This window comes from Alnus glutinosa, chromosome 2 (genome assembly GCF_958979055.1).
Source record: "Alnus glutinosa chromosome 2, dhAlnGlut1.1, whole genome shotgun sequence".
Classification (NCBI taxonomy): Eukaryota; Viridiplantae; Streptophyta; class Magnoliopsida; order Fagales; family Betulaceae; genus Alnus; species Alnus glutinosa.
In genome coordinates, this window is record NC_084887.1 from 22,551,839 (window position 1) to 22,623,927 (window position 72,089).

The following is a 72,089-nucleotide window of genomic DNA, read 5'->3' on the forward strand; positions in this document are numbered from 1 at the left end:
CTCCTAAGAAATAGGGACGTGGCTAAATGCTCACAGATGTGATCCAGTAGGTGTTTAGTGGACTTAGTGATTGGTTTGTGCGCAACAATAGGTATGTAATGGAATTGATGGTTATGCGCAGCAGTTATCTATGATAGTGGGATGTTTCAATTATGTTCTAGCATGTATTTAAACCAATTCATAGCCTTGAATATATCATCAAAAAACTCAGAAGCTAAAAACAGGAGGTTTTGACCCCTCAAAAAGTGTCAAATTGCCATTTTCTTTTATCTTTTACCTTTTCTGCCAAGTAGGCTCATAACAGCTAAAATCCTAGCTGCAACAAAGAGTAGAATTAAGAGCGACAAGCGACAGCAAAGAGAGAACTTGAGGGTTTGAGAAGGCTTTGCGTGGTACTTATATGCGATAGGCACGTGACAGAAATTGTCTCGTTTAGGTTATTTTTCATATACAACTTTTTATAGACTAGATATCTTGATATATGGGAACCAGCTTCATTGGCAATTAAGAGGGAAGCTAACAGTATCAAGTGTGGTGGACCAAGTGGCGTACGTCTTATTAGCCAGCCCATAGGCAACCCGAATGAGGCTGTCGTTGCTGTCCTCCATAAGCGGCCATGATGGGCCGCCGCTTGCTTCGTGCGGCAACCGTGCAAGGCCACCACACAGCGGCTCCAGACAATGCCGACCAGGAGGAAGCCTATGCTGCAATGTGCCATCACCCACACAACCAAAATCGCCATTTAGAACAGGCGGCCTTGGCCGCCAGGCGCTGCATCCTTTATACGGTGAAAACACCGCTAGCTGGCAGCCAGGGTAGTGGGTCACGACAGTGGGTGTGGCAGTGTCGACAAAGGCAGTGGATCTCCAACAGTGGGTGTCACAAGGGCAAAACTGTAAATAGGAATAGAAAAATATCCATATCAAAGTTTTCATGCTTTTCAACTGTATGTGAACAGTAGACGTAATTTTAAATAAACTATGTTAACAAAAAATTTACTAGATTCAACGCAAATTGATAATCAACGAAAACTTAATGCTGAGTAAAACGGCATAAAAGTTGCTCTCATACCACATGTTGACATAAACAAACTTATTATTCTAAACAAATACGCAGGGGAAAATGAAAGAAATGATTTAGGGTTACCTCCAGCTATCTTTGCTCAAACGTTTCCAAGAACTTCCGAGAAAACAAAATAATATAAGGTATCTTCTGACTTCTGACTTATGCCTACTGAATGCCGCATTAATGGAGTACACATGCTCTTTATTTATAAGCTAGGTCAGAGATCTTCAAAATTGGTATACATCGTAATTGTTCCTCCCATCAAGGAATAATTAATTGATTAAATTGATTTGATATCAATTTACAAATTAATGATAATGACAATTAATTTGAGTTGATTCCATTATGTAATTTATTATAATTAAATTACCATACCATACATCGTATATATAATTTATTATTAAATATAATAAATCATATATACATGTGGCATATAGGCCATATATAGAAGATAAAAAAATCTTACAATAAATACATCTAATTATTCACCAAAATGCTTCAATGTATATCTACTAAAATTTGCATATGTCAGAGCTTAGAGAGAGCTAGCCATCACCAATGAAAAACACAAAATGAAGACAATATCTCTGCAGGCTAAGAAGACACAGTTAGAGGTAACTAGAAAAATCAATGGCTTTAGATGAATTTTTCTATGACATTATTTCATGAGGTCGATTGACTTTCTTCATAGTAAGGGTTATCGAACCACAGAGAATGAGGGCTGTTTTGCATAACGGGATACTTAAAGAGCGTATTTAACTTAACTTAAAAATAAAAACAAAGTAAAGGTTGTAAAATTGAAGCTACAACAAGTAAGGTAATAAAGACGAAAAATGAAACAAACCTAAAAGAAACTTAGGGTATTGATCTCATCTAATCCTCAACCAATGAAACGCTTAAAGTCTATATGGATCTTCCTAACATGCATAATATGAGCGCGTAATGGGCGTCAACCATTACGACGACCTCGACATGAAAATACTTTCGTTAGGACGTAGTTATAAAGCACCAAGTTTCACATCAAACACTTACCACGTAAAGATTAATCTATAATTGAAAACTATTTATACTACCAAAGGTGTGGGGGATTGATGCTCCCTAGCTTACTACTCTATAACACATTCTAATAAGCGTATATATAACACATCCTAATAAGCGTATATAATACATGAAAACCCTAATTAGGCCACAATGATAAGGTATCTAGTTTCACACCGATCTATTCCATGTAAAGATTAAACTACAATGGAAAGACATTTTACACTACCAAAGGTATGAAACGACCGGTGTTCCCTAGTATACCCTATAAGGTGACTCTAATAGGTAGACACACATCATGTCAAATAAAACCATTGCAAAAGACATCGTTTTTGTTTTTAAGAATGTTGATTTTATTCAAGAAATCTAAGAAAACTCATAGACGAGTTTAACTCTTTTTCATGAATAAGTAGATTGGAATCTTGAAAACAAAACCTTTTAGCATGGGTTTTGAGATCTTCTAGCCTTTCACAGTCATCAAATACATCTAGAAAATCCTAAGAACTTCATGGTTTTTGGAAAGGATTTTGATCAAACCCTAAGAACTAATTTAGCTAGACATAATTGAATCTAATTTAAGCATGAAAATTAATGAAAACAGTAAAGGAACAAGAAGAAAATGAACTAAAATAGTAGATTAAAACTTAAGAAATTCAGATTACAAGAAAGATAAGAAAAGAAAATACAAAACTAAGCTAGAACATGAAATTTAAAGGAAGAACAACAAAGGAATTAAGCTCTCTGGATTTCGGTCCAGAGAGTTGCATCAAAGTAAACTAAAAACACAAAGAATTAAAGTGTTACACCTGAGAAAATCTGAAATTCCATATATATAGGAATTTGGATTTACAAAAGATTAATCAAAGATTAATTCTAGCCAAGTATTCAGAACTGGTCGCCGTCCATTTCTGTCTATAGAACTCAACTTTTGATTTGGATCGCACAAATATTTGGAAATATCTGGACCTTCTGGAAGATGTGAAGTCGATTGATCGAATAAATGTCGATCGATCGAAAATATGTTGTTCTGAAAATTGATCGAACGCATCTGGATCGACTGAAGTTGAGTCGACTGAAGGTTGATCAATCGAATTATTGGCTGTACAAATAATCGATCGATTGAAATGCCTTGGACGATTTTTCATCTTTTCAGGATTAGCCTCGAACTCTAAAAATGACCAAATTGCCATTGATATATTTTCAAGTCTAATTCAAGTGTTTTGAATTAGATTTCAACTAAGACCTGAAAATAAGACATAACACAAAACTACAACAAAACGTTATATATACAATACAAATTAGGTCTAACAAATGCAATTAAGGAGTCTTGAATTGAATAATTCAAGACTTATTAGTCTCATTTCTTAATTTGTTGTGGCAGATAGTATAAAATATTTAAAATACAGCCCTAAGATGTTCTGGCAATTCTCCCTCCGTAGGAAAGAGGTTTGACGTTCTTTTAAGAGGTCTAATATATGACATCTTCAAGGATGGAGCGAGAAATGTTAAATTATCACTTATCTCAAAAGCTTAAGTTATAAGAAGTGATAAATTTAATTATTTAATTAATAATTTAATATTCTCATGAGTGGACATGTCAAAAAAATAAAAAAATAAAATAATGATAGAAATTTTTTATAAACTGATTTGTAGAAAATTTTCTATAACCCATATATAAAAATGACATGTGTCCTTTAAACATATGATAAACACATATTTTTTTTATCAATGCTATTAAAAAAAACATGTAAGAAGGACGCACATATTATTTAAATAGCATGTGTTTCTCACATGTCAATGGACACATATCAATCTTATATGTGGGTTATAAGAAATTTCCTACAAACGGGTTTGTAGGAAATTTTTGTCCAATAAATAATAGAAACAACATGAAAATACAATTATACTCCAATATAAAAAAAAAAAAAAAAATTAAAAAATTAAAAAAAAAAAAAAATTTAGGGTTGGGTGTTGTCACCCACATCAGCCGTGGCTGGGCATCTCCTAACCACGCCATGGCATTTCATAATTGTATTTTTATGTCATTTTTATTATTTATTTGACAGAAATAAAAATAAAAGCGAAGGTCTCAATTTTACAAATATTAAAATCACTTGTATTAATTTTATTAAATTGAAAAATGTGGTCTCAATTTCAGAAAAAGGAAAGCACGATACATACATTCTCTTATAAAGTAATCGGAATAAAGTCATAAAAAGATTATTGCTTTTTCAGTCACCGGAAAGCCATTGATTCAAATACTATTTTGTTACTCCAAAAAGTCATTTGCAAGTTTCGGCCACCCCACTAGGCCAGAGGGGCGGCGAGCCTTTTTTAAAAAAGGAAATAAAAAAATTTAACTTCTATTATTTAAGAGGACATTACAAATTTTTAATAATTTGATATGACATTAATAGAATTTTAAAAAAAAATTAAAAAATATTACAAATTAGATGTTAATAAGAGGAATATTTATACTTTTCTCCTTACATCGAAGAAAGGCAACAGAGCTCTAGAATATTTGAAACTCCAATTTTTTTTTTTTTTTTTTTTTTTAAAAAGGAATATTTAAAACTGGCGGATTTGGTGGATCTGGATTGGCTGGCAAAGGGATAAAATGCCACGAAACAAATGGAATCTTTAGGAAGCTGAGATATGAATGAATGAATCTTTGGGGGCCGGCATTGGCATCAGCTTATCACATATAGACAAAGGTTGCCCTGCTGTGAAAATTGGGAAATATCTTCTTGTAACGCTGTCGTTTTCGGTGCAAATTGGCTTCTCCACAAATATCTAACTTTTTTTCTCCCTTACATTACAAGACTACCGACAAAAAAGAAATAATAATAATAAATAAAAAATAAAAAAACGAAGATTACAAGACCATCGTTGTCATGGAAAAGTAAATTTTTTACAGTACAGACTTTCGTTATTTTATTTATTTATTTGTTTTTAAGTGCATCATTCCTTAAAAAGAAAAAGTGCTAGAAGGAACAAAAATAAATCAAAATTGATGAACTCTCCAATAATAAACCAAAACTAAAGAAACAATGCCCAATATGAAAACTGCAATAAGGAAAATGGTGTGCTTTTACCATAAAGAGATTAAAAATGTCATGATCTTTTAAATCTTGAACAAAGCTAAGGAATGAGCCGCATAAGGCAATATAGGCACTAAAATAAAGGAGGGTAAGGGCATGACCTTCATGAGACCCTTCAACCCTATTGGATCGCCTAATAAAGGGGATACGAATAGGGGCACAACCTTTGAGAGAAACTTCAACCCTACTCGAGCAAGTTGAGGCATGACTCTTGTGAGACCCTTAACCCTATCCGAAAAGATAATGGTGTGATCCTTGAGAGACCCTTCAACCCTATTCAAAACCTCTATTAAGTAAAGGAAACAACAATCACCTCTTGGGGGTTGAGGGGAGGAGGAATTGGTACAATCGAAACAAAAAAACTAGAAACAAGCCTCCATCAGAGGATAAAACAATAAGATTCAGGGAGATCATAACCTAAACACAACAAGAAGAAAAACAAAATAATAATAATAATACTAATACTAATAATAATAATAACAACAATTGTTTTTTTTTAAAAAAAAAAACAAAAATTCAAAACAAATTCCAACAACAGCAAGACACGAAGGATGACAAAGACAAGTTGTGACGGAGGATGGCAGCTTGATCTGGGCATGCAAGCCATGCGGCGCATGGAGGCCTGGAGGAGATGCGGAGGAAGGCAACACAGAGCATAGCGGCCGAAGGGAGAGAAGGCGAGGTGTGTCGGAGAGCAACAAGGGCGGTGGAAAGCGAAAGATGGCTTGGGCGTGCAAGCCCCGATTTGGTGCATGGGGACCCGATGGAGACAAGGAGAATAGTTGTGAGGAGTAGAGAAGTCGGTGGAAATGCAATGAGTTGGCTAAATCTAGTTTTTGGGAAACCAAATCTGAAAAACCTAGCTAATCCTAGTAAGAGGCCGGCAATGAGCAAGGAAGAGGCGGAGGGGAGGCTGCTTCCGACGGCAACAAAGAGGAGGGCGAAGGAAAAAAACAAGAGAACCCAACAGAGAGGGAGTCGGCACTATACTTAGGCAGAGGAAGACAAAACCTTGTGGACGAAAGGAAAAAATGAAGCAAAGAGGAGGAAAGGGGTGGGGGGGGGGGGGGGGGATGGGATGTAGCAGAAAAGATGAAAAAGCTAGTTGGACACGTGTATTTAGTACACGTGGCAACATTGCTGCGTGCAATAAATTCACGTCACCATGTCGCAACGTGTATTAATTACATGTGTCCACATGGCTACCTGGATTAATACACGTGTATAATTAGCCACATGTATAATAGCCACGTGACAAATAAGACACGTGGCTAAAATATTCATATTTTTTTAAATTTATTAAAAAATTATTATAATTTTTTTTTAATTTAAAATTTTAGTCATGTAGTTTATTGGCCACATCACCAATTGGTCACGTGGCAAATAAACCACATGACTAAAATATTCTCTCTCTTTTTTTTAAAATTTTTTTTTCAAGATATATATATATATATATATATATATATATATATTTAAAAAAAAAATTAAAATTTTAGCAACGTGCTTTATGACCACGTTGCTGGCCAATTGGCCACGTAGGAAATAAACCATGTCGCCATTTGCATGTTTTGGGGGGAAGGGTCCCGCGCCTCTCGTTTGTTTTAAATTTCTCTTTGATTTCAATTTTTTTAATTTTTTTGTTTCTTTTTAAAAGCTGGATCTGTCGCCTTTTTTAGGCTACAGATCTGGCTTCTTAATTTTTTTTTTTTCTATTGTTTTAGAAATCTCTCTATCTCTCGTCTCTCCTCATTTTCTTCTTTTTTTCTTATTTTTTTCAACTCTCTCGTCTCTCCTCATTTTTCATCAAAAAAATTTCTCACTTTGTTTGTATTTTTTTTCTCAGCAGACGACGACTCACCCCCACCCGAATGCACAACTCGATTGCCAACACCCGGAGAAGCTCGTTTTCGTCATCGGTAATGGAGAAGAGGCCGGTGGTTTATGGGTCCTTTTGATGGTGATTTTTGGTCTTTTTGTTAGTTGTCGGAGTAGTTGGTGTCTTTTAGTGTTTTTTGTTCATTCTCGGCCAAATGGGTATTTTTGGAGTGGGTATTCTCGCCGGATCTCGACGACGAGTTGGACGAAGATTCAGCGCGGATCTCGCCGGATACACCGGCCCTTTCTCCGTATATCGTATACAATATTAGAAAAAAAAAAAAAAAAAAAAAAAAAAAAAGAAAAAGAAAAAAGAAGAAGAAGAAAAGAACATATCGATATCTGTTCTTTTCTTCCTTTTTTTTTTTTGTTTTTTTGTTTTTGAAAAAAATATTGATTTTGGCGACGTGGGTTAGGAATAGGTGGCTAAAAATATATAATTTTTTTTTATTAACAACAACAAAAAAAAAAAAAAAAAAAAAAAAAAAAAAAAAAACACACATTTAGCCACTTAAGAATGGCACGTGACTAAATAGCCACATATATAAAAAGCCACGTTGCTAAATGTACATTTAGCAACGTGGTTTAGCAACAACTGGATTCATCACGTGGAATCCACGTAGCTAGCAATAAGCCACGTGGATGACCCACATGCACGTAGCTAACTGCATGTGACTAAAAAACAAGTTTTTTTTGTAATGAATCCTCTAAGCAGAAGCTCGAGAACCATACCTCACATCCATATAAAACTTCTCTCTCTAAACCAGAGAGAGAAGCAGGCGTACTTTTGGTTATTCAGGGATTATACTACGCAGGCTTTTGATTTGTAATTTTATTTGTGAGACATATATCCAATCGAATCGCATTTTGACTCGGATATTGAAGGGGAAAAAAAAATTAGGATGCATTAAGAGCCATTACTAAGAGGGTGAATGACCTATGATCGTTCATTTCATATGAAAAAAGGATTTGGATCCATAATAAAAGTCACCAAGAGAGAGAGAGAGAGAGAACTATAGAAAAAAAAAATAAATAAATAAATTTGAAATGTTGGCAAAATACAACTATGTTCAAACTTGGTCTAGAGCATCTCCAACAGCTTGTTTGAGCCACATTGTAGAAAAATGTTCTCATTTTTTAATAATTTCTCACCATTTCTTTTACTCATCTCCCTCGGGTTATGATGGGTTTCATCAAGAGAGACGAACTGAAAATGTGATGGGGTTTATATGCCGAGGAAGATGCCGGAGAGAGATGTACGTGTGGTGTTAGTGGTGTTGGTGGCGACAAGAGAAGCGAGGGTTAGAGATGAGGGATAGTCAAATACATGATTCTGAAAGTAGATTCAATATAAAGCCAAAGGATCAAACTTTTACAATCCATCGCCGCCAAGTTTTGTAGTTTGCTTTTGAACTCCATCGATTGATTCTACGACAAAAATGAGGAATTGAGCTCAAATCGCAAGCTTCAGCTTGCTAAATCGCCGGTACGACTTCGAACTCGACGAGTTCTTCGTTCAAATTGAACCTCTTTTCTATAACGACCTTTTCTGTCTAATATCATACAAAAGTCATTTATGATAAATACATTTTTCGTTTTTTTTTTTTTTTTTTTAAAAAATAAAAATTATTATTTTTTGAATTTATAGGGGTATTTTTGTTTGATTAAAAAGTAGGCTTGGCAATTCGAGTCGTCGTGTCAACCCATCAGGTTGGCGTGTCAAATCCGTCGGGTTAGCGTGTCAACCCGTTTAGCTAATTTAGTAAAAAATGTGTCATTATCGCGTCATAAATATGTCATATACGGGTTGATGGGTCATACACGGGTCATAAACAGGTTGGCGGGTCATAAACTGATTGACGGGTCATAAACGGGTTATAGCCTAAACCCAAACCCTATATATTCGTGTCGGGTTCATGGGTCGTGTCAAAATTGCCAAGCCTATTAAAAAGATTGTAAAGTTATTTTTATCTTTTTGTCAGCCTTGGAGGTACATTGACAATGTTTTAATAGTTTAGGAAGGACATTGACAATTAAGTGATAATTTGAAAGGGTATGTAGACTTTTTCCTTTAATTTTCTAATACTTTTATTTGTGCTGGATTTGTAATTCAAAGTAAACTTGCCACGTGAACTTACAATCAACGTATTGCCGAAAGAATAATGTTAAAAATTATATTTTTATTTCACAATGTAAATGCGATTATTCAAACTAATTTTTAGATCAATTATTATTAAAATTGTACTGCAATTTTCGAAAAAAGAAACGAATTTTTTAATTTTTTTTTTTTAAAAAAACTGGTTGACCTCCCCTCACCAATGGGGTGAAAATTGTAAATACAGATATTGAAACCGAAGAAGCTTCAAGAAAGCAAGCCTAGAAAAGGGAATCAAAAGCTGAACTTGTAGAGAATGCCAGAATGGTGAGCTAAGCATGCAGACGATAAGCCAAAGAGAGCTGTTATGAATGGTCAAGCTAGCTTGGAACTTTGGAAGATCATAAATCAGAAAAAGAAAGTAAGAAATAAAAAAAGAATGATTAAATTAAGTTGTTAAAATAAATAGTAATTTAATATGGTATTAGAATCAAAGATCTTAAGTTTGAACCTTGATTCCGTTCGTTTACTTCTAATTTCAAAATTAAATATTTTAGGTATTGTATCTTACCTATTAAAATTGAATTTGAGCCAAAATGTAAATGACGATTAGTAGGATATAATAGTTAACAATATGAAAAATAAGAATAAGGATGAAGATGGAGATAGACAATCTGCAGTCTTACAGCCAGCAATGGTAAAAAGAAAAAGAAGTCAAGAACCCGAATGTTTATTAACGTATTTCGTGAGGAATTTTTTTTTTTTTTTTTTTTTTTTTTTTTTTTTTTTTGGTGTAGAAAAATATTATGATATAGCATAAACGTGAAAAATAATTTTTTGTTTTTAAAAATATTTTGAGTTGTTTGTTAACATCTCTACGTTTGATATTCATTTTTAGTTTCTCACTTTTATTTTCTGTTTTCAAAACAAAAAAATTAACAATTAACAAATAACATAAAACATAAAATATTCGCCAAACACTTAAAACTGTACACACATGATGACACATATATGTCACATTCAAATGCATTTTCAGGAAAAAAAAAAAAAAAAAAAAAAACCATTCAGAAAATATTAACAAAGGAAGCCAAATTTTAACCATTATTTGCAGATGTTGCACTTTGTCTTGGTCCAATTTTGTGTTTTGAGATCATGTGATGTATTCCATATTCTTCCTTTAATGTGAGAGTATGATCATAGTTGGAAACAAAATAAATTTTTATATTTATTTTGGGCGAAATTGGACTTTTAAAAATATAAGTGGATTTCTCTCTCCCCTCTCTCTCTCTCTCTCTCTCTCATATTGTGCCAACTCATAATAGGCCAATTGTACCTAACATCCAGCTAAGTCAAGTAACAGTTACTTCCCTCGAACTATAATATCCCAACCAACTGATCATTCCCTACTCTCTCTCTCTCTAGCTCTCCGTCCGACCATATAGTCGACACAGCAACTGGCCATCTTTGAGCTTTCCTTTAAGGTTTGAAATATTACCAAATTTAGGCAAGACATGGCATACGAGGAACCCAAAAACGTGGAGGCCAAATTAAGCCAAGACACGGCGGACGAGGAACCCAAAAACGTGGAGGCCAAATTAAGCCAAAACACGGCGGACGAGGAACCCAAAAAGGTGGAGGAGGCCCAATCACCCTCGGAGCCTCCGCCAGCGCCGGCCCCAGAACACGTTGAACAAGTTTCCAAAGATGTCACCGAGGAAAAATCTGTAATTCCACCTCCCCCTGAAGTGAAGCCTGATGAATCCAAAGCCCTTGCTGTGGCTGAAAGTAACATATTCTCTCTCTCTCTCTCTCTCTCTTTTCTTTTTTCTTGTTTTAAACATCGTTTTTAGCTTAAACTTCATCTGTTTGCTTGCTGAGAATGATTTTTTTTTTTTTTGGTTAATTTTCATGTCTTTTTGCTTTTATGTTAAGAGTGATTTCTCTTTCTACTTCTAATCATCTGTTTGTAGCTAGACCTTAATTAAAACGTGTTTGGTTGATGAGAAATGGAAAGAAAAGAAAAGGAAAATTCCTAGGCTTATCTTTTTAAATCAGTTCTTATTCAAAGCAAGATATGTAGATACGTGTCATAATAGTCTTGGTTGAGTTGCTATTGGAAAACTCCGAATTTTTGTTTAGGAAACTTTGTTGCGTCGAATTGTACCAACAAGTAAAGGCGCACACCGGTGGTATTAAGGCGAATATTGATGACAAACAAGTGTAAAGTTACCATTGGAAAGTGTGTAGTGTCTGTAGTCCCTAAAGAGGTTGGCAGATCCCAACTTGCAAAGAGGAGCGTGTAAAGGCCGAAGCTTTTGGTGGTGCGCGCGTGAGTAAGAGCTCAGATTGGCTATTCGTGTCGGACTCATTTAGTTAAATAGATCAAACTCATATAATCAATTAACAAGTAACATTACACAAACCATTAACCTGTTTAGGCAGTGTTAGATTGATCCGACTAACCCGTATAACCCATTTAATATACATGTTAGGCAGATGATTGACTCAAACGGGACTTGTTTAACTTTTTTCGACCTATATTTATAAATGAATTTTAGCATTTTAATTGAACGGAAAAAAAAAAAAAGAGAGTCATTAATGGGTTGAGCGAGTCGACCGAAATTAACTTGAAATTAACCAAATTAATTTCGATAGACTCAAATTGATCCAAACCCAATTATACAAAGCTTTAATTCACTAATTTCTGATCAGTTGTAATAGAGTTTCTGAATAGTACCCAAAAAAAAAAAAAACATTGGAACTGAAGGGCGTTATCGGTGGACGTACGAGTGAGTGCGACGCCGGCGGGTGTACGTGGAGAGAATCGAAGATGCGTGAATAGGCGTATGAAGGTGACAGGAACGGATGGTAGATGGAGTGTCGCATTCAGGATTGGTGAGGTGCGTGACAATAAATGGAAGGAGGGCGGATGTGGTTGAAATGCCATGTGCAGGGCACATGCATGTCTATTGCTCGGATGTGAGGCGCGCGTGAGACAATCCTAAGGATTCCATTGTGTTCGATTATTTCATTGTCAATATTGTCGATCCACTGGCGGCGGAAGTTTGGTTTGGGCAACTATGGCTGCTGTCCAATTGCGTTAGGATATGGGCATTTTTTATATCATTCTTGAAGGTGATTCTCCACAAACTGTTAAATAGATTAATGACGGGAGCCCAAATTTGAGCTGGCACGGTCATTTCGTAGAGGGCATTAAATTGATATTGCAATCCTTCCGACCCGTTCGTTTTAAGTGATTCATGTGGAGAAGGATGTTAAGTTAGCTGCTCATTGACTTGCTACAGAAGTGGCCAATCATGTCATAGACACTGTTTGGGTGAAAGAAATTCCTCCAATCATTTATGATATTATTAGTAGAGAACTTCTGGTCCCTATTTTGATGTTGTGTTTATATGATTTGAGATTATCAATAAAGAGTCTATTCGGTTCCAAAAAAATATATATATAAAGTTTTGTAGAAACTTCATTTATAAACTTCTGATTTTTTATTACTTTTAAAATTTAGTAATCAAATTTTAAAAAGTGTCAATTTAAAGTATTTTTATCTTTCAATTTTTTTTTTAAAATTTTAACATTCTATTAAATTTTTTTCCGTAAATCCTATCAAATTTTTTAAAATACTCATTTTTTTTTTTTAAAAAAAGAAATTTATAGAATATTTCAAAGATTTAGGCATGGGTATTTTTGCAAATTCCATTAAATTCTAACTAACACCTAAATCTTTACAATTTTTTTCTCCCTAAAAAAATATGGATATTTTGGAAAATTTGGCAAGATTTTACGAAAAATTTTAACCGAGGGCTGAAATTGAAAAAAAATAATAATAAAGGATTGATACCCTAAATGGACACTTTTTTAAAATTTGAGTGCTTAATTACAAAAGTGATGAAAGATCAAAATTTATAAGTGAAATTTTTCCAAATTTTGTATAAAGGTGTACATTAACACATTTGTTTGTTTGTTTTTGTTTTTATTTTTTTTTTAATAAAAAAAAAAAGAATTTAAATAATGTAACATCATGTACATCAATAGATGCATGGATTTTAAATTTTGATATATATCCCCACCTCTTAGTGAGTATACAATTGAATGATTTTATTTGGTGATTCCTGATTATTTTAGATTCTTCTTGTGTTTTTAGATGTATTTGAGTACTTGTGTTTTTAGATGTATTTGATCATTTGAGTACTTATAGTTACATGCGGTCGGATATTAATCGCCCGTATCTGTTATCTGCACATTTGGATGCGGATAACAAAAACAACTATCTAAAAGTGCAGATACGGATAACGGTTTAAGATATGCAAATGCGGTTATTATCCGCATCTGCATACCATTTATATATATATATTCCACTTATGAATGTGTAATATTTAGACAATTTATATTTTTCATATTATGAATTTGTAGTATTATTTGTTTTATGTTAGATTTGTAATTTATGTTTTTTTATGTTTGCTAGCTTGATTGTTATGCTTATTGAATTATGGATTAAAAAACATAAGAGTGTTTCTTGTGAGCATTGATTAATTACCATGAATATTTTGAGGTTGCATCTTTCATCAATTTTCTTCTCGGTTCTACATATTTTGGTTGTTGCATTATATTTTCAAAGCAAGGCCAAAAGACTACAAATCGGTCAAAATTATTTTTAAAAGCTTTTAAAATATGCTCATTACCTATTTACGGAAAGCGGACAATAACTGCATGGATGCTGATAGTAAAAAATGATACGGATGCGGATATCTAAAAGTGATATCTGCATGTACACCCCTACTTATACTAAATTTGGAGAGAGCTGCAAGAAGCAAAAAAAAAAAAAAAAAAAAAAAAAAAAAAAAAAAAAAAAAAAAAAAGGTTATCAATAACAAAAGCAAAAACAAAACAAACTTCCCTGGCAACAAAAAGAAGAATTCTTGTGGAATCCAGAAAAAAGTAAAATAATAAAATAAACACCTCCAGCATCTCCACAAAACCTTTTTGTTTCTAAGTTTTTCTTTATAGCATAGGCTAAATAAATGGAGAATTGCATCCAATGTAAAGAATTTGATCCCCCTAGTCAGTGGTAGTATATATATTTAAGGTATTTTTTTTTTTTTTTTTTAATTTTATTAATGATTCCAACCCTCTAAAATTGAATTCCTATTTCTCTCGTTATTTATAAGTTACATATTTTTCTAAAACAAATGATGTTCCCAGAGGGTCCTGAGCATGCTGAAGAGAAAAGTACTGAGGGTTCTGTCAACCGAGGTAATGTCAGATCTTAGTGTTTCTTTCCTTCAATTCACCATGTAATTTATCATTAGAATAAATAATTAATTCATAGTTTCTTCAGATGCTGTGCTTGCAAGAGTTGCAACAGAGAAGAGGATTTCACTAGTCAGGGCATGGGAAGAAAGTGAGAAGTCCAAAGCAGAGAACAAGTAAGAGCTTTCTTCAACCCATATGAAGGTGTCCTATCTCTATTTATTGCCTCATTAATGATGAGTTTCTGTTTTGGTGAGAAGAAAAAAAAAAACTTTCTATGATTTCCATTATGTTGGGGCTAGCCCAATCTGTCTAGATGTGCATTTTGCATGGATCCAAAGTTTACCCGAATGGAGTGGGGGCACATAGTGCCCTTGCCTTTGAGGGTTCCTCGTCATAAGCTGGAAACAAGGTGAAACCAATGAGATAGCTAACCATAGAAATGAAATCTTTTTATTAGGGCCCATAAAAAGCTGTCTGCCATTGGAGCGTGGGAGAACTGCAAGAAAGCTTCTATAGAGGCAGAGTTGAAAAAGATTGAGGTACGAATCCATTATTCATTCTGTCAAAGATCCCTAGGTATATATTGATGTTTAGCTGGAGTAGTATACTGTTGTGATATTCAACTTGTATGTGAGCAGGAAAAATTGGAGAGGCAGAAGGCTGAATATGTGGAGAAACTGAAAAACAAAGTAGCTCTGATCCATAAGGAAGCAGAAGAAAAGAGGGCACTGATTGAAGCTAAACGTGGGGAAGATGTTCTCAAGGCGGAGGAAATGGCTGCAAAATACCGTGCCACTGGAACTGGTCCAAAGAAGTTTCTTGGTTTTTTTAAGGGCTAAAAGCCACAGGTCTGCTTGAAATATGTTTGAATTGTTTGTAGTTATTCTTCGCTTGGAGTTCATTTGTTAATTTATATTTGTTGTTTGTGTATATGGCTGTAGAACGGTCGTTTGCATTGTTGTTTGTTGCATTGAGAGCTATTTTGTGTGTGTATATATATACATACATACATATAACATTTGAAGAAAAGCTAATTTCAGTTTGCCAAAACACACACATATATATATATATTGTATTGTGGAATCATGCATGGTGTAAGATTAGATCACGACTACTGAGTAACAAAAGCTTTGAAAAAAATGGAGTCCATAAGGCTTTTTATACATCCAAACCTGTATATACAGAGGATGGAGGAAATTACATGGCCTGAAAGTTAAGGGTCATCCAACTCTGTTGCCTTGTCGAGCTCCTTTCGGATAGAAGAGACTACAATAACTCTTTTTAGATAGGAAAAACCACTAGTGTTTGATTAAAATTCTCTGTGAGGATCCTTTATTGATCGATAGTACTTAAATAAGCAAAGTTCATGCAATTCTAATGCAACTCTGATCCCAACCCAACTAATACATCTAAATTCATAAGAGATAAGAGTCCTAAACGAAATACCTATTAAGAGAGTAAATGATCTTTAAATAGACTACAATACGAGAACCCCTAAGTTGATAAGGTTTCCAATATTAAAATTAGCTTTTATCCTAATCCTAATACTAATTGTTGAAAGTCTATTCTAACTCAACTACTAAACTTTTCTCACCCTAATCTTATCCCTAGCCGAATGATGTGCCCTCAAAATTATAAAAAAAAAATGTTTGGTTTCTCTTATACATCTCTTGTTCATCTCTGTACAAAAGATGTGTAAATTCATCATTAAATCTATCGGACACATGTGAGTTCCACAATTTTGATGCCATTGAATCTATTGAACTCGTGAGTTTCAAAGATTCAAGGATGAATTTACAAAAGAGATATGTAAGAAAATGATACCAAACACATCCCAAATTTATAATATATAAACACAAGTAAAACATATTTGACGTTAAAAAATATGAGAAATAATACACATACGTTCCTTACATATCTCCATACAACCAAATTTCAAATCTACCATTAAATTTGTCGGACCAAATGTAAGTTCCATAAATCCAACGGTGAATTTAAAAATAAAGTGTCTAGGAGATGTATTTATATCATTTCTAAAAAAAGTATACCTACCCTCCTCGACATCATAAATTGCCTTTGGTTTAAGAACTAATCAAAAGGAATGTTTTTTTTAGTCCGGTCCCTGTTGGTCCCAAAACTAATCCATCTTTTGGTTCTATTTTCCACTTGTATCCTGTTCCCTTCTTGTTTGCTCTATTTCATCCATAAATCTAGCAACAATTTCCACACAAATGCATATATATATATATATATATATATGAACGAACCTAGAAAGACAACTTAATAGATATTAAATATTCTCCAAGCAAAGCATCTCCGACATAGCACCACTTAATATCTATTAAATATTCTAGCCTGTTCTTCCCTGTAGACTGATATGATCATTAGGAAAATCATATCAGAAAATCATGAGCTATCTGTGTGAAAATTAGGAAACCAACTACACTAAAAGAAGACATATATGTGGTGCCAATCTATCTATCTATTACCTAAAACACTACTGCTCTTCCCATGGTAACCACACCCGTGGGAAATTGTCTATCCTTGAAAGGCCTCATCATCACCATCTGGGAAATCTAGCAGCAGCTCTAATGCTGCATCAGAAGAGTCAATGAGATCATAAGAGGTGAGAGAATCTGAGCTGGCCATCATTTCGTCTACGCTTGGTCTATAGCTGTCTTCTTGTTGTGGAGTTATGTTGGCAAAGGCGCTGGCTGTGGTGTTTTTTGCTTGTACTGTGATATCTGAACCTGCAGAACCACATTTGGTTGGCGAGGATTTTTGAGAGACAGGGCTTTGACAAACTCCACCATCTTCTCCTTTGATATTCTGAAATGATTCTCCAATTTCAGAATTCCATAGACGGAGGAAGTAATCACAGTCAGTCTTTCTTATTGATGATGAGTTGAGCAGTAATGACTCCATTGACAAGCGAGCCTCAGCCTCAACTCTGGCACTCTCCCACTGTATCATGTGGCGGGTGGAAGGGGATTCAGATTTGACATTGATTGGCTCAGCTTTGGAGGAGAGCTTGAGCACCAATGGGCTATGGACTGAGCAAAGGAGTCGCTTCTTTAAATGAGTGTTCCAATAGTTCTTAATCTCATTGTCCGTTCTTCCCTGCAATTTTGATGCTATGGCAGCCCACCTACAGCCAAAACAACCACAAGGTCGAGATCATGAATCCATGGATACAAGTTTCAGAACAAAACAAACAAAAGACATCCAAAGGCTTGATTGTATATGCGATTTCAAAACCGTGCCAAAAAAAAAAACGATTTTCAAAAACACAGTTAAGTTGTAGTTTGGCATTTGAAATCATTACCTAATCCACCTTTATGTACAAGTTAAGAGCTAGTAAACATGGTGGTTGATGAATCAACATAACATCACTGAAGAATCAACATATAAAGGGAGATTACTCGTGCTTGAGGCTCTAAGGCCTAGAAGATTGGGGAGCAATTTAACAATATTTTACAAATAGTGTTGTCTTACCTGTTACCAAGCATGCCGTGAAGCTGAATTATGGAATCCTCTTCCTCAGGAGAAAAAGGACCGCGTTTGATGTCGGGGCGAAGATAGTTTATCCACCTAAGCCGACAACTCTTTCCACATCGAAGGAGACCTACACAAAGTCATTCGTTCTTTACCTCAAATTCTGATGATAAAGGATTAACAAAAGATTATTTGTAGGGTTAAGCAGCATCGCAAGCACATAAGCATAATCTACTTTACTGTCTAAGTTTAATTAAATGATTAAATTTTGTTTAAACTTTTGGATTAAGTGATACTATAATTTTTAAGTTCGAACTTTGTATTTGTCATTCGTTTTTTATTTCAATTAAATATTTTACGTGTTAAGTCTCACTTATAAAAGAGGAATTATAACTGCCACATTTTGTTCTTAAAGAAGCACCCAAAAATCTGATTGTGGCCATAAAATATGCAATTATATATGATAAATGCTAAAACTCATTTTAGTGTCTTTATGGGGTCCTTATATGCTAAAATGACACCCTGTTTTAAATAAATAATAATAATAAAAACTACAACTTGATTTCTCTTTAATAAAAACAAGATGACATATCGGCATAGAAGGACAAAAAAATAAATAAATTAAAAGAACCTCTAACATTTCACATTGAGGAGTAATCACTTCACATCTATAGACGCATAGAGTAAGATCCATGAGATGAGACCTTGTCTACATATGTGCACAACTATTGTGCGAGGCATTTCTCTTTTGTCATTATATGCATACAAATATAAAACGAATGAAAAAGTCATGAATCATCTCAAACGTGTCAAAATGGCAGGATTTTCAACCGCATGCCAGTCAACCAAAACAGTAATAAAATAATAAACAATAAATCAATTGGAAAATATCTATCTTTCTCTCTCTCTAAATTGAAAAAAATATAAAAAAAATAAAAGAAATAAAAAAAGAAGAAGAAGAAGAAGAACGCTTTCACCCTTTACCCAACAAAATATGGCTTCAAAAAGTAACCTCCCTCAAATCACAGCATCAAAAGTTAAATGTTTGTACAAGCACATTGAAGCATCATATTAACAAACGCACAAACTGCATATGCAGGGAAGCCATTGACAAATCAGAAATTGGATATGAAGTAGTTTCCTGAATGAAAAAGAGCAAGCTTTTACTTCCAAAAGCAAAATAGGCTGTCATTTCAAAAGATAACAAAACAATACAAATACCAGCATGCTTGGGGAGGGTACGCCAGCTACCATGGCCATGCTGCTTGATGTACTGAACCAAGAGCTGGTCCTCTTCCGGACTCCATGGCCCTCTTTTCACTCCATCCTTGTCACAACATGGTGCCCTTCCCATCTTCACCAGCGTCCGGCCAGCTACCTTCATTCATTCACATTTCACACACTAACTGACCCACTTCGCCGACTTTAATAAACTCCAAGCTAGACCACCTCTTTATGCTACTCCTATGTATGTTAGACAGTGAGAGAGAATCAAAGCGATGGGATTTCTCAATGGAATCCTACGGCTATTAATGCTCATCAAATCTGTTCTTTTATGTACGTGTTGGACGATCGGGCGGCTTCTGGACCCAGGCCTGCATTTATTTTGTACTTTCCAAGAGACTGCCAAGTTGAAAATGAATTTTTAAAGAAAAGGAAAATTTATTATCAGAAGCAAAAGGACGCACAAAGTCCCAGAGAGTGCTTCTAGAGGAAAACAGCTTTAAATTTATTGAGACGAAGATAATTGCGTTTGGATAAGGAGAAGGAGAGTGATTGAGGGAGTGTCATTAACTTAATTAATTATTGAGTACCAATAATTCTTCTCTCACAATAATGCTCCCCCCATTCAATCTGAAATTATTCCTATTTTTTTGGGTTTTGGACCCTCTTAAAATTTAAAAAATTCTTTTAATTAAATTAAAGTTTTTCTTTTCTCCCTACACACACGTTTGAAGGTCATTCCTCATGTACTTCAAAAGAAAGGGCAATGCTAAGAATGACCTGAGTCGCATAAAATCCTAACAAGTGACGGACAAGTTTGACTGAATTGTATAATTTTGGAGGTAGGTGGGAAACTGGGATTGTTTGGAGGAATGATACTTTGTCAACGTGGCAAAAAAATCACCTCAGTTACGTCTGACCACCAGTAATTGAAGTGCTTATAGAGGAGAGGGAGCCGAGAGGGATACGAATGAGTCAGACAATTGTCAACGTGGCGCCAGCTCCGGAGTTTTGTGGTCGTTGAAAGCGATTTTTCTTGGCGGAAATGCCCAGAAGGATTGGCTGTAATTACGATTGCGTATTTTGTTTTGTTTTGTTTTTTTTTTTGTTTTTATCGACTGACTTTGTCGGCGACCTGTCTGTCTCAGTTAGCATATTAGCCTCGTAAGCTTTTATTGAAATATTGAATAGTACTAGTTGTACCCATTTGTTCTTTATGATAGGGTCTCAATAACCCACGAAGAGTTATTGCTTTCACAGCCAATTAAACCAATTCATTGAAGATACTGCTTTTTTTTTTTTTTTTTTTTTTTTTGGTGTATGTTGTTTTAGAAATGTTAGAGCATCTTCTGATATTCTCTTAATATTCTCTTGAAATGGTATAGATATAATTGAAAAATTACATCTATGTCCTTTTGGATGGCATAGTTATAATTTTTTAATTAAAAACATTACATTTATGCCGTTCCAAGAAAACACCAGGAGAACACAAGAAGATGTTCTAGCATTCCTCACGTTCTTTTCTATGGCATTGACGACATTCCACTTGGACGCAATTGATGGGTAGGAGATGAATTCTTTGTTAGATTATATGTTTTCGCAAACTTGGCTCCATGCAAGTCCAAGTTGGTCTCTCTCATTATATGTGTATCTTTTGCTTGCCACTATATATATATATAACCCTAGTACAATTTTTTATTGTGATTTAATAGACAATTCTATTCTCAACATGGTATAAGATCATTTATTCTGAATCACATTTTCCACCTTTATTCAGCATTCTCTTCGGAGCCACAAGTCTTTTCGACGATTCTAGTAGCTCTGTCTTCTTCAGATCTCCCTCTTTCAGGCATCGTTTCGATTCAGTGACTATACCAATCAAAGGTTCTGCCGCTCCAAACATGCACCGCCACAATCGATCCATTGATCAATCGGTGGCTGCATCGATCAAAAGCTATGACGCTAACCATTCCAGCACCTCCGAGATCATCTCCATCAAAATCGCCATGCGTCGCCCAAACTTCTTACTGCTCTAGCCATGCTCTCACGCACTGCTGCCTCTCATCACATGCTGACACATTTTTTGAACACGGTGTGTGTCACATGTCATTCACACATCTTGCCACGACAGCCCTAGCGCTAGGTCAGCATCCCCATAACAATAACATATGATGCAGTGCCACGTCACCTGACGCGACATCTATCTCGTCAGCAGTTCAGTCAAAGTTGACCACTGATTTTGACTATTGGCCAAAGTTGATTGTTGACCATTGATTTTGACTTTGACCGTTGACGAGATAATATCACCCCTTACGAGAGGTTATATGGCTCCATTCTCACTTATTACCACTTTCGTGTCTTCGGATCTACTTGTTTCATTTTACTTCAACTGCATGAGTGCACTAGACTCAAGTCTCGTTCTCGGTTATGTTGCTTTCTTTGGTATGGGGTTGAACAAAAGGGCTACCGGTGTTATGATCATGAGTCACACTGTGTTTGATTCTCTCATCATGCAGTCAGTCTTCTAAGAGAATCAGTTATTCCATGAAGTCGGCAAATTTCGCATGCTATCTTTTTCCTCATTTTAACACGTTCCACAAAACTCCTATCACCTTTCCCCCATCTAGTGATATCTTCTCAGAGCCGTCCTCACTCAAACAACACTCATTTGATGCTCTCGACACCGCTTAACCCCTACATTTGCTTAATCCGAGGATCCTGGCAACACTCCACTCCCTGACCTTCGCCAATCGACCTGGGTAAGATCTCTCTTGTCCTATCTCTGTGATTTTCATTGATTTTATGCCGTAGTTGTTTGCATAAACCTCACTCCTATCATGAGGCTTCCACTTACCCTATTTGGTTAGTTACAATGAAAAATGAACTTGATGCATTATGCAAGAACCATACATAGGATTTGGTTGACTTGCTTCCAGGAAACTATGTTGTAGGGTGTAAGTGAGTCTACAAAATAAGACTTGCTCGAATGGTACTTTTAATAGGTACAAGGCTTGACTTGTGGCTAAAGGATTTACCCAGGAGTATGATGTGGATTATGAAGAGACCATTGCTTTTATTGCTCACCTCTCTTCTGCTTATGCTCTTCTAATTGTTGTTGCCTCTCGCTATTGGTCTCTTTTTTAAATAGATGTAAAAAATGCATTCCTTAATAGTGATATGAGCGAAGAATTCTGTATAAGGCCACCTCCTGGACTTTCTCATCATCCAAACAAGGTTTATTGCTTCCGTCGAGATCTATATGGACTTAGCAAGCTCCTAGAGGTTGGTTTGCTAATTTTAGCACTAGTGTCTTTAGTCTTGGATACTCCATCAACTCCTATTACTTAGCCTTGTTTCTTCGTCCCACAGACCAAGACACCATTCTTCTGTTGTATGTTGACGACATGATTTTCACTAGAAATGACCTAATTGGTAATCAAGAACTAAAACGGTTCTCAGTCAGCATTTTCAGATAAATAATCTTTGCATTCTTAGCTACTTTCTTGGTCTTCATATTTCGTCTTCTTGTGATGGTTATTATTTGACACAAGCCAAGTACACCTCTTATATACTTTTGCGGGCCAATCTCATAGACAATAAGATTGTCGACACACCGATTCAACTTAATGCTCACCTCAATCCTCGAGATGGTGAACCTATTTGTGATCTTACTTTGTATTAATATTTGGTTGGCATTCTTGTCTATCTTACAGTCGCTCAGCCTGATATCTCATATGATGTCCATCAAGTTAGTTCATGATTGCTCCATGCTTCACTTATTTTTTTGTCATGCTTTCCATTCTTCGCTGCTTAAAGGGGACATTGTTTCATGGTCTATACTTCTCCTCTCAATCCTCTCTTCAAATGCTTGCTTATACTGATGCCGATTGGGCAATTGATCCTACAGAGTGCCACTACTATTGGGTTTTGATCAAGTTGATGAACTGGATTGTACTAAGACCTTTAATTAGTCCTGTCATTAAACCAGCAACCGTTAGACTCATTCTTGTTGTGGCAGTGCTTTATAATTGGCCCATTTGCCAATTAGATGTCTCTAACGCATTCCTCCATGGCATTTGGAAGATGAAGTTTTTATGGAACAACCTACGGGTTTTGAAGATCATATTCATCCTGAATTTGTCTACAAACTACACAAGTCTCTCTATGGCTTGAAACAAGCTCCTCGAGCTTAGTTCCTTCGCCTATCTCAAGCTCTATTGGATCTTGGGTTTACCGGGTCCACTGTTGATATATCATTGTTCTCTTTGCATCGCAAATCTGTGAGTATTTTTGTCTTGGTTTATGTCGATGATAACATTGTTACCACTAATACTTCTGATGTTGTCCATGCCCTTATTTCCCAACTCAAACTTGAGTTTGCATGCATTAAAAGATCTTGGTGATCTCTCATTCTTCTTGGGGATTCAAGCAACCCGTGACTCTAATGGGCTTCATCTTCATCAAGGAAAATATGTTACATATTTGTTACGTCAAAGTGATCCTCTCTTAGATCCCACCAAATATCGCCATATTGTGGGTGCTCTTCAATATTGTATGTTGACTCGCCCTGATATTGTGTACAGTGTTAACCAGTTATGTCAGTTTCTCCACTCGCCCACTTCAGTGTATATGACGGCAGCAAAGTGTGCCCTACGTTATCTTAAAGGAACATTGCATTATGGCTTGTATTATACGCCGAGTTCGTTGAAATTAAATGTATTTAGTGATTTTGATTGGGCTGGGAGTCCTGATGACAAAAAATCCACAACTGGTTATGCGATCTACTTATGTCCCTGTTTGATCTCTTGGGCTGCCAAGAAGCAACCTATTGTTGCTTGGTCAAGCATGTAAGCTGAATATCGTGCTATTGGCTCTCACTGTTGCTGAGCTATATTGGAGTAGGATGCTTCTTAAGGAAATTCATATTTCCATCTTCTTAGCTCCTTGCCTGAGGGTGGATCATATTGGAGCTCTTTCTTTGTCATATAATCCAGTCTTCCATTCTCGTACCAAACATATTACGGTTGACTATTACTTTATTCGTGGGAAAGTGTTTAACAAGGATTTGGTCACTCACTATATCTCCACCATGGACCAGCCTACTGACATCTTTACAAAAGGTCTCACATCTGCTCATTTTTTGTTGTTAAGAGACAAGCTCAAGGTTCGTTCTCTCCCCATCAGCTTGCGGGGGGATGTTAACCGTACCATAATCATCCACTAACCTCACTTAGTGCAGTCACGTCATCACCAAAGAATGTGGAAGATCAGTTGCAACCACTTGAAGTTCAAATATCACACAAAAGAGATAAACACAATACAGCAAGATAGTTGGAAGGAATTAACAACGGATTATTATCAAGCTTTTGAATTTTAAATTATAGTAGATCTTGCTAACAACTTTTCGTGTATAGTTTCAAATTCAAATTCATTTCTTATCTGTAATTCTTTATAAATTGACAATCAATACAACTATCTGGTAACATAACCAGAGATTCAAGTTTCATTTCTAACTGAAAGACCATGCCTAAAAACAAGCTAAAGCATAAAAGCTTGTTTAGGGATAGCTAGACCATACCAAATCAAACTCCACCATTCAGCTTTAGGTTCTTCCTCCGATCCTAATGTCTCCCCAAGTAGCTTTACAGGAATATTTCAAATTCTTTGAAGTCACCCACAAGGCTTGATTATCATCATTAATTTGTACATTAGGAAATTGGCTATGAACATGCACAAGAGCCTCAGACTGAGAAGGACCTCAATTCCACCTTTTGTCTTGCAAAACTGAAGCTAATTTAACTTCAAGAAATCTGCCAACACCATACACCATCCTAAAACCAAACTTATCCACCAAAACCCCACTCAGATGCCACCAATCCAACCAAAGAAAAGTGGAAGAACCATCCCCCGGCCACCTTAAACGTTTGGCAACATCCCTACACTTTTAAAATCTTTTGCCAACACCAAGAACAATTTTGGGGAATCTTAAGCCTCCAAAAGCATTTCCCCTTCACCAAATTATCCCTCACCCAAGCTACCCACAATGAATTTATTTTGCACACTTAAGGAATAACTTCATCTCCAAGTTGTCACTTATTCCTTTCCCCCTTTGCCCTATAAAGTCATTATTTCAGAAGATCTAATTCCTAATCTCTTAGGAAATGGTTAAGCTAACAATAGTTGGAAGGAGTAGTGATGGGTTGCCTCTCGCACAAGGACCAAGGTATTTGAATGAGGAAAATGGCAACAATATCTCATTTTACAAGCAACAAGCAGAGTTCATTCTCACAGAAATCTCAAGAGGAAACTTAGCATCTTCCAAGATGACCATCCGCGTGGATCATCACTGCTTTAAGTATCCCTTTTATTTTCACTTTCCTTTTAATTAATTATCATATTATAGATTTCAAGAATGCCATCTTATGCAATTATGTTTTCATCATTATCGATCATACTTCCAATTTCATTGAAGATGCAGTTGACATTTTGGACAAACTATCATGATATTCATCACAATATATATATATTAATTATTTCTCTTTTTTGGTTGCAATAACATTGTAAACAAAACTAAAGAGGCTGATCATGCTATACAAAATTCACCATGCATGATAAGCAATTGGGATGATACCATTTCTATATCTATTTAACTTATTCTTCTAACGTTAAGCTATTTGGTCGAGAATGGAATCTTCTTCATCACATTGTGCGATTCTTCATATCCAAGAAAACTAGCTTTCCATTATCTACAGGATTTGCAAAAGGAGTTTGGGAAGTTTGATAATAGCTTAATCCAAAAAATTACAAGGCCATACAGCTTTCTCCAATTCGGTAACTTCTATTAACTTCAGCAATTATGCTGATATTAATCTGCAGCTAGCACTTCTTCTTATTTATTTTTTGGCTAGAATTTTAAATAAATAAATATTTGAATTTGTATTTTTATGTTCTTAATTATCCATACTTTAGTGTAATTAATAATGCTACGTAATTTGCTTCGTAGAGAGCATTATTAGGAATATTAGAAAGCAATATACTGATACAAGAACTCAGGCTAACCTATCAAAGCTTAATTCTAACCGGAAACAAGAAATAGATATTGTTACTAAACACATATATGAAATTTTAGAAAGAAGGAGAAATTCAGGTGATATTCATTTTCACATATTTATTTTTTCTTTACTTAGTTTGATTGACTTCTAATTAATGCTCATGAAGACGCATAAAGCATGTATATTACTGTTTTTTATTGCCAGAAATATCGGAAAATATATCCCGAAAATCTCAAAGTATTCACTCCTCAATATGGGGTTCCCCGTGCCTTGAGGTATGCATGTCGAATGAGTAATATGCTATTTAGTAAAATGACATAACACTGAAAATCAATCATTAAATTATATAACAATCAGTCATACGTATAACAGTCTACTAAATAACATTAATTATTCAACATTTTGCGCATAACGACAACTCGACAAAGCCCAATTTTCAGTTCTCCTAATCTTTCAATTGCCTTTCCTACACAGGTAATTGTCTTGAAATGGACGCCTATCACAATCATTGTAGTGGTTGCTGTTGTTCTTTTGTGGGCTAGCTTTGTACTCACGGACAACTTCCTAATTTCAAGCTTATAAATTTGCTAATGTTTCTGATTGTATTTTCAGTATGAATTTGTGATAGAGATGATATTTTAACTTTGTTTTCATGATCAATAAATAAACAATAAATACTGATGTCAGAAAGTTAATCTTTAGTGGAGGAAAATTTGATATAGCTACTTCATCACGAACAAAGTTGTTGGGTCAAAATGTGACCATATTCCTTAGATAACATGGTCCGAATGTGACCATATTACCACTTTTAACTTTAAGCGGAGAGAATTCCATAGATTGCCTTTTATTTTCTTCTTCTTCTTCTTCTTCTTCTTCTTCTTCTTTTTTTTTTTTTTTTTTTTTTTTTTTTTTTTTTTTTTGTACTTATTCGTTTGAATAGAGGTGGCCAAATCTGGTTTCGCAGAATGCAAATCTTTCTGGGTCTTCTAGAAATTAATTACATGACACATAAAATTATATCTTAAAACACATTTTAATTTTAATTTTTTTTTTAGAAAAAAAGTCAACCATACTCCCGTTAAACTATCATTCAGTTGACAATGTTTTCTAAAAACTTTCAATTGGGATAATGTCTACTCCAAATTACTAAATAATTGTCAATGTGTCACCCAAAGCCAGCAAAAAAAAAAAAAACAAATTTGACAACAAATTTTTCAACAAGGCAAAAATACCCCTCTAAATTTGAAAAAAATTTATAATTTTTTAATTTTTTTTAAAAAGACAATTTTCTTTTCTTTTTTTTTCTTTATTTATGAAGTATTTTTTTTATAAAAAAAATAAAATAAAATAAATTTGGCCAGTTTTTTTGTTTTAGAATTTTTAGTTTTTATTTTGGGAAAAATACATATATGTCCATCAAGTTACCACTCAATTATTAATGTCTCCCTCAAACTACAATTTGTGTCAATTTTCCCTCTCAAACTATCAAAAAATGTCAACATCTCCCCATAAGACCAACAAAAAAATAAAAATAATCCTAATTTTATTTTAATAAGACAAAAAATCCTTATAAATTTGAAAATGGCTGCTGCGGACAAGCCTCTCAATGATGAGGACTTGATTTCCTATATCGTAGGAGGTCTCAACTCCTCTTATCAAGCTAGGTTTTATCATGACTTTCAACTTTTGGTTACCCGTGACAAGTTTATTTCCTTTTCTGACTTTCAAGACAAGTTGCTGCATGTCGATCATATACTGGATGTTCATCAAAAAAGTGTCCCCCCCTGAAGCCACCCATATGGCTTTCTTTGCCCAGAAACCACGTGCTTCTTCATGTCACAAGAAGCCCAAGTTTGCCCAACAGTATTGTGGCCCACCAAGCCCAACAATGCAGCAGAGACAACAAATGCCACATTCAAAGTTTTAAAGCATTTCTTCAATTGTATAAAGGCGAGCCACAGTGGGCATCTGTCCCCTCTTAACTTACTCAGGCTTTGCGTCGTCATCATTTGAAGTATGAGTGTACAAGCGGGACGGCTATTAATTGCTAACCACATAACAGTATAACTGCAAATAACCGCAACGGTATCTGCATAGGCCGGTTGCGGTTACAAGTTCTAGGTATTGATAAAAACAGTTAATAGCCGAATAACTAGTAACCAGTTTTATACTATATATATTATATATATTAATAGTAATTAAATTAGAGAATGGATGAGGGTCAAATTAAACTTAGTGCATTTCACAGATTTTCTATGGTTCTGGTCAATCCACAATTACGCTTGCGTAGGAAGTTGGTGAACTAGATACATGCTTAATTGATGTGTTTTTGCTGGGCACAAACACAAATTGATGGATGAGTTGACTTAGTGTTGTAAGTAAAGCATAATTCGACATAGGCTATGGCATTCCTAGTTCCTGTAATAATTTTACTTGCAATTGTGTCTTTAAAATAACAAATATTCTGGAAAGTATGATGTAGTTGAAGTCAAGCTTCATTCTTAATTATGAAAGGATAAAAAAAAAAAAAATCGTTTGCAGTTAACCGCTAACAAGCCTAGCGGTTGTGATTGCTGTTATTTAAAATGAATAACCGTCTAAATCAATTACAGTTGTGATTAGAAAGAAATAACCGCAACGACTATTTCAACCCTAATCTAAAGTAGAACCATCGCAACCAAAATACTTCTTTGGACTCTTTGGAAGATAACCACAACCTAAACACTTGTTTGGATTGGGATGAGTACCACTGGCATCATACTTATGGGCCCTCTCGTTTGTCTTGAGATCTTTCTTCTCACGTTTAGATTCAATTACTGCCTTTTTTCCTTCTAATTTCTCCTTGGACCGAGCTTCCTCGTTGCTAACCCATTCCATTTTTTTGTGCTTTGATGCCTCTACTTCTAACTGTTTCTTGTGCTTTGACGTCTCTGCTTCTAACTGTTTCTTGTGCTTTAAAGTCTCAACATCTATCTGTTCATGTGCAAAGTAGGTCTAAATTATATACATTTTTTGTCCATCTATTTCAAGTGTATTATTGAATTGTTGGGCTCACATGTTCAATTGGCAATAAATGAAGATCAAACATTTTTCAAAATATATTGATAAAAACTAAAGCAGAAAGGAGGCCTATATTATGTAAAATATAATAAAAGAGATAGAAGGGAAGAAGAGGAGAACACAAAAGAGAGAAAACGCTACATTGCTTCTTATTTCATTGAGTGCTTTTGATTACAAAGGATATGAATATATAGGCTAATAGAGGGAAGCACATCCCACTAATCATGGCACATAATCAGGAAATATTAAAGTGGAAAATATTGAGGAATCAAGTAGGAAAATAAGGAAAGATATTGGAGAGGAAATCAATGAGGCTCTTTATTCTCTAACACTCCCCCACAAACTGATGGGAGGAACTTCCTGCAGTTTGTCTTCTGCGTCGGATCATCATCATGAACCCTTTTTTTTTTTTTTTGAGTGTGTGTTGGCCCGAGTTTGCAAACTGTACCTCAAAGGCCAAAAATAAATACAACTATGGGCCAAAAGAAATTAAAGACAAATTTGGGTTTTGAAGCATTACCACAAATAAGAGATTGGGTCAATAATGGGCCAAAGAGAAGAAGGGCCAACTATAGGCCAAAGAAAGATTTTCCTCTCCTTTTTTTTGTTCTTTTTTTTTTTTCCCAACATCTTCTTCATAGTACATCACAAGACAAAATAAAATAAAATAAAAAAAATGTCGGTAGACAGGAAATAAAACCAAAAAAAAAAAAAAACTGTAACTTGTGGACAACCTTAGGAGGAGAGTTCACAGTGGTTGGAGAAGGCACAGAAAGTGAAGGATTCGGGGCTGGAGACGGTGCTAGAGGTGGGAGACTTGGCCAGTGGAGAAGTCATCGGGGAAGGATGCCGGAAAAGACGCCGGAGGTGGTGCTGCAGTGGAGCACATAAAATTTGCGTCAAGGGACTGTGATATGCATTTTTATTTTTATTTTTTGAGTGAAAGAGAGAAAATTTTGGGAGATGGAAATGAAAGCTGAGATAGATTAGAAACTATGAGAGTTTCTATGTGGATGGAGTTGGGATGTTGGGAGTGGCAGAAATGAAGCTCTGTTTTTAGGCAATACCATGTGATGGGTGAGACGTGTTTGATAAAAGGGCTGAAAGAGTGTGCTGCAGCAAAGAAGAAACCAAGATCGTGAGGTGTTAGCCAAAGGGCTCCGATACCATGTATAATATAATAAAAGAGATAGAAGGGAAGAAGAGGAGAACACAAAAGAAAGAAAACGTTACATTGCTTCTTATTTCATTTAGGCCTCGTTTGGTTCGCGGAATGTCTATTCCATTAGGAAAATGAATAACTATTCCTGGGAATAGATGAAGGTGAAATGGAATAACTATTCATATTCTTTTGTTTAGTTGTAACGGTGGAATAGAACATTGCATATGTATTTTTTTTGTTTGGTACAGTGCAATCCATTGGTGAATATTGGTGAATGGAATCATATTATAATCAAATTTCCTAAAACACCCTTATAACACAAATATAATCTATATTCTTAAAGACATTTTTTTCTTTATTTTAGAAACATAACCAGTCATACTATGACTTTTTTTCTATTTCTTTTTTTTAAAAAAAAAAAAATTCAAAGTTCATGGCTTTTTTTCTTTCTTTTTTTTTCATATACAAGTACTCTACAAAACGATTTATAAGAAAAAAATGCACAAAGGATATGAATACATAGGCTAATAGTGGGAAGCACATCTCACTAATCATGGCACATAATCAGGAAATATTAAAGTGGAAAATATTGAGGAATCAAGTAGGAAAATAAGGAAAGATATTGGAGAGGAAATCAATGAGATATTCTTGATATGCTGCAATGGCTCTTTATTCTCTAACATATTACTCATCATTTTATGCCGGTCTTCGTAGATAGCAACCAACATTTCCCTCTTAAAAGAGAAGGGAAAATTACAAAAATTGTCCTTGAAATTTGAGGTTGTGATAAATAACTCTTTAGGGTTTAAAAAATGACAAATAAATTCATGTGGTATGCCTACATAACAAATAATTCCCTATGTATAAATTTCCGCCATTTTTTCATTAGGGTTATTTTGAGAAATTATATATTTACTTTCAAAAAAATTATAAAAATAAAATGACAAAATAAAAATAGAAAAAATAAAAACTAGTGCCGGTGCCACCTCAAAGAACCAAACCTCTAGTGGCCAATGCTCATTTTCTTTTTAATAGGTTTTTAGGATAAATCTGTAATTCATAATGATTCCAATAGAAAAATGGCCGGAATTTGTCTAGATGGAATTATTATTATTATTATTATTATTATTATTATTATTATTATTATTATTATTATTATTATTATTTTAAAGGGTAAGGAGGTGGGGGGATACGAAGAGAGTCAATTGACCTCATGAAATAATGTCATAAAAAAATTCATTTAATGCCATTGATTTTTCTGGTTACCTCGATTTGTGTCTTCTTAGCCTGTAGAGATACTATCTTCATTTTGTACTTTTCCTCGGCGACGGATAGCTCTCTCTGAGCTCTGACATATGCCAATTTCAGTAAGGAATTTGATTCTTGCATTACACCATCACAACAACTGCACAACAACCCCTCACATGAAGGTGAGACTCAATGTGTGGGTCCCACCCTTATGTAAGGGTTGTTGTGCAGTTGTTGTATTGGTGTTGTAAATCTAACATTTTCCTTTCAGTAAATATACATTGAAGCATTTTGGTGAATAATTTGATGTATTTATATATATGTCATGTTCTTATTAAACACCAATGATCTTGTAATCTAACAGTTTTTCTTTGTTATAAAATAGAAGATTTAAAGTTCAACTCACCATGAAGATTTATAGGATTAATAGATCAAAAAAGATTTCTTTCATTTAAAGAAAACTCAAGAAGAATTTGGAATAAGATTTTTTTTTTTTTTTTTTTTTTTTTTTTCTGGAATAAGAGTTGAATCCTGGATGAGAAATGATTCTTTTACATCTTTTATACATCTTTTTTCTAAATTAACCATTGGATCTGTAGGATCCACAAGGACACACATGTGGGTCCTATAGATCTAATGGTTGATTTAGAAAAAAAAAAAAATGTACAAAAGATGTACATGTAACATGTCTCATTCTAAATAATGTTGTAGACGTTCAAGATTTAACTTTTTATCAAATCATTTTTCATTTAAGACAATTTTTTTAGGGGCTTAAGAAGAACTAGCCCACATTCAATACAAAGGCATGAGAGGGCCCAATGAATAAGAAAAGAGATGCTAGGGCTATGTTTTGCAAACTACTCCCTTTTTTGTTTCAGAAAATATTCAACTCTCAAATATTCTATTTTTATATCACATCAATCACTTTTTAACAATTTTCTTCACTTTTTTTTATCACATCGATTACTTTTTAACAACTTTTTCACTAAAAAAAAAAATCAAAATTTCTCTGTACTTTATATCACATTTCTTATTACTATTTTTTAAAAAATAAAAAATACAACCCAATTATTTACGAAACACACCCTAGGTTTCTCAACACCTTTTTCAAAAACTTAGTTTCAAATTGACATGTCATAATCTTATGTGATTTATTGTTTTAGTAAATAAAGTCATAAGGGAATAAGATCGTGACACGTCAGTTTAGAACCAAATTTTTGAAAAAAATCTTGAAAAATTATGGCTCGTTTGGTTGTACAATTTTTTTTTTATTATATTATTCTATTCTTTACTGCACTTAAAAATGTGAATACTGAGAAATTTTATTTTTTAAAATTATGTTTAGATGATTTTGAAAACCTGGGACAAAATTGGGGAAAAAAAAATTAGATAAAAATTAAGTAGAATTTGAATTTAAAAAACCTACCCAAACATATTACTAAAAAATAATCAAAAATAAAATGCTACCCAAATATGCCCATAACATTTCTCAAAAGTAAAACGCAAGAAATCACTTACCTGTTCATTGATTTTGCCTTTTCTTTATCCACCCATGCGGCGAGTCTTTGAGTGTATGCTCGTGCCTCCGCTATAAAGAAGTAGAGAAGTCAAACATTTGAACAATGCTCAATTAAGTCAGTCCCATATTAACACATACTTATATATATATATATATAGGAATCATATGTTTGAATAAAGTGAGGTTCAAGCCAAACTTTGTTATTAAAGTCTAATATATCCTTCACATTGAACCAACTCTAGCATGAATGAATCATTGTTTACATGAAGGGTTAGTTAACAAGAGAATAAGAGATAATAGACATTGCTACCATGATCACCCTCAGGTAAAGTTGTCACTCTGATTATCGTGCTCACTTTTGCTTAAAGAAAGAAGAAGAAGATATAATAGACCTTTAAAATACGTAAACTTCGAGGATCTAGTTGTGGGAGTGCTTCAAGATTTTAGCCTATTTCATATTATTGGGGGCGGTGGAATGGGGGCTAGTAGTCAATTCCTAAAACAAAAAAATAAATAAATAAATAAATAAATAAATAAAATAGTTTACTGGCCTCTAGGAAAAAAAAAAAATTTGACCCCAACCCCTGCCCCTGCCCATAATAATTATGGCTCCGTCCCTGTACTATCATGCTCCAATACCATGATCAATAGAACCTAAAACACCGTGAATTTTTCCTTTAAATTAATCTTGCATAGATGAATATATATATATATATGTGAGCATATAAGACTAATTAAAATATCAAATGCAAGATAATACACCTTCAGACATCTCAGTACTCTTTGAGGATGTCCAAAAGTGGCTTAAGTTTTAATTTCTTCTCTGTCCAGCTACTCTTGTGTTCTAGTATGTGAGAACAGGAACATGGCATCCATATATAGGTTTGTCAAAATCGAGTACCCATCAAATAATCATAAAGATAGATTAAGCACGCTTTCCTTCTGACAAATATTCTCTTTATTTCAAATAAAATAGATAATATTTATTAGATGGTCAAGATTTAAAGTTAATTGATCTAGCAGTGTTATATAATTTCATATTATTTAAATTTTTAAAAAGGCGTAATTAATATTGATTTCATATGCACCGTTATATATATCAACTTTAAATCCTAACTATTAAATTAATACTGTTAATTTCACTTGAAATCATTCATACTTAATTACACTATATATTTATGGTACAATCTAGGATGTACGAAGGGAGTACCCATGAGATAGTCATAAAGACAGGTTAAGCATTCTTTCCTTCATGCTTGTAATTACACCACATATTTATGGTGCAATCTATTGTATACCATGCACATCTCAAATATTTGATATTGTTTATCCATTAGATTTTATTTTATGCATGCATGGGAACTAGCAATTAATTTGGTCAATTAAAAAAAAAAATTGTTTCATTGAATCGAAATAATGTTAAATTATTCTATAATTTTCAAAAATGCTACAGACCCCAAAACTTTTTCCTAAATGATCTGGAACCTACGTTCGTTTAAGAAAAAAAAAAAATTTAAAACTATTTATTTCTTGAACGGACCAAATCATTTGGGAACAAAAATTTGGAAGAAAAAAAATAATTGGGGTATGTAGCATTTCTCATAATTTTAGGGACTCTAAATCTATATTGTTCTTTTTATATTCTATCTGTCTATTTATCTATTCATGAATAAATGGTAAAGTAATTAAAATGCCTCAAATTATTGTGTTTAATCACTAAGGAACATCCAACATGTAATTTAATCAAAATTGGGATAAACTGTCAAGTTAAGGTTCCTCTCTTAACCTCTATTTTGCATTGGGCAGAAGACAATCCAAAAAGTGTAGGCCCACCCATGTTAAATCATCAATTTTTTTCAAAAGTTTAAACTAATAAAAAAATTAAATAATTATAATTAATTAATTTTTTTTTTTTCTTATCAATGTAGTGTTAAAAATCTTTAATAGGCCTTCCATGTAAAATAACTTTGTTCACGTTTATGATCAAATGAATTCTACTGAAAAACAAGAAAGAGTAATGTTATTTAGCATACTCACATACAACTGCTCTACAACTAGATGACGTACCATTAAAAATCAGCACTTTGATCAAGACTTGTAAAAAAAAATAAAAAAATCTAGTGTTACTCCAATGACTAATTTTTATTGGGATAATTGCACCGTTGGTCCCTATGATATGCCATAATTATTTTTCACTCCATGTGGTTTAAAAAGTTCATGAGAGATCCCTATGGTATGCAATAATTACAAATCGATCCCTAACGTCAAATTCTGTTAAATTTTTTAACAGATTCCGTCAAATGCCACGTCAGCACCACGGGTCGTCATCTTATTGGTGACACGTGGTGCTGACATGTCCAATCTTAATAAAATATATAAATTTATTAAAAAATAAATAAAAATACTTATTTTTTTAAAAAAAAAATTAAAATTCAAAAAAAAAAAAAACAAAAATGGGACAAGGGGGTGGCCGCGCGCCACCCCCAGAGGCTGCCTAGGATGTCGCGTGGCCACCCCAGTGGCCGGGGGTGGCGCACAGCCACCCCCATTGGCTGGGGCTGGCCCAGCCACCCCAAGCCTACCCTTTTTTCTTCTTTTTTTTTTTTTTAAAAAAAATAAGTTTATTTATTTATTTTTTTAATAAATTTATATTTTTTTTATTAAGATGGACACATGTCGCCAATAAGATGGCGACACGTGTCGCTGACGTGTAGGGCTAACAGATTCCATCAAAATTTGGACAGAAAATCGACCCAGGGAGTAAAACGTAATTATTGCATACCACAGGGATCTCTCATGAGCTTTTTAAACCATAGGGAGTGAAAAATAATTATGGCATATCACAGGGACCAACGGTGCAATTATCTCATTTTTATTACTACTACTATGTAAATCATATAGTTGTATGGTAGTTGTACTGAACTCTATTAAATAGAATTACTAGCTCCTCAATCAAATAAGTTAAAAGACTCCTTTTGCCAAAAGTATAAGAAGCATTATACGTGCTAGTACTAAACCCAAACTTCACTTCCACTTAGCACGAAACAACCAGCAGCTGGAGTACTTCAGCAACTTGAAGACCAACAAGAAGGCTATAACTGCCCACACTCTTATCTTCTTTATTATCTATGCTATATATCCTCATCTCGTCGTCTATATCTACGTCGACTAATTAAACCAGTTGTTTATTTTGATTTATATTTTATATTTTTAAACTATTATTAGAAATTTAAATAATAATACTTGACCTCGGCTAATATGTAAACTCGAGCTCTCGTAAAATTTAAACGAGCCAAGTTTAAACAAGCACTACCGCTCGAACTAGACTCATTTCTAGCCCTAAGTTTCTTCATTTTCTTTTATTTTCTGAAAAAAAAAAAAAAAAAAAAAGAAAAAAAAAAAGAAAAAAAAAAAAGAAGAAGAAGAAGAAGAAGAAGAAGAAGAAGAAAAGCTCTCTTATTTGTCATACTATCTTAGCCTTTTTATCATGATCAATTGCAAGTTAGAATTACTAAAAATTATTTTCAACGAAATTATTTTTTAGGAAAATATTTTTTAGCTAAAAATTAGTGATAGCGACCATTGGCTGGCTGAGCCAGGCGGGCAACCTTCAACAAAATTCAGTGGTGGTAGAAAATAAACTGCGAGAGAGAGTTCGTGCGAGAAGGAGAAGCTCAAACTTGAAAAATAATTTAAAAATAAAAAAGGAAAACCATGTAGCTTAAATGAGATTTTCATAGCAGTCGAAAATATTTTTAATTTCACCAAGATTTTCAGTCGTATCAAACACTGAAAAATATGAAAGCCTTTTCCACATAAAAAAGTTTTCCATCAAAACAAACGAAGCCTAAAAGCACTAGTAAAAGGAGAACAAACTCAAATTACAACATACATAAGTCAATGAACTACGATAATTTTATTTATAAGAAACAAGACATAATTTATGTCCAGAAAATAGAGATAGTAAAACATATATCCTTGTTCCATACAATCCATCAAATATTAAACAACATATTATATTGTGAACTATTTTTCGTTCATGGACGAGGAGCAACAACATGGTGATTTCTTGGATTATGAATTCTATTTCCAATAATATTGATGAAAGTGTGTTTTACGTCAACACAACATAAGAAATGTGGCTTGATTTTAAGGATCGATTCTTATAGAAGAATGGTCCTCGTATCTTTCAATTGCAGAAGGCAATTTCTGCACATTCTCAAGGAAGCATGTATTGTATGTAAGTGCTTATTACACAAAACTCAAAGGTTTAAGAGATGAATTACTCAATTATCGATCAATTCCAAAGTGTTCTTGTGGTTCCTCTAATAAGGCTATTCAAGAACATAATCATCAAGATTATGTTATTCAGTTTCTTGTTGGTCTCAATGGCTCTTTTGCACATATAAGGGGACAAATTATGCTCCTTTTCAACTATCAACAAAGTCTTTTCTCTTGTTCTTCAAGAAGAGAGACAACGTGGCATTTCTATCAATCCTCCTAGCCATGAAATTGTTACAATGTTAGTAAGAACCAATTCATAGCCACAACAAGAATATCGATTTGGAAAACAAAAATTTTCAACAGCCTTTTCAACAGAATGTTTAACAATCTTTTCGCAAGGAAAGACCTCTTTGTACACATTGTGGTTTTCTGGGGCATATCGTGGACAAGTGTTACAAGGTACATGGTTATCCTCCGGGTTTTAAATCCAACAAACCTAAGCTACAATTTTTCATCAACACATCAAGTTCAAGGGAATGAATTTGATTCTGAAACTCAGAACTCTCAAAATATCCAACCTATTCAAGCTCCTTCATTATCGTTCACTCAAACAAAATCTGAACAACTTCTGGCTTTGCTGAAGCCATCCAATCTTGACAATCATGCATCTATTCTTCAAGTAGGTAGCAATTTTATCAATCAAGATCAAATTTTCTCAGCTATGTCAAGTCTTCATACTCTTTCATCAAACAGTTTTGATCTCTCGCATTCTGTTTGTTCTGTTGTTCATTTTCACTCCTTTCAAGTTGCATCTAACCATTCTCATGATCATAATCCTTGGTGTTAATAAATATTGACTTCTAATTCAACCAAGTGTGTGTGTTTGCGTGCAACCAAATATCTTAAATGCAGAATATAAATAAGACAAGATATTTGTTACGAAGTGGAAACTCTGCGAAGAGAAAAACCACTCCGGGGCAGCGAAACCCAAAAAATTCACTATCAAAAAACAAAGCTTGTTACAAGACACTCGTACTCACATACCCTTATGCAGTAGTCATACCATTAACTTTGACACGAAACCTATCGTGAACGCTTCCCAACCAGATCTTCCACCTAAATGGGTTTTTGATGGATTCATTTACCTTAGAGCCGACCCTTAAGATAGACTTCACACGAACAGTTAAGCACACAACTACAACGGCTTGAGAGCTAGCAGATCTTCGATTCTTCCTAAATACTCTCTCAAAGCACTATGGAATTCATTGTCGAATTCTGTACAAAATACAAGCATAGGGCCCTCTATTTATAAGCTTACAAGAAACCTAAAACTGTTGAGATTCGAGCACTGGCTGTCAAGCGTCCAGACGGAAGTTAGCCACTTCCGAACAGTTTTCTGCGATATCCTTTTAGAAACAGCGTAATTCTATCTTTATCAGGTCCACGTTCGGACGGCTTGACCGAGCATCCAAATGGTCTTCGCTATAACTCCTTGTAGCGTTTGAACTAAATACTGGAATATTTTGAAATGTTGGACAACGTCCGAACGTGTTGCCACATCATTCGAACGGCTTGCAAAGACTCCCTAATAGTGTCGACTTCTGAAATCCAACTCATTGTTGAATACTAATTGACCTAGCGTCCGGACAGTGTTACTCTGTCGTTCGGACGTCTTCAACATAAAGCTGCTGGACACTGAGGGGCGTCCGGACGCCTTCAAAGGCTAGTCCGAACGGTTGCACTGGAATCGGTTGATTTGGCTTGGATTTTGCAAGAACTCTTCATGGACATCTTCTAGAAGCTTGTGGTCAGTCACATGCTTTGATTTGAACACTGTCTGAATACATGAAGATTCTGAAATGAAAACCGACCATCCTGTTAATTCGCAACCATTACATAAAGTGTTTTTGTTTATCCAGAATGTAGCCAATTAAAATACTAACACTTGGATCATTGACACTGGGGCAATTGACCATATGGTTGGGTCAATCTCTTTTCTCACAACTATCATTGTTGTTGTCTCTACTCATGTTAAATTGTCTAATGGTCAATTTGCTGCATTAACTCATATTGGAACTGTTAAGATTTTCAATGATTTGATTCTTACGGATGTTTTATGCATTCCGTCATTCTCTTTTAATCTGATTTATGCTAGCAAGTTCACTAAATCCCTTTTATGTTGCCTTATTTTCTTTGCTTCTTTTTGCTTCATATAGAACATGTTCACAAGGTTGACAATTGGACTAGGTAAGGAGAAAGATTGGCTCTTTCACTTGCAGCATAACTCAGACAATCCATCCCTTCTCAATTCTACATTTTCTACTGTTTTAATAAAGGCCCCATCTACTGAGATTTGGCACTACCGACTTGGTCATCCATCTCAACCTAGATTAGCTTTGTTAAAATCTTTGATTCCAAATCCTTCTTTACATTCCAATAACATCTATATTGTATATCCTATGGCTAAACATCACAAAATTTCCTTTCCTGTAAGCCATACATGTACTGAATGCTCTTTTGATATCATTCAATGTGATATTTGAGGACCCTTTTTCTGTCAATTCAATAAATGGTTCTCGGTTTTTTCTTACACTTGTTGATGATCATTCTAGGTTTACTTGGGTGTGTCTAATGCACCATAAATCTCAAACCAATTCCATTATTCAATCTTTCTTTAGCTATGTTGGGACTCAATTACATACTCGCATAAAATGCCTTAGATCTAATAATGGTGTTGAGTTAAAAATGTCTACATTTTTTTCTTTCAAAGGGGTACTTCATCAACGAAGTTGTGTAGCTACCCCTCAACAGAATGGAATTGTTGAACATAAACACCAGCACCTTCTTAATATTACTAGAGCTTTACATTTTCAATGTAATCTCCCTTTGTCTGTTTGAGGAGATTGTGTACTTACTACCACTCATCTCATTAATCAATTACCTGCTCCACTTTTATCCAACAAATCTCCATATGAGGTTCTTTTCAAACGCATGCCATCTTATACTCATCTTAGAGTTTTTGGGTGTTTATGTTTTGCATCCACTCTTACTCAATCTAGATCAAAATTTGATTCCCATGTCAAATCTTTTATTTTTCTTGGATACCATATTGGTGTCAAAGGATATAAACTTCTAGATCTTCATACACATTCCACATTCATTTCTAGAGATGCTGTCATTCATGAAACTATATTTCCTTATTCATCTCGTCCTTTGTCTTCTATTTCTAGTTCTTGACAGAATTTTGTCATTCCTGAACCAGTTTCATATATAACTCCATTTGATCATATTGTTAATCCATCTTCTGCGTCTGAATCCACTTCCACATCTGTCATTCCTTTATCATCTGAATCAGCTGGACTTGGTTCTTCACCTAACACTATTATTCCACAACTTTCACCCATTCAAAAATCATCTAGAATCCGTAAACAACCTGGTTTTTGCATGATTTTTATTGTCAACTAGCGTCTTCTTTTTCCCAAGAGATTCCTAACTATGTAAACAAGACTGTATGCAAAGATTCAGGTACTCCATATTCCCTTTCATCTTCTTTGTCTTTTGATCATTTATCTACTTCTCACAAAAATTTTAGTCTTTCTGTTTCTTCTCATATAGTAGTCCCTCCATCCGAAGTTGTGCAACTTTAACAAATTTTCAAAAATATGGCCATTACGAAAAGACAAATTTTCAAAAATATGACCGTTAGAAAAAGAAAAATATTAAAAAGTATGACTATTAGGAAAAGACAAACATTCAAAAAAAATTAAATAGAGAAAGAATAAAGAAATTTGAAAAAGTAGTATTTAAATGGCATAGTGATAGTAAATAGTTAAAATGGTAAGGCTGCTATGGGTACTTTAAAAAAGTGGCTCACTAGAATAGAGAAAAGTGATTTTTAGCTATTTGGTGAGTAAAATTTGGTGAGGCTACTAGGAATGCTCTAAGAAGCCAATTGGATGTAAGTGGGTGCTCAAAATCAAATATAAATCAGATGGCTCCATTGAAAGAAACAATGCTCGCTTGGTAGCCAAAGGATACACTCAGTGCGAAGGACTTGATTATCACGAAACATTCTCATCATTTGGATGTGAACAATGCATTTCTTCATGGTGATTTGGATGAAGAAGTATACATGACTCCTCCACCTGGTTATGTCACTAAGGGGGAGAATAAAGTCAGCAAATTACTCAAATCTCTATATGGTCTCAAACAGGCCTCTCGGCAATGGTTTTCTAAGTTTTCCAATACTCTACTTGCTAATGGTTTTCATCAGTCAAAAGCTGATTATTCCCTTTTCACTAAGGTGATTGGTTCATCTTTCATTGCTCCCCTAGTATATGTCGCTGACATTATCTTAGCAAGTAATGACAGCAATGCTATCTCGAATCTTACTTTGTTTCTCAATAAAAAATTTTTGTCTTAAAGACCTTGGATCTGTCAAATTCTTTCTTGGCTTAGAGATTGGTTGCAGTTCTAAAGGCATTTCTGTTTGTCAGCGAAAATATGCTTTGGAAATTCTAAAGGATTGTGGTTTACTAGGTGCTAAGCCTGCAAAGTTTCCTATGGAACCCAATCTGAAACTTTCCAGAGATATTGGTGTTCTCATTGAAGATCCCTATGTGTATCGAAGGTTAAATGGTCGATTGATCTATTTAACCATCACTTGCCTAGATCTTGCTTGTTCTATCAAGCTTTTGAGCCAATATATGGATAAGCCTAGACAACCTCATTTAGATGCAGCATATCATGTTTTGAGATATTTGAAAGCCACTTCAAGTCAAGGGATTTTGTTTCCTTCATCTTCCGATCTTCAGCCCAAGGCATTGTGTAATAGTGATTGGGCTAGGTGTCCAAATTCAAGGCGTTCAGTCACTGGTTTTTGTGTTTTTCTTGGAGACTCACTCATCTCCTGGAAATCCAAAAAATATCAAATTGTTTCTCGCTCCTCTGCTAAAGTAGAGTGTCGTGCTATGGCTTCCACCAGTTGTGAACTTACATGGATCACTACCTTACTCAATGATTTCAAGGTTCCTCACCCCCCAAGCTTCTCTCCTTTACTATGACAGCAAGGTTGGTTTCTATATAGCAGCTAATCCATTTTTTCATAAGCGTACGAAGCATATCGAATTGGACTGCCATTTGATTCGAGAGAACATTCAGCAAGGAACTTTACACACAATGCACATCACTTCTCAAATTAATCTTGCTGACATATTCACTAAAGCTCTTAGTCTGACTACTTTTCTTCGTTTACTACCCAACATGAATGTTCTTAATATTTTTTGTTCAGAACCTTCATCTTGAAGGGGAGTATTATAAGTATTCATACTGAGCTAGAGTTAGTTACATGACATGTACAAGTTAGTTAGATATACAACTGTAACTGTATTTAATTACAATTAGTTTGTTAGATCAGTTAGATAGTTTTGCTTAATCATTCTCTTTTATAAATACTAAACTTAGCGGATTTTCTCATTCATTATGTGAAACATAATACAAAAAGAGAATTCTTTCTCTTCTCTCCATATCTCTCGAGTCCCTCATTCTGCAATTCTTGCATCTTGAATTCAACAATGTTGAATTTCAATAACCTTCTTTGTGATTCCTAATCAGGAGAGTTCTCCCACGTTCTCTTCTCGCTCACTCTATTGAGTCTATTTTCATCTTCGGCCACATTTTCCCCAGCGTCATTTTTTTGTTGATCGGTTGTTCACTATGATAAGACAGTTCTACATTTCGTAGGTTAAACTGCATTATGAGGTTTGGATTCTACTACATCAACTGCTGCATGTTCTGTGAAATCATCTGTAATTGAAGCTCAATTGTTGAGATTCTTTAATCATGAAGATTTGGTTGAATTGAAGGTCCCAGATCGATAAGGATCCCCTGGTTTTGTTGGTTAGATGGACTAAGTGGAATTGCATTGTCTCTAAGATTACTCGCGGATTTAATTTTGTTACATGGAATAAGTGGAGTTGCATTACCTATGAGATTACTCATGGATTTAATTTTTGGCATATGACCTTCTATCTTTAGGAATTGATATTACAATTATCAGAATTCTCACGTAGGATGGCAATTGAAGAACCAATTGATCATACGCTAAATCCTTAACTAATAGCAATTGCAAAGCAAGGGAGAATAGGCTTAAAGTTTTCCGTTGAGGATCCAGAGAGGGGTCACTTTGATGCTTAAATCAGAATTTACTTTGGAGAAGAAAAGTAAGTTGAAGACAAAGAGTGTTTGGCTAAAATTGAACATACCTCTGATTGACTTTGTTCCCTTCTCTTTTTTATGGACACTACAAAAAAACATGAGAATACTAACCTAAGGTCAGTAACGTGAAAATGCATTTTTCAGGTTACTGGAACCCAATAACGTGGTCCCACCAATGCAAAGCTGAGGTTAGTATCCCTTAGGTTGCTAAAATGTGTATTGTAACTTGGAAATCTAACATTGCGTTACTGTCTAGTAACCCGACAAATATTTCATGTTACTGGAATCGAGTTACGTGAAACTGCGCGTTACTGAATTTTTGTAACGTGCAAAGAACAGATTACTGAAGTGTTGTAACGTAGAATTAATTATCACGTTACTGAACTATTGCAATGGGAATACTTTTATGTTAGTGAATGTTGTTACGCAGAATTTATTATCACGTTACTGTAATTTGTAACGTGAAGATTGTTAGGTTAGTATATGTTGTAACCCAGAATTAATCATCACATTACTGTATGTTCTAATGTGAATATTATTAGGTTATTGTATGTTGTAACGCAAAACTAATCCTCAAGTTACTGTATGTTCTAACGTGTATTTTGTTAGGTTAGTGTATGTTGTAACACATAATTCATCTTCACATTACAATAGTTTGTAACGTGAATATTGTTAGGTTAGTGGATGTTGTAACGCATAACTCATTCTCAAGTTACTGTGTTTTAGTATCGTTATGTTAGTGAATGTTGTAACGCACAACTAATTTTTCGTTACTGTATTTTCTAATGTTATATTTATCACGTTACTTTATATATAGTAATGCATATATATATATATATATATATTCACACATTACTGTATTTTAAATAGCAAAAAAAAAAAAAAAAAAAAAATTACAGGTTTTTCTCTCCCAAATATTTTTTTTAGGGGTTGACCATTTACATCCATCCTCCTATAATCACAACAAATTGTACATTTCTATCCATTCATTTGTCAATAATAACAACATTTTACATTTAATTTTAAAGAACAAGCACAACAATATACATTGAGAATGAATCGTCAAAATTTACAATTGTTGAAAATAATATAACCAATGTTTGTGTTTTCATATATATATGGACAATTATACATAAAAAAAATACACGCAAAACACAATGAAAACAACTACTAATGGATGCGCATGAGTTGAATTTCTCACCGCCGATACATGAACAGCTACTAACGGATGCGCAACAACATGCTCCATATTACCTATAAATGATAAAATAAACAAACTCAGCAAAAAAAAATACGATAATATCATATTAAAACTAACACTTAAGGAGCAACACATGGAATATAAAGAAATGTCATCAATACTAAAAAAAAAAAAAGGATATAAATAGAAAGTAATTAATTATTACCTGAACCGCTGCAAGTAGACGATCTAACATTCAAACGAAGTGTGGAATATCTGTCAAGTGCTAGGGTAACCTACGAAATATACAACGCACCCAAATTAATATTATATATTTATACATAATGCACACAGACATGAATTGATTTTACTTGAATGACAATGTGATAACTTTATCGCTTACCTAATGCATACATTAATTATTACCACATGTATAAATGATTCACCAATTCGTTAACAATGGCCAATCAATGTCAAAATAAATAAGAGAAAACCAGTCAAGTTTTATCGAATTACTTACGCTAAGATTGGACTTGAGTCCGGTCGGGTGTAGTCAAAATCATCACTCAGATCATTGTCGTTAATTCTGGTTAATAGGAATGGCTCACACTCGTGGTAGGTGTCAGATGCATCATGAAACCCGTCACCCTGACCATTGTCATAGATGTTCCAGATGCATCATGAGACCTGTCACCCTGACCATTTTCGTAGATGTTCCTGGGTTTAGTCCGCACGGCACAAGCCCAACCTGGGTTCCTTTTATCTTCGACATAAAATACTTGGTTAACTTGTGAAGTTAGCATGTACAGATCATCAGTCTCCCAGTCTCCCTTGTGGACAAGGCAATTGAAGTTGACAAGTACCATGACATACTCGTCCACCTTGTACCCTCTGTCCCTTGTGGTGTCCACCCAATCACACTTGAACATGACGTACTTAGTCCGGTCGTAGTACTCGACTTCAATTATATCCGTTAACTTTCCGTAGTATGTTAAGCCATCAACGGTTGGCACACACACGCCATTATTTTGAGTCCTCTTACCCACATCATGTGCAACAGTTCGAAACATTTTGCCGTTAACCATGTACCTGTTGTACCTAACTGCTGTCTCCTTTGGGCCCCTACAATGCATAACCAGCTTCTTAGTCATCTCCGTTCTACGTTGATTGTCCAATTTATCGACCTACAAGCAATATTACATAAAATGGTAAGCCAAAAGTTAAACATGTAATTGCTAAACATCAAATTATTCTTACGTATTCACGGTACCAATTGAAGAACTGTCGATGATGTTGGGCTTCCAACTGATCGTCCGTAGTTTGCCCTCTATCGCATGATCGCCTAAGCGTATCCATGTGCATCCTACAATTTATAATTTAAATTTATTATCTATTATTCGTCATTCCAGGCTACAACATTATAGAATATAAGACATGCTAGAACTTTTTTTAGCTTATGTTCGTAGTTGATTAAACTCGTCAGAGTTGAACGTAATATACCGGTTAATCTAGCTCAACTGAGTACGGTTGAGGATGACTTGTGTTCCCACCCCCTTCGGACCATCAAGATTTCGTTGGGGTCTGTTATGGAAGGTTGGTGCATTTTTCCAGATACCTCGAGCAAAATGTCACCAACTCTATTGCTATATAGCCTTCCGCAATGTAGCCCTCAAGAGCCTCTTTATTGTGCACACTAGACTTGAACACCCTGAGGCTCCTACATTTTAAAATCAGTCAATCACAGCCAATTAGTCATTGTAATATATAAAAAACACAAACTAATTAAAATAATGAATATACAAAATAAATATTTTACCTATCCGCTGGATACAACCACCTATACTGTAAGGGGCACCCTAGTCTGCACTCGCGAACAAGGTGAACGACCAAATGAACCATGCTAGTAAAAAAACCAGTGGGGAATACTCGTTTCATCTTGCACAAAGTGACACAAATGTCACCTTCTAGTCGGTCCATGTCCTCTTGTGTTAAATTTGTTGAGCATATACCCCTGAAAAATGTAGACATCTCAACAAGAGGTCTAACCACATTATCTGGCAGTGACCGCTGCAATGCAATAGGGAGAAGCTGTTGCATTATTATGTGGTTGTCATGGGTCTTCAAGCTTGATATCATACGTTCCTTAAGGCGTACACACTAAGAAACGTTCGATGCATATCCGTCAGGCACCCTTAGATTTCGAATCACCTTCAGAAAATTTATTTTCTCTTCATTCGACATTGTGTGGCAAGCCACGGGCATAGTGGTTTTACCATCATCAACAGTGAACGGGTGTAGTTTAGGCATCAAGCCCATTTCTTGCAAGTGTTGGCGAGCTGCGAGGTCGTCCTTTGTTTTCTCTTTGATGTCGAGAATTGTGCTAAGTATGTTGTCTATCACATTTTTCTCTATATGCATGACATCAAGGTTCTGCCGCAATAAATAATCTTCGATTAATCAAGGTATATATCTCGATCAACAATAGTTTTTTCTTTCTTTTTTTTGGTTCTTTCATAAAGTTGCTTCTTCTTTTTTTTTTTTTGTTGAATATTGTTGAATTTTTTTTTTTTTTTTTATGTTTGTTGATTGTGTTGCTGATGATTGCTTGATTGATGATTGTGTCGTGTCGTTGTAGTTCTATAGGCAGTTTAATAAAATGTATGTTGTGTACGTTGGGAGGGATGTTTGGGTAGGCTTGTTGAGTTAGGGTTTTGGGTAATTTCAAGTGTTTCAAATTTTTCAGGGGCATTTTTATAATTTCACATTTTCAAAATTATGAAAATGCCCCTAATATATTAAAACAACGTCGAATGTAATGTTTGTTTGTTTGACCGAGACAATTGGGTAATTAATTTCAAGTGTTTGCAATTTTGAAGGGGCGTTTTCGTAATTTCACATGGTTGATCTTACGAAAATACCCCAAAATATAAAATTAACATTGAAAAAAATGTTTGTTTGTTTAATGTGACTATTGGGTAATTTTAAGTGTTTGAAATTACCCGAGGGCAATTTCGTAATTTCACATATCCGAAATTACAAAAATGCCCCTACATATAAAATTAAGACGTATGTTCCTTAAATAAAATTTAGGTATACATAATGTGTCAATTGGGTCACTTCATGTGTTTGAAATTACACAGGGGCATTTTTGTAATTTTGCATGTTCAAAATTATGAAAATGCCCCTACATATAAAATTAAGATGTATGTTCCTTGTGCTGATTTCTCACTAATTCATAGGTTAAGATGAGTTCTCCAAGGAAGAGTTTTCGAGGTTTTAAACTCCCAGCATGGAGGCCACCGGTCGAGCAGACACCGTCTAGGGATGATGGTGCTAGCCCTAGTGCGCAACCAGCACGGGGTCGGGATCTGGCGAGACTGTGCACACATTGACAGTGTGCCGACCGGCACCGTCTAGGGATGACGGTGTTAGCACTAGTGCACATCCAGTACAGGGATCGGGATCTAGCGAGACTGTGCACACACTAGCAGCGTATCGACCGACACTCCCCGGTGAGCCTGGGTACCAGTCCCCACATTCCCTGGTCGACAACCAGCATTGTTCACCACACCTATCAGGCATGTATAATTTAATGACCAATTTCGATACTCCTTCCCCTACCCAGATGGCAGAGTTTTTCAATGACATGGAGATGGGAGACGTTAGTGGTGCACATGCTGCACCTACCGTGGACCCTATTGAACAGGAGCTAGCTGAACAAGAGCTGTGCTCTGACCAGCTCTTGTTGATCGGTATGTAACTATATATATATATATATAGTTTCAATTTATATCGCTAACAAGTAATGTGTATGTGTTAGGTCCAAATTCCAATGGGAACAATCAATACAAAATAGTTACAGACCCGCCATTATAATGGGAGATCCCATCGGGAAAGAAAATAGCGCTGCAATTCAATAATTCGTACCAGCCATTAGGACTGGGCGCCAGAAAATTTAGACGAAGCTGCGGCAAGTTAATTAGGACCGGGTCATTTGTCCATATGCGGGACGAATGGGGAAATGTAGACCCTATCAAGAGGCAGCGTCTATGGGAGGCGTTGATGGTATGTTGTATCAATAACACATTATTAATCTATATTTATTTGTTTGATTGTTTTTTACTTTTTTGCTTTTGTTTCTGTTTCTGTTTTTTGTTTTTTTTTTTTTTAATATTTCAAGAATTTAATATGTCAAATTTTATATTGTGCAGACAGAATACTATATCTCGCCTCAATTTGATGCCAATGAAGTAAAAAGGGAAGTCTTCAAGGACATCAGCCAAAGGATGCGGACTTGGAGATGCCAACAAAAGAAAAAGCTTGAAATTCAACTGGGCGAAATGCCTGAGATGGTACGGACCAGAGTAGGGGACACGACTTTCACGGGGTGGGACCCCAAAGACATGGCGGAGTTATTGGCCAGATGGTGTGATGAGGCATGGCAGGTGCGTGTATGGGTTATAATTGAGTACTTATATTAATATTTTTTATACTTTGCCTAATTTCATGTCGTTGTGCATATCATATAACTAACATATTGGAAATGTTAACTGTGTAGGAATACGCTGCTCATATGAAGGGTTTGCGACATCGAAACGAAACACATTGTTGCAGCACCAAGAGCTTTGCCAGGATATCGCACGAGAAAGTATATATATATATATATATTTTCAATAACTAATTAATGATATATGTTTTTTCCTGATAGGCACAAAAGTCCAATGGCACTCCTCCGACCCGTGCAAAGTTTTTTGTTAAAGCACACAAAAAAAAGGATGGAACATATCCAAACGAAGCAATGCGGGAGAAATGTGTATGTAAAATGCTCTTTTGTTTATAATTTATTTATTTACAATTGAAATTTTTCTAGACGTCACTAATTTAATACAGCAATGAATGGAGCAGCTAATCCCCAATGACCCTGCAGCATCAGATACCGTCATTGAAGGGACGGTGCGCTGGCTTCTACGCGATGCATATGCCTAGGCTTGGCAATTCGGGTTCACGGGTCGGGTCTGACACGAACCCGACCCGATTATTAATCGGGTTATGATACGTGACCCGAACACAACCCGATAAACATGATTAATAATCGTGTAACTCGTTAACCCGACACTACTCGGCACGACCCGACATCAATTTCATAGTATGGTTGCTGTTTTTGACCTTTTCACTTTTCAATTTTGCTTTTTACCTTCAAGAATCGAACCGAAACAGAGGATCTTAAAGGCATTGAAGAAAGAAAGCTTAGAGAGAAACAGAGACGTACCTGCGGGCTGCGGAAGTATTTTGATTTGTGATTGTAGGCTTTGTAGCGATCGTAAGTTTCGCAACTCTCTCTGAGTCTCAAAAGCGTTTTCGATTTTTGCTTTTTGGTTCTGGCATTTTGGGTTCCGCCGTTCCGGTACTTTCTACTTTCTAGTTCTTTCTTCTTCTTTCATTTTATATATATATAACATAACCGGGTCAGAATCGTGTCTGGCGGGTCAACCCGCAGACACGATTCTAATCGGGTCATAATCGAGTTGACCCGATTATGACCCGAACCCGATTATACTAAACCCAAACCCTATTTTCCCGTGTCGAGTGCGCGGGTCGTGTCAAAAATTGCCAACCCTACATATGCCATCGCGTTAGGGAATAAGCACAAGTACTCAGACACGGTTAAAAGGGGTTGGGAAAAATGTTAGGCCTGTCCCGAGGACGACACAGACATACTATGCCCCCACACAAGGACGATCTCAGCGTCCTAGACACTCCACCCAATCCTCTCAAGAAGAAATCAATCAAGCTTGTGCTTTAATCCTTGAGGCTGAATGGACATCGCGCGCAACTGATATTGAGGCTGCTCTTCGGGCTCTACAAGAAAGGCACGCTGCTGAGATACAGTCTATTTTAGAGGCAGAGCACAAGGCTGCAGAGGAACAGTTCGCTGTTTTGTGGGCGAACCACGAGGCTGAGTTTCTGTCCCGTTTGAGACACAATACCTTGACGGCCGCATCCTCTCAGGATACCCTCCCGCCTGTCACAAGTGATACATCTCACCAGCTTGTGACATCATCTGTGGGTATTATATCATATAGTTTGTTAACTTTTTTTTTTTTTTCTTTTGTTCTTTTTTTATCATTCGTAGGTGTTGCGCCTCAACATGACACGATTCCAGACGATGGTGCTGCCAGTACGAGTTAGACGACAGCTGCTGATGTAAATCGTCGTGACCAACCCGCCCCTCCAAATATTTAAAAAGAAAAAGAAAAACAATAGTTTTATTTTTTGAGTGGTAATTAGTACTGTTGATTGTATTTTGTTATTGTAATTAGTGTTTTTATTTTTAAAGATTATGCTTGTTGATAATCAATGTAAATATATCAACCGTGAAATATAAATGTAAAATATGGGATAAGAAATAATTAAAAATTAGGGATAATTGCACCATTGGCCTGTGGGGTTGGCATAAATTACAAATCACTCTTTATGGTACAAAAAGTTCATGGAGAGTCCTTTTGGTAAACTATAATTACGAATCACTTCCTGAACCCATTTTCTGTCCACCAAGTTAATAGATTCCGTTAGTTTGTTACGTCATACCTAATAGAAAACCAACACGTGGCCACCCCAGGCCTAGGGAAGGCCATGCATCACCCCCCCAGACGTGGCCGAGCCACCCGCAGCAACCACCCCTTTGCAATTTTTTATTTTTTTAAAAAAATAAAATAATTTTTAAGTTTTATTTATTTATATTTTTTTAATTATAATGGACAGGTGTCGATTTCTTATTGGGTATGACGTGACAAACTAACAGAATATGTTAACTTGGTGGACAAAAATAGGTTGAGGGAATGATTCGTAATTATAATTTACCACAGGGACCCTCCATTAATTTTTTGTACCACAATGAGTGATTTGTAATTTATACCAACCCCAGGGACCAATGGTGCAATTATCCCTAAAAATTATAAAAATGCTAAATTAAATATATACTATGTAATTACTAGTAACGTTGGGTAAATCGTCAGGTTACTAAGGCAGTAACGTGATAATTTGTCAGGTAAGTATAATTGTCTCGGGAAATCGCTGGAAAAATTGCGCGTGCTCAACTTTTTTGAAACATGTGAGAACGCCACGTTAGTGAAATACGAACGCGCAAGGAATCGCATGTTACATAAAGGTACTAACCTGATGTGTTTAACATTAGTAAAAAAATTTCCAGTAACGTGTAAATATTAACAGCGTTAGAATTAAATAAGATCAATAACATGCACCTAACATCACGTTAGCATTTTTATATTAATAATAACATGCTATTGTTTGCATGTTACTTAAAACTGAAACTCTTCTTCTTCCTCACGACCGTCTGGTTTTCCCGGCATTACTGCATATATCTCGATCATCTCTCTCTCTCCTCTCTATCTCAGTCGTTCTCTCTCGTCTCTATCAACGCATCACTCCTTCAGCCACCGATTAACAAGGTATATATCTCTTTTCTTTTCTTTTTTAATGAATATGTAGAACTATATATTATTAGCAAATGATTAACGTACTATACATAGTAACCAACAAAACACCAAAGCACTTACATTACAAACAGAGATGTACTCTGTGGAAACAACCAGAACTCTTTAACATCGAAACTAGACAGATTTTCAACAACGTAACAAACTGAAACTAACTCAGTTTATCTCGATCAAAATATATATATATATATATATATATATATATATATATATATATATATATATATATATATATATATATATAGTACTAGTTTAGTTTAATTACTTTGTTTTTATTTGTTTTTTCCTATATAAATGTGATTTTTGTCGTTAATTGTTGAATAATTTTAATTGATGCTTGTTGTGAGCAGTGTAATAAAATCCATGTTGTGTACTTTGGGAGGGAAGTTTGGGTATATAGGATTAACCTTCTTTTCTTTTTCTTTTTTTTGAAACCATATATAGGATTAATTAGTTTGTGTTCAATGTCTTGAAGTGCATGTTGTGTTGGGAGGGGAATTTGAGTAGGATTGTTGAATTGAGCTTTTTGGTACTTTCAAGTGTTTGAAATTTTTCAGGGGAATTTCATAATTTTACATGTACAAAATTACAAAAATGCTCATAAATATAAAATTAACATTAAGTAAAATGTACGTTATCAATGATATAATTCTCTTCTTATTACTATGAAATCTATGTTTGTTTGTGAATACATTAATATGAATCCATTAGATTCGATCAGTAATAATAACTGAATTGATGTTTGTAAATACTTTAGTATATATGAATCTATATTTGTCTTTTTACATGCTTATATATATAAGAAAGTGCATGTTTGTCTTGAAGTGCATGTTGTGTTGCGAGGGGAGTTTGAGTAGGATTGTTGAGTTGGGGTTTTTGGTACTTTCAAGTGTTTGAAATTTTTTAGGAGCATTTTCGTAATTTCATATGTACAAAATTACGAAAATACCCCTAAATATAAAATTAACATTGAATAAAATGTACATTATCAAGAATACAATTCTCTTTCTTATTACCATGAATCTATGTTTGTTTGTAAATACATTAGTATGAATCCATTAGATTCGATCGGTAATAATTAATGGATGTTTGTAAATACTTTAGTATATATAAATCTATGTTTGTCTTTTTTCATGCTTATATAAACTGATTTAAACTAGTCATTATAGATATATATCGACATGGCTGATCATTTAAATGAAGAACAGCACAAGGTTAGCATAATCGATATTCTCTCAAACAACATGTTGACTGAAGTCCTTACGAAGGTTGCTTCATCTTCCTTCACCGACCTCTTCAAGGCGAAGCTCACCTGTAGAGATTTATACGGGTTGGCAGAGGAGGATCATATCTTCCAACAAGCGTCGTAGGAGAATATTCCGCATTCTTGGTGTACAAATGCAGAAGTTATGTTTTTAAAACGTTACAAAGAGAGTAGAAACCCAGATGCAATATTTAGAGAAGGCATGCTTGGGTACTTCACTTCCAAGAATCCCAAACTTGGGCTTAAGTTGTTAGAAACGGCTCATGAGAAGGGACATATTGAAGCAACGTATATATTTAGTATTATTTTAATTTGTTTAGGGTGTCAATTAAAGCATCAAGACTTGCAAATTTTGTCTTCTTTACTTTTTTGCAAGTTAAAAGGCTCAAAAATAAAAGAATGACGTTGGAGAATAAAAGGCCATGTACAAGCCATGTGGATCAACAATCGCATAGCCATGGGTCAAGAACCTTACTGCCATGTAGAAACATGACGCAATAGAATAACGCCAAATTCTTTGGTGTAATCAATCACGTATAAAATTTTACAGGTTAGTATTCCCATTTTTTTTTGAAGTGGGAGTGTTTTCCATCGCATTATTGGTTAAGAGTGAGGTTCATGGGCAAATAGAATTGAAAAATGATAAAATCATAACTCTATCACAACTCCCTCACAACCCCCACCCACAATGGTGTTGGGCCCATGTGTGTGGGCCCCACACCAATAGAATTTGATTGCGTAGCACCCACTCTGCTTGACATTCATTCTTCATTCCTCAAGAATAACATAATGTCAATAATCTAGGTGGTCAGGGCTGGGATATAGTGGATACAGCTTATTTGTATGTCATGTGCACTCATTTTTCATAATCAAGCTATATATGGCAGGCCTAATCAAGCTGGGCTCGACCGGTCTAGATCAGGTTGGGTCCGGCCAGTTGGTCCTTCTTTTCACCTAGGCCATGCCGGCCTAGATCAGATTGGCTTGGCCCGTTAATGTCTTGAAGAAGCCCATTTATAGGGAATTTATGTTTTGGATCCCATCCAGCTAAATTTTTTTGAAAGTGTAATGTCAATGCTGGGGAAATTAGACCCATAATAGAAAATAAAGCCCGCGCATGTAGAAGTTTTCGATCACATTATTAGAAATTTAAATACCGAAAGAAGTAGCACAATGAATAACCGTTCATTAATCTTATTTTGTCCACAATATTTCCTATTTCATTATGAAAGGAAACTCTATTTTAGACCATTTGTAGTACCAATTTAATTATTACAAGAACAATTAGAAGTTACTCTTGCCTGATCTTGCCCTTGAATCTTGCCCTTATTAGTACATTACATTATTACTAATGTTGAAATCACTGCATACATTACCCTCGGAGATTAAACCGACAATCCCACTTTCTGAGATTTGATCTTCGAACTTAAATTGTGAGCTGAACATTTCAGTGGCCGAACCACTCCCATGACTTAGCCCGTCATGAAACTCACCGCTATACATTCCATCATTCAACAAAAAACCATGCATGGGAGTGTATTGCATGTTCGAATTATGAGAAAATGCATCTCTAGAAATCAGTCCCTCACCTGAATTTGCAAAGCTCCCACCATGAACGTGATCTAGGGAAAGCCATTCAGAGAATAAAAGCTTTGGTAAGAAGCTACGGTTAGCCTCCTTAGGGAAGTCAGAAGTACTCTGTGAAATGGATTGGTCAGTATATGTTGATGTTTTTTCCATGTATTCAATTGAAGAATCAGAATTTGGAACTCCAATTCTGGCCTTCTTGGGAGAGAGTGAGGAATCCATAGTATCTGAGCTTGAACTAGCATACGGAGTTTTAGTGTGAGCATCCATTTCTTCAGCTTTGTTCACTTTCTTCTTCAAATAGGAATGCCAGTAGTTCTTTATCTCATTATCTGTTCTTCCAGGTAAATGATGTGCTATCTGCGACCACCTGCTCATTAAAATTAAAACGGGCTAAAACATGGGATACCTACAATACCAATTTTGATAATTTGAAATTATGATTGCAAAGCCAGTGATATTTCGTGGTGAATGAAATTTTCCTTTTTTTAGGGAAAAGAAAAAAAAAAAAATTGATTGCAGCATATTCATCTCTAACCATATATAGAATTATGAATGTTGTACTAGATTTTGAAGCATTAAAATCATTCTCGCTTACTTGTTGCCCAACATGTGATGAAAGGTCAGGATTGTCTCCTCCTCTTCCTTGCTAAATATCCCTCGCTTTAATCCTGGCCTTAGGTAATTAATCCACCTTAATCTGCAGCTTTTTCCATTCCTCTGTAAGCCTGTGTAAAAAATATACATACGAAAAGAGGGTCAACTGATGAGTTTATATATATTATTGGGCTCAAATTTTTAATTAAGTTGAAGCTTTTGGATTAACATGTATCGATCCCAACATCTTTTAATTTGTCAAATCTTCACTTGGATATTTCCTCAAATGTTTATATTACTTATATTTTAATCAAGTCAAGTAGAAATTAATTATATTTTGTATTTTTTTTTTTTTTAAAAAAAAGGTGGATGTACGTACATCACCATCAGTATTTTTTTTTTTTCACACTAAAATTTCGGGTTTTACCAGAAATATATTATTTTGTTGTTGTTGACTCGACATACTATATATTATATCCTACCCTACTCCACTAACCTCCAAAAAATAAGTAAATTATTAACTGATAAAAGTAAAAAGTGTAAAAATTGCATTAATATTTTTCGACCAAGCTACGAAATGAAGTAAATGGTGAAAATGAAAATAATCATGCTGAAATAGAACCATAAAATGGGATTTTTCTTCGTAATGACCCATGTGAAATTTTATCAACGTCATTAATAACCCAGTTAGCTTGCACTTATCATGTTTTTGGATGTATTTATGGCGTACTTGTTAATGTCGCTAGGAATATGTAGGCATATGAACAAATATGAAATATAAATGCTTAAACCATCAAGCTTTCATCCATATATTCAGATTATTATTAGAAAGCAGACAAATTTACGATTTGCATTTTCTATAAGAATTTAAGCTCACAAATTAAGCATGAATATGGTGCCGTAGGCCGCAATGTGCCAGACGTGCTGAAGGGGTATATATATATATATATATATAGCAAACTCACCGGCGTTTATGGGGACGGAGCTCCAGCAGCCATGGCCGTGTCTGATGATATAGTTTCGGAGCCTTTGATCCTCTTCCGGCGACCATAAGCCCTTCCTGTGCTTTGGCTTTGGCTTGTCTGATGGCTTGAACCCCATTTTGCCTATCAACGTTCAGAATTTCAGCTTAAAAACAGCTTTTATGTGCTTATATATAATTTGTCTATGTTCTGTGTTTCTGAGAGAGAGAGGGAGAGGCCGTGTGTCTGTGCTGGGGTTATGGCCTGAAGAACAATATATGGGCAAGCCAATCATGAAGACTTTGGTATTTAAAGCAATGATTAGTTGAATTCTTGCTCCTTAATTTCGAAAAGATAATCGATTTTTTTATTATTATTATTATATTATTCTTTTCTGTACAACCTAAAGAAAGTTTTGAGTTCTTACCAATGCCAATGTTACCATATGATGTAAACTAAACTATATATATATTTACCCATTATTTAACTCTGCCCTTCCTCTCAAGGAAAATCAGATTAGGGCTCCATATTCATGACTAGCTACAAACGAACACGGAAAGGGGCAGATAATTTTGTCTGTAGTCCTTTGCCTTTTCCGCAAGACGTGTATAAGAGGTTAAAAGATCAATATATGTGACAAGTCATCCGTAATTCACATAAAGTGGGTGATTTACAAAGACATTTATGCATGTTAAATCTCACATGCTTGCTTACGCAGATGAAATTATGCTTTTTAAGTAAATTATTAAGGTTGACAATTTTTGACAAAATTCACTTACTCGATATGAAATCAAAAGATTAGGGTTGAGACGTCTGACTCATTTAATTACATAAGAAAAGTTAGGGTTAACCTATATAGTCTTATATCTATATATGCATACTTCGACACGACTCAAACCCGACACACGACATAATGGCAGGCAATTTTGGACATAACCTCTAAACTTAATACGAACTCAATACAAAATTAAAGGGTTAGGTTGAAGAATTTGACTCGTTTAATTAAATGGGTCGGATTATAGTTAATCTATATAGTCTTATAACCATGCTTTGACACGACTCGAATCCAACACGCAAACAAGAACTGCCTCCCCTAATAATTATCGGAAAGCTCCAAATGTACCACAACTCTGTTAAATACCCGGTTCTTTTACTCAGTTCAACCGTACCATCAAAATATAGGATGTTTTCTTGAAACTTGTAAAATTTACTTTATAGTGATCAATTCAATTATTCAAACTCTTTTCACGCTACTGCGTTGCAAAGTCAATGGCACATTCGGTTTCGCTGTAAAGTCGGAACAAAAAGATGTCAACCAAACATAAAATAGGATGATTTTCCCTGAGTTCATATTCCCCAGCAGAAGTAGCCAAGCTAGAGAATCTGCAATCCTGTCTAGCTTGTATAATGCATCTTTCAGTTGACCCAAGTTAAAAGGCATAAAGACGGGGGGATATGTATAGTCAGAAGAACCCTTCTAGGCTTTCCAGAGTCACGAATTTGGCAGAATTAATAGAATCATTTTTAATCTTAATCTAAAGCTTGCTAATTAGACATGGAAGCCATAACTTTCACGATCATCAGTGGCCTTTTCTGAGATGGTACTTTCAATACGTGAGGATTTTAGGTAAAAGACAAAATTTCTCTCCTACCTAGCTAGAGCTACGTACCTAGTTTGGAAGTCGATGATTCATCGACTTTAATTTCCTTGGAAGCAACTGAAGAAAATTTGCAAAAGTTAAGGTTCCTAACAAAAGACATGGAAGATGTTTTATTGAAATTAGGAAAAAAAATTAGAGCTAAGTTGTTGGCGTCATCTCATTCCTCCTTTACCGACAGTTTTGTCTCAAGCAATGCATCAGCAGCTTAATTGATCAGCCAGCCTATTGTAGTGGCAGAATTCCAACCATTCAAAAATATTGACTTTACTGTAAGATGTGGAAATTCCAGCAGAACAAAAGAACACCGACATATATATATATACAAATTCAATTATATCCCTGCTGTGCCTCATGTTACCTAATTTGTAAAGAAAAAGAAAAAAAAATCCCCTTGTTCTGATTTTGATAAAATTATGAATGATTTGATGAGATGGACAGGAAGCAATTATCTTCATGAGTCACTGTCGGGAATCAGCGAATTTGGTTCACTGGTTCATTTTAAAGTATTTTTGACAGACTGTACTGATTATATAATTAGTGAGAGGATTATTATTGAACAAAAGAAAATGAAGCTGGGAATTGATCATCCAATAGAGTGATACAAAGGAAACTTCTCCCCGAATAAAATAGATTGCAATATTGTCAACGCCAGCTCTCCCCATTTGTCTATGTATGAAGAACAAATTAAGTGGTCTTCTTACCAACTATACTCTCTATTATGCATCTAATTAAACCTTTTCAAGTACAGGAGCCAAAGCTTGTAACTGGGTAGTTACAAAAAGGAAAATCCGAATCAAAGTCACAACTGTATGTCATATTCATCTGCCACCCACCCAATCATAAGTAACGGGGTCCTATGGATTGTTAAGAATTAACTTTATTGTTTGTTTACCTACTCATTAATATAAGTAACCAATCATCTTATTCTCTGTTAATCAATTATATATATTGTATTGTTCTACATTGGTTATTGGTGTGTATCTCATGTATTATTTGCATCTATATATAGGTCTTTTGCGCAGTATTAATTATGTATGATTCAATATATATATAGAGTCTCATTTTCAACATGATATGATTAGAGCTGCTGTTAAAGGAGAATGTTAAAGTATATATTGATTAAATTATTAAAAATTTACTTCTTTATGTTATCTTAAGTTTTTGAAAGAAGTGATTTTTCGTAGCTCTATGTAAAGATTGGCGCTCTACTTTTGAAGGTGGAGATGAATAATATGTACTAAATCAGTGCCATGGAGCAGAGCATGAGTTTTACACACGCTGAAAAAATTGAGAGAGTTAGGAGGACACGTTTAAGTTGATTTCTTACTACCTGCCATTTCCAATGTGCCATTTCATACCAGTCGATTATTTCTCTCTGTTAGTTTTTAGGCCAACAAATTGCGTATTCAAAACACCTAGTTGTAAAGTTCACAAGGTTAATCAAGTTGTGTACTTGGAATGGTAAATTATCTAAGCTTGGTTCAATAGGTCCAGACGAGCTGGTCATAGTGTTGTTCGTTCGGTGGCTCGTTTCCTTGCAAGTTCGGACGAGATGATTTGAAGAAGTTCTGGGTTGGACAGTATTGCTTATTCCATAGCTTGTTCGGTATTAGGTCCGGATGAGAGCTTATTTGAAGAAAATCATGGTTTGGCAGTGTTGGCCATTCGCTACCTCGGTCGATATCAAGTTCGGACGAGAGCTTGACAATGTTGCTCGTTCGCTACCTCGAACGCAAGCTAGTCCGGATGATAGCTTATTTGAAGAAATTCATGGTTTGGCACTGTTGGTTGTTCGCTACCTCTGTCGATATCAAGTTCGGAAGAGGTCTTGGCAATGTTGCTCATTCGCTAGCTCGATCGCAACCATGCCAACCAAGTCCAAATGTGCCACTTGAGAGAACTGTAAAATCAACTGAGAAAGCAGTAAAACCCTCAGCAGGCCAGTCTGGACGCGGCTGCATTATTTGGGAAATCGACTTTTAGACTTCAAGCTTATTTTTCCAAATCTATATATATATATAAGGCACGATTTTTAAGAGACCCCAATTAATGCCATAATTCATTATGGTAAGAGAGTGTTCCTTCTTCCCTATGCCTTCACGAGAAATCTCTCTTAAAATTAGTTTGGCTAAACCACATAAACCTTTACATCTCAAAAACCTTCAAGCCCACGAGAGTTTTGAGATAGGAAATCACATAGAAGATTAAAGATTAGCTAGAATTCTGGAGCTATTTTGTTTGTGGTAGAAGACAAACAGATCGTTGTTGGGTATATCAGTTTCTTACGATACTTATTCCGCCAAGAAGATTCTTAATGATACTTTTCAAACAAAAAGACGTACAGTTGATGTGATGTTTCGTCAGAAAAGAATTCCTAGTGAAGTTCTCATCCGAGATACACGTGTCATGTCATGTGCAATTAAACTAGTCACGAGATCCCCAGGCCCCGAAACAAAAACAAAACCCTCACAATTAATTACCCGTCATATGGCTGATGCTATAGCTAGCCTATACATATATATATATATATTTGTTGTAAATATCTTTTTTGCAAATTCAAGTGGATCAACATGATGAATTTAATATGCGATTTGGAAATAATGAAACACGTTCAATTGTTGTAGTATATATGAGGAATTAAAAATATGTCATTGAATTTCGTACTGGAGTTTTAAACTATGCTGGAAAGATTTGACATATATATATATAATAGCTTAAGGTGTAGGAATTCTTCTATTGTATGGCCACAAGGGGCTGAATTTTTTAAAAAAACAAAAGAAGCACCTTTAAAGGTATGTTTATATGTTTATTAATTAATATATTTTGGGATGTGTGTATGTTTTTGTTTTTGTTTGAAAATGTGTTCTGATGTAACTTTGACAAAGACGAAAATTATTTTTGTATTTTAAGTTGTTTTTTTAATGTATTTGTCCTAAGAATGAAAAATAAAAGACAAAAAACAAAAGCTTTTACAGACATATAACCCTAATTTTTCATTGTAAACAAAGTTAAGATATTATGCACTTGCCAATGCCCCTTTGTTTTAGAAGTTGCTAACGACTGCTAGAATGTCTAGTAATGACTTTTGTACCAAATTTTGTTAGTAAGCATCTTATTTGGAATGATTTATAAAATATCGACTCATTTCATAAAATTGTCGTCGCGACCATATCATTGCTAGACCTTTGCCGAACGTATGCCAAGCAACCGCCGCTGATTTTTCGTACGAGCCAAATGCCAAAAATTACTTTCAAGAAGAAGAAAAAAAATTATTTTTTCTGAAAATTGATTTCGTAGAAAATATTTTTCAATGAAAAACGTTTTACATCAAAACATACGGAGCATTAGTTTGAAACTAAATATCAAGGAAGTCCAATAAATGATCAATTAAAGCAACTATTTTCTATGAGTATTGTTTTCATCAACATTTCCATGCCATCCCACAGGTTTTCTCTGAGTATTGCTGCAAAGCAAAAGCAACTATTTTGTATTAGTATTGCAAACTGCAGAGCAACTATTTTATTTTATTTTTAATTTGGCCCTTCTTTAATTAAAATGGAGGGGCAAAATATAACTTACAAAATTCTCAAGATTAGCCGGTTCCGCACAAAGTCAAAGATTAATTGCCTTATCTTGATATAATAGCTGTATTTTCTCCAAAAAAAAAAAAAAAAAAAGAAGAGAGAGAGAGAGAGAAAAGAAAGAAAGAAAGAAAGAGAGAGTGAGAGGATAATGTCATAGCTCTTAATTTTAAGGATCAGTTTAAAGAGAATCTTTCTTCCTTTCTTAACTCTCGGCATGTAGTGCCCAGAGGCGGTAGGTTTACCTGTTGAAATTTCTGAGCTTTGGATTATTTTTTTTAATTATTATTATTTTTTTCTTTTCTTTTTATATAGGGAAGTAGGAATCTCCCTTGAGAGAGTTGAGAGTTGATTATCTTTTAGAAAAAGGCCAAAAATAAAAGGGGGGTTCATAATAGCAGATAGAGAAGGCAAATGAGACGTTAAGGATATCTGTGTTAAGTTGTCAAAAGATTCAGACAGCTTGGACAGCATCAACTGCAAAAATTAAAGGATATCATGCACTAACAACAACAACCTAGTTGTGTTTTATGGTCTCTGGTTTATAATGTTTATTTTATGAGAATCTTTCAATGGATAGGCCATAGTAGATCGAGATCGATCGAGTAAACAAACAATTACAAAACATGGGGTATTATATAGGCAAGACAAGAACAGAGCTGATCATACATTGGAGAAAACAATTCAAAACATGACGAGAGCCTCTTATTAAAATCAATGATTGATATCACAAAAGTAGAATAAAAAATTAAGTTCCTGGTAAGCTACCAAAATTCAGAGAACTGCCTAGGATTGGCATCATGACTGGCTTCCAATTGGTCCTCCTTATTAAAACAAGGAGACCAATTCTATCTTTGAATAAGCCATTCAAAGTCAAACTATACTGGCTAGCTATCAGAACAAATAAACAAGAGTAATGCTAGAAATTATATTTTTATCTCACAACTATTTCACAATGTTGATGTGTGTTACGTGAATTATTTCACATACACGTAACGGGATAATTTGTTCGGTTTTGAGGGAACCTATACTTTTTAGATTCGTTAAAAGGAACCTAAAATTTTTCAAACATATGATTTCTCATTATTTCATCATGCTTAAATAGAAAATATTACAACCGTAAAGGTGAAAATAAAAATATGTATTGTAATCAAATTATTTGATTTGATTACTATCAATTATAATCAATCCTCTAAAAAGTACTTATCCTATAAGGTAAGTATCAAATCGTAACATATATTCTAACGTAAGGAAAATATCACAACATATTTTATATTCTAATATTAATATTTGCTCCGTGTAGAATTCTATTTCCATGACAATGAAATAATCGATATTAGAGCAAAAGTTTTCAAGAATCCTTCTTCTCTCCTTCTCTCTCCCTCTCGCTTTCTCTCTAGAGTTTTCTAGAGTACTAAAGGGGAGTGAAAATGAGCGAAATGGGTCATCCTTAACAATTTATAGGCTCGTCATTCAAGTACAAAATGCTGAGATGTCCAATTTTCATTTGCATGCAAGAAGCATCGATCATTCATTAGGGTTATGTCAACATCGATTGATTGATAATGTAGATAGATTGATCATCTACTGTTGATTCACACTAATGTCCAAAAAAATAAAATATCCAAGTTTCTCCCACTTAGAACCAATCTTAACATACTTAGCATTAACTAGAGCACAATTACCCTAATTAAAGAGCAGGGTGTCACATGTACTATACTGAATATACAATATAGATCGATCACTATCCATACCAAATGATCGCTGCAAGAACTGATAGATCGCTATAGGAACCGATCAATCGATACTAGTCGAAATGCAGAAATTTGAGAGTTTTGTACTAGATTTAGGGTTATCTCTTAGGAAAACCCTCTTAATGATAGTATATTTCGCAGGTGAAGGAACCGAAGCCTTCGAATGAGACTTTGACAAAGAATATTACGATCAAGATAAGTAAACTTATGTGAAACTACACACCAATATTTTGAGCATATCTATTTTTTTATATCAATCAAACGGGCATATTTTAAAGAGTCAGGAAATAATTTGTGATTTAATGTTGTGAACCCTGAGTTTCTAATTAAAGCTAATGACTTTGCAAAATGAATGAATGTGTGACTCTCAATGCGATTTTTCATGCGTGAAAATGAAATGATAATGTGCTTGTGTGACATTGCCAGTTTTGTTTAATAATGTGAAATTTATTGTGAAAGAAATCAATGGCATGTGCATACTAGACTATACAAATTGACCTTATAGCCCAGTTGTTGTGTGTGTGAGTTTCTACTCTACATTAAAGGGTTATTGTGACTCGCGCAACCACCCATGAATAGAGGTCAAACACTTGCGGCATCGCTTGTTGCGTCCACACTCTTAAGTATCGAGCTGGTCAAGCGACTAAGGGTTGGTTGGCTACTATACCGTACCAAGGCACCGAAATTGTACCAAATGTCCCACGAGACGGGCAAACCTCACTGTAAAAGAGTTATTAATACGAATAGATCGATCATAGTGGGGCGAGTTATGACCTGTGTTATAATTATATATATTTTTTGCCTTACCGTATTGAGAGCTATTGTTGCATGTGTTATTTCACTCTTATGTTTCAAAATTATTACGTTCACTATAACTACATTTCATACGTGATCTACTTACTTTATAGCATGTTTGGATGCAAATACTTTGACCCTTGCAACTAACAGCTGTTTTTTATTTAGCTACATAAACTGACAGATGCGACGCTTAGATACATCAAACTACCATTTTGTTGTAATTAAGCTCATCTGTTAGCGTTGACTGTCCGTTTGGATGAAAAATTCATATTTGACCAAATTCTTCTAAAGCTACCCTCATTTTGACCGTTAAAAAACTAAACGTACCTCTTATAATTATCAATCAATAAAAAAGACTAAAACAAGTGGAAATGGGGGTGACTGAGCCACCCCTAGCCACTATGGGGGTGGCTTGTGGCCATCCCCAGTGGGTTGGGGTGGCTCACAAGCCACCCCCATGGGCTGCAGGTGGCCGCGAGTCACCCCCGAGCCTCCATGTGGGCCACCCCAATGGGTTCAGGATGGCTCGTAACTGTTGTCAGTAGGTTCAAGGTGGTTCGTAAGCCACCTCTATTGGCTGGGGGTGGCCATGGGCTACGGGTGGTCGTGAGCCACCGCCTAACCACCTTAGGGTTTTACGATTATTTTTTTAAAATTTCTTTAATTTTTTTATTATTATTTTATTATTTTGGTTTTAAAGAAATGATAGGTATTATAGGAAGGCTGACAAAAAATCAATCACGTGCCATTCCATCCAAACAAATGGCCGAATCTAACAGATGGGCTTAAATGCAACAAAATGGTAGTTTGATATATCTAAGTATCACATATGTTAGTTCATGGGGCTAAATCAAAAACGATTGTTAGTTGAGGGGGCCAAAGTATATTTATCCTTATAAAACAATATGTTTTATAGAGAAGCCATTACTAGGATTTGAGCAAGGAAGATCTCAAGGTTTATGGGCTACTTGGCTTGAGATTATCAGCCCTTTGATGCTTGAGGACTTATAGACCACTCACTGTAATTAGTACCTTTGGGTGAAGATTACATACTTAATGATTTAAGATGATTTTGGTGTATTAACATGTAGCTTAGATCTACTTTGTGGTTGTGATAGATATTGTGTATGATTGTTATATGAGGTGAAGGTTACTTAGTAGATGGTTATTTACTTATTAAATAAGCATGGGGAGGAAATGTGACACTCCGAGTTAATTACCAGTTAATTAATTTCGGGGGCGTGACATATGCAATCATATGCAATTGTATGTATTATCATATTACATATAGTTACTAACTTACTACTTAGTGGTATTAGTATATATATCATACATTCAAAAAAAAAAAAAAAGTATATATATCATACATGGTATTATATTAGGTGTATTATACAATGTATACACATTATACAATAGTATATATTAACATATTATATATGGTTACTGCTTACTAGTATATGTAACTACTACCTACGACCTAGTTTATATATTATACATTAATAGTTACTATAATCTATAATATGTAAGCACTAGTAATCATATCGTATGTTATATATTTTAGTTTTAGATAGGTTAATTACTTAAGTACTTAAGTAACTAGTATATAATTATAGACTATAATTAATTTGTAAGCATAAATAACTAGGTTACATGTTATATGTAATGCCCTAACTTTTATATAATTTATATAGTGGATTATCGTAAATTACACTACAATTCGGTATTATGATACATATATGTTGTTATTTAAACTATTGATTTACATACTACACGATATTAGCTGTTTTACTGGCTTCATGTTGTAGGGTATAAAGTTATGTATATGTAGAAAAGAAAATGTAAAGGAAAATAAAATTTGATTTTACTACTATGTATAAATCCTCACTAAGATGTATGACTTGCAAAATGACAATGACACTTGATAAACAAAGTTTTATAAAAATTATGCATTGTGATAGTTACTTTACAAGCATTAGAGAGAATAATTTTGAAGGAAAATAAGGCTCACATCACACACAACAAAGGTTGAAATATTTATACCTACCTTTTGAAGAGTTGACTTTTACTAAGTCAGTATATGTGTGCACACTAGGGGTGAAAATGCAGATGCAGATTCGATTATTAGTAATATTTGCATCCACATCCGCAAAATGCGGTTATCACTTTTAGATATATGCATCCGCATTATATGATTACTATCCGCATCCGCTTGGTTATTGCGGTTATTAAATACAGTTTTTATCCGCTATCTTCATATGAGGTAATGGGTGTTTAGGATTATAATTTAAGTCTATATGCAAGATTAAATAATGCAGTTGTTACTATATGAAAGCTTAAATAAATTAATATTTAATTTGTTACACAATTCGCGATTATCAGTCATAGATGGTCATTGTCTCATGGAGTAATTGAGATTTGGATTACCAAAAAAAAAAGAAAAAAAAAATGCAATGAGGTATGACTTTGAGATGATAGTGAAAAAAAACCTATCATAACCTAAAGGTCCTACACTTACCAAATCCAAAACGACGTCGTTTAAGTGAATTTAATTATATATATTATCTATAAAGGGAATGCGGATGCAGTTATTAATCGCATCCGTATTCTCGATAACCGATATCCGCTTCTGTATATGTGGATATTATTTTTGTTATTTGCATTCACATGTGCGGATAGCGGTTGGGAGCGGTTATTATCCGCCCACATTTTTCACCCCTAGTGCGCATGCATGCCGCATGTAGCATCTTTTGGAGTAATGTAAAAGTAGTAGTACTTCTAGCCTGCATAGGATATTAAAATTTAGAAGACTTTCCTGAGTAATTATAAAAATCACTCTTTTGTCACTCTTGTGTCCCTCCAAGAATGATGTGGCTTTTAAAATCACCACTGATCAAAATTCAATAGTGATCAATCACAAGCTCAATAGTGATTTTAAAAATAACATCATTTTTGGAGGAACACGAGTGGTAAAAGAGTGATCTATAAAATTACTTGACTTTCTTACCATATTTGTTTGTATCAAATATTAGTATCCTCAAGATTTCATTTCCTTTTTTAATACACCGAGATCTCCTTACCTTTCCTAACATAGCTCACCTATTCATTGTCCTCTACAAATAGACCCCATTGGACCACAATTATATAAAGTCAATAACATTAAGATGTAGTCCTATTTGACATTATAATGGTGGACTTAGCCACTTAGGCCTTTCAGCCTAAACAATCGCAAACTTCTCCTCTCTCCCTCTACTTGAGCCGTTTTATATTTTATAGTACAAGTTTTACATATTTTGTAGAGACTGGAGACACTTTGTTAGAACAAGTGTCCCATATTCTCTTGGGCATAGAGAGTAATACGAGAGTACCAATAAAGTGGCCAGCTTACAGGGTATTTTGGAGTTTTCCATATATGTCTGTACAGTAGGGTTTTGCTATAAATATGTTATGCTGTAATCCTAAATTATAATATTGAATATAGTTGCACTCCTATGGACATAGGCAAATTGCCGAACCACATAAATTTTTTCTTGTTTTTCCTTTGCATTCTTTCTTTTCGATTCCTTATTATTCATCATCGGTTGTGCACGGTAACAACACACTTGAATTATGCTTAACCTATAGATTAAATAGTTACTTGGGATATGTACATGCAGTAACTAGTAAAATATTAAAAAGAAAGGAAAAATACAATTTAGCCCCCAAAACTACCAGTCATTCTCCGGATAGCCACTCGAACTATCAAGACTTGGACTCTGGCCCCCCGAACTACCAAAACCTTTGAAAAATGCACATTTTGGCAAAATATCCCCATAATACCTCTGCTACGTGTTATTTTTCAATTAAAAAATTAAAAAAAAAAATTGAAAAAATTAAAACAAACTTAAAAAAATTAAAAAATAAATAAATAAACTAAAATTTTATTTCTTATTTTTATTTTATTTTTAAAAAAAAAAAAGAAAAAAAAATGGGTGTTTAGGGTGGCTTTATTTCACAATCGCAACCCAATCTACCCGACACCCCTCCGATCACCGTCCATTTGCAATGCCATGATGACCGATTTTATAACCCGGCTCGGCGAGTTCCGATTCGCAATCATCAACTCGCTAATCTCAGCCGGGCTCAAGCTCACCCCGCTTTGAAAAATATCGTCAACATAAGAGAAAAGCTTGTGATCCTTAAGCCCCATGTAGTTATTGGCTAACGTTTTGAATACCAAAAAATCATAGAGAGAAAAATGAATATGAACATCGACGAACAAGCTCACGGCCATTGATTTCTCCGTCAAAAATTGATCAAGGTTTTCCACAACGATGATAGACTTGCTCATCGTTTGTAACAAAATAAAATTCAAATTGGAATCATTTATAACCTTCGAAAGATCAATATTATAGACATCGAAGGATTAGAAATTAGCTATGTCCGCATTCGGAGAGGCGGGGACAAGTTTGTGGAGTTGCAGGCTTGCATCATGCCCAACGACGATGCTGGAAAGAAGCAGTACGTCCTCTAGTCGATTGCAATAATTTTTTTAAAATAAATAAATAAAAAAAACTAGGGGTAATTACATTTTCCACCCATCAACTACCAGCCATTGTCAACATGCCCCCATGAACTAACACCTCGACCAAAAGAGAGCATCAAACTACCAACTTTACATACTTTGCCTCCCTCCGTCAAAGAATCCCGTTAACTTGGACGGAATATTCCATTTTTTGGAGTTAATTTTGGTTTAAAGACCAAAATGCCCTCCAACAGTAATTAATAAAAAAAATATTAAAATTAATATGTTTTAAAAAGTTGAGGGTATTTATGTCATTTTTTAATTTGAGTTAGGATATTTAAGTCTTTTTACGAATTAAACTGACGGAATGGGGCAAAGTATGTAAAATTGGTAGTTTGATGCTCTCTTTTGGTCGATGTGTCAGTTCATGGGGCCATGTTGACAATGGCTGGTAGTTGATGGGGGAAAAAGGTAATTACCCCTAAAAATTAGTTTTTTAGTTTTTAATTTTTTAATTTTTTTTCATTTGTTTTAATTTGGTTTTTATTTTTTAACTGAAAAATGACACGTAGCAGGGGTATTATGGAGATATTTCGCCAAAATTGATCTTTTTCAAAGGTTTTGGTAGTTTGGGAGGTCAAAGTGCAAGCATTGGTAGTTTAAGGGGTCATTCGGAGAAAGGGTGATAGTTTGAGGGGTTAAATTATATTTTTCCCTAAAAATAAAGAGTTTTCAAGCTATCTTTTGAGGATAGCTTTGTATGCCCATGCTTACCATTTTTTTTTTTTTTTTTTAAGAAAGGTGTACAAGAAAAGAAATCACAATGAGACTCCTAAAAGTGAGAAACTAAGTGGGCTCGTTTGGGTGTACAATCTTTTGTATTGCATTCTAATATTCTTTACTATATTTAAAATTGCTAACCAAGAAAATTTGTTTTTTAAAATTATGCTTAGATGGTTTAGATAAAGCTTGAGTAGATTTTAAATTTAAAAATCCACCCAAACATGTTTTCCAAAAATAATAAAATATAATCAAAAAAACATGGGTTACCCAAACATGCCCTACCTTTTCGAAGGATCAACCAAGAGACAAAATTTGCTTGGCAAGCTTACAAGACCCTTTCAAACAATAAAACTTTGTACAAAATGAGGCATTAATCATTGGTAGAATATTAATTAAATGATTAAATCAATTATTTCTTAACAGTTTAATTTTTTGGGATAAATAGTGATTCCACATAGTATCATAGCAAAGCTCGTGAGTTCGAACCTTGTCTCTGTCATTCACTTTCTATTTCAATTAAATATCTTACGTGTTTGGTCTCATTTATAAATTGAGAGTTTGGGCCTGTTAGAATATAAATTAAATTCATCCCTTCATATCAGCTCAAACTTTTAGAATAAGTGGTGATTTAACAGAACCCACACATGAGAGATAATATTAAAATATTAATTATATGATTAAATTAATCATTTCTTATCAATTTAAGTTTTTGAGATAAATTGTGATTTAATAACTATTTTCTACATTCATGGGAACTTTAAATATTAAGGGTGTAAATTCGGCCGATAACCGGCCGAGAACCTGTTTATAAATAACCAATAACTGGATACCCAGAGCTGGTTACCGGTTTTAACCCTTTTCAAAAACCCAGTTATAACCTGGTACATATTATATATAAATAATTAAATATTAAAAATATATATATCAAAATTTTAAAAACAAAAAATATATCCAATTTTAAACTTTTAATATACCTAGTTTTAAACCAAAAACCAGGCACCACGTCCCTTCTAGAATCTAGATGCTTCCACCATTTACCCGGGCCTTCATCACTTCATATATTCTTTTCCTTTCAACATTTTCTTTTCGCAACCCTAAGTCCCTAACATATTTCAGCCGCCGCCCTCTTGCTCAGACATCCATCGACCATTTTCGCCTTTCCCTTCCGCCTTTCTCGACTTTGTTGTTTCTTTTATGTTCGAGATCGGTGAAGCTTTTGCACTTCACTGAGACCCCCCGGCTCCGGGCTCAAACCAATATCTTTTCCTCACACTAGAGATAGAAGAAGATGGCTTCTCGAGCTTCCCTGTTCCTCTTTTACTGGAAACCTACTGGATTGGACCAGTCCACCACGAGAGAGGAAGATCGTCGAGCTATTCTCAAGATTTGCTTCTAATCTCAGTCTTTTGGGTTTGGGAATTTTGTTTCACTTCTGAAATGTCATTGAAATAATTTTGGGGATTTTGTTGATCTGAGTTTGTCATTATTTTGTGGTTGAACTTCTAATCTGCACTGGATTTTAAGGATTTTGGTGATTCGGATTTGCCTTTGCTCGCCCTTCTTACAATATTTTTTTCTTTATGGCTTTTTTGCAACGAATTTGCATGCTGATTCTTACTTTTTTGTTTGTTTGTTTGCTGGAAAAGTGAAGAAAAATGTGAAAATTCCTATTTTGTGCTTCCGTCCAGATAACCAGGTACTAACCAGGAGGTTAACCAGCTACCGATTACCAGAATTGATTGGTAATTTTCAATAACTGGAGACCCCGAAGCCAGTTACCGATTTTAGCCAATAACCAGGAATGGCTCCAAGTTTATACCCCTATTAAATATTTACTGTTTTGCTTTTGAGTCTTTGTTGTGTGTATGGCTCTGTAACATATTGCAACTGGCCAGCTGGCTGATTGCATTGTGTGAATCCTGTTGTACTTTTCCTAGCTTGAATAGAATTACATTAATCAAAAATAATAAGAAGAAAAAAAAAAAAAAAAAAGACCATATCTCCAACAGTATATATATATCCTGCAGAACTTGGATGTAAAGTAATATATATTAGTTTAATTCACAATATTTTTCTTTTTCTTTTGATAAGCATAAGCGTTGCTTTCTACAGCATCATCTTTTTCTCGTCATCTTAAAAGGGTCGAGGATTAAACTTGTTATTGTCCGCATATCCCAGTAGAAATTTATTGTCTGTTTATGTGATGCAGATAAGCCCTTTACATATATATATATATATATATATATATATATATATATATAT

The 72,089-nt window shown here is 34.7% G+C and overlaps 7 protein-coding genes across 7 annotated transcripts; 4 read left to right on the forward strand and 3 right to left on the reverse strand.

Annotated features, from left to right (window-relative positions):
• Positions 1-10,538: 10,538 nt before the first annotated feature.
• On the forward strand, positions 10,539-15,479 carry LOC133861753 (remorin-like). Its single transcript, XM_062297551.1, has 5 exons — positions 10,539-10,959; positions 14,395-14,445; positions 14,531-14,618; positions 14,903-14,984; positions 15,084-15,479. The coding sequence occupies exons 1-5, from the start codon at positions 10,686-10,688 to the stop codon at positions 15,282-15,284; spliced, it is 696 nt and encodes a 231-aa protein (XP_062153535.1). The 5' UTR covers positions 10,539-10,685; the 3' UTR covers positions 15,285-15,479.
• A 1,225-nt stretch (positions 15,480-16,704) lies between these two features.
• LOC133859385 (transcription factor MYB17-like) lies at positions 16,705-19,646 on the reverse strand. The gene is made up of 3 exons (XM_062294777.1): positions 19,162-19,646; positions 17,941-18,070; positions 16,705-17,593 (listed from the first exon to the last, which is right to left on the reverse strand). Exons 1-3 carry the CDS (start codon positions 19,322-19,324, stop codon positions 16,984-16,986), a joined length of 903 nt encoding a protein of 300 aa, XP_062150761.1. The 5' UTR covers positions 19,325-19,646; the 3' UTR covers positions 16,705-16,983.
• A 3,826-nt stretch (positions 19,647-23,472) lies between these two features.
• LOC133860374 (uncharacterized mitochondrial protein AtMg00810-like) lies at positions 23,473-24,015 on the forward strand. Its single transcript, XM_062295996.1, has one exon. The coding sequence runs from the start codon at positions 23,473-23,475 to the stop codon at positions 24,013-24,015; it is 543 nt and encodes a 180-aa protein (XP_062151980.1).
• A 1,310-nt stretch (positions 24,016-25,325) lies between these two features.
• Positions 25,326-26,956, forward strand: LOC133859244 (25.3 kDa vesicle transport protein SEC22-1). The gene is made up of 5 exons (XM_062294575.1): positions 25,326-25,519; positions 25,835-25,995; positions 26,168-26,311; positions 26,421-26,491; positions 26,691-26,956. Exons 1-5 carry the CDS (start codon positions 25,326-25,328, stop codon positions 26,796-26,798), a joined length of 678 nt encoding a protein of 225 aa, XP_062150559.1. The 3' UTR covers positions 26,799-26,956.
• Positions 26,957-28,868: 1,912 nt separating this feature from the next.
• LOC133860375 (uncharacterized) lies at positions 28,869-33,977 on the reverse strand. Its single transcript, XM_062295997.1, has 4 exons — positions 33,968-33,977; positions 33,205-33,274; positions 31,705-31,843; positions 28,869-29,189 (listed from the first exon to the last, which is right to left on the reverse strand). The coding sequence occupies exons 1-4, from the start codon at positions 33,975-33,977 to the stop codon at positions 28,869-28,871; spliced, it is 540 nt and encodes a 179-aa protein (XP_062151981.1).
• Positions 33,978-41,561: 7,584 nt separating this feature from the next.
• On the forward strand, positions 41,562-42,492 carry LOC133860376 (uncharacterized mitochondrial protein AtMg00810-like). Its single transcript, XM_062295998.1, has 2 exons — positions 41,562-41,790; positions 41,888-42,492. Exons 1-2 carry the CDS (start codon positions 41,562-41,564, stop codon positions 42,490-42,492), a joined length of 834 nt encoding a protein of 277 aa, XP_062151982.1.
• Positions 42,493-54,769: 12,277 nt separating this feature from the next.
• Positions 54,770-57,039, reverse strand: LOC133861058 (transcription factor LAF1-like). Its single transcript, XM_062296755.1, has 3 exons — positions 56,753-57,039; positions 55,789-55,918; positions 54,770-55,560 (listed from the first exon to the last, which is right to left on the reverse strand). The coding sequence occupies exons 1-3, from the start codon at positions 56,886-56,888 to the stop codon at positions 54,933-54,935; spliced, it is 894 nt and encodes a 297-aa protein (XP_062152739.1). The 5' UTR covers positions 56,889-57,039; the 3' UTR covers positions 54,770-54,932.
• Between the last annotated feature and the right edge of the window lie 15,050 nt (positions 57,040-72,089).

Coding starts and splice junctions, on each gene's coding strand:
- LOC133859385 (XM_062294777.1), bottom strand. CDS start 19,324: ATGAAGGTAGCTGGCCGGACGCTGGTGAAGATGGGAAGGGCACCATGT. Junction 18,071..19,161: donor TACCCTCCCCAAGCATGCTG/GTATTTGTATTG, acceptor GACTTTGTGTAG/GTCTCCTTCGATGTGGAAAG. Junction 17,594..17,940: donor CACGGCATGCTTGGTAACAG/GTAAGACAACAC, acceptor TTTTGGCTGTAG/GTGGGCTGCCATAGCATCAA.
- LOC133859244 (XM_062294575.1), top strand. CDS start 25,326: ATGGTTAAGCTAACAATAGTTGGAAGGAGTAGTGATGGGTTGCCTCTC. Junction 26,312..26,420: donor AGAAAGAAGGAGAAATTCAG/GTGATATTCATT, acceptor TTTTATTGCCAG/AAATATCGGAAAATATATCC. Junction 26,492..26,690: donor GGGGTTCCCCGTGCCTTGAG/GTATGCATGTCG, acceptor TTTCCTACACAG/GTAATTGTCTTGAAATGGAC.
- LOC133860375 (XM_062295997.1), bottom strand. Junction 31,844..33,204: donor AAGGCAAAATCAATGAACAG/GTAAGTGATTTC, acceptor GTTGTTGTGCAG/TTGTTGTGATGGTGTAATGC. Junction 29,190..31,704: donor CTAAGAAGACACAAATCGAG/GTAACCAGAAAA, acceptor GCACATGAACAG/ATAGATGTTGAGACTTTAAA.
- LOC133861058 (XM_062296755.1), bottom strand. CDS start 56,888: ATGGGGTTCAAGCCATCAGACAAGCCAAAGCCAAAGCACAGGAAGGGC. Junction 55,919..56,752: donor CTCCGTCCCCATAAACGCCG/GTGAGTTTGCTA, acceptor TTTTTTACACAG/GCTTACAGAGGAATGGAAAA. Junction 55,561..55,788: donor CATCACATGTTGGGCAACAA/GTAAGCGAGAAT, acceptor TTTAATGAGCAG/GTGGTCGCAGATAGCACATC.
- LOC133860376 (XM_062295998.1), top strand. CDS start 41,562: ATGACTCCTCCACCTGGTTATGTCACTAAGGGGGAGAATAAAGTCAGC. Junction 41,791..41,887: donor CGCTGACATTATCTTAGCAA/GTAATGACAGCA, acceptor TTCTTGGCTTAG/AGATTGGTTGCAGTTCTAAA.
- LOC133860374 (XM_062295996.1), top strand. CDS start 23,473: ATGATAACATTGTTACCACTAATACTTCTGATGTTGTCCATGCCCTTA.
- LOC133861753 (XM_062297551.1), top strand. CDS start 10,686: ATGGCATACGAGGAACCCAAAAACGTGGAGGCCAAATTAAGCCAAGAC. Junction 10,960..14,394: donor AGCCCTTGCTGTGGCTGAAA/GTAACATATTCT, acceptor TGATGTTCCCAG/AGGGTCCTGAGCATGCTGAA. Junction 14,619..14,902: donor AAGTCCAAAGCAGAGAACAA/GTAAGAGCTTTC, acceptor TCTTTTTATTAG/GGCCCATAAAAAGCTGTCTG.